The sequence below is a fragment of the Gopherus evgoodei genome, chromosome 5, assembly GCF_007399415.2.
Source record: "Gopherus evgoodei ecotype Sinaloan lineage chromosome 5, rGopEvg1_v1.p, whole genome shotgun sequence".
Classification (NCBI taxonomy): domain Eukaryota; kingdom Metazoa; phylum Chordata; order Testudines; family Testudinidae; genus Gopherus; species Gopherus evgoodei.
The window spans coordinates 137,890,198-137,962,286 of record NC_044326.1 but is presented as its reverse complement, the minus strand read 5'-3'; positions in this window follow the sequence as shown (position 1 = coordinate 137,962,286).

Below are 72,089 nucleotides of genomic sequence, written 5' to 3'. Positions count from 1 at the left end.
TAAAGGAATTTTGTCGAGATGCAGTACAGTCTGATTTAGTTTGAGGGATGGATAGGAACAATAGAATTTAATGTTATAATAGGCTGGTGAAGACTTTACATCCATACCTAGGCAGGAGACAATTTCTGTGGTTCTGGTAATGATACATAGTGTCAATCAGTTATTACACAAGTTCATGCACTTTGACTGGATGAGAATTTTAATACCCATGTCAAATTACCTGCAGAGTCCTATGCTTTTCAGAGTACAGAGCAAGACAGCTCGGGGGAGAGAGGGGCAGGAGGGGTGGACAGTGGAGATTTCAGAATCTGTAGCACATGCAAATGAAGAATGCTGTCCAGTATCAATCATCTTTATATTTAATGAACCGCTCCCTATTTGCAGCTCAAATGCTCAGTGAAACAAAGTAAAACTCAATTAAACTCAGGTGGTTTATTTCTAGACTTTTTATTGTATTTTATTTTATCTTGATCCTGACACTTTTGTTACCAGCCTCTAGTGCTTGGAAAATGAATCAAAGGCAGAACCAAGCCACCCCAAAGACCGAGACATTTCTCAATAGCTTCCTAATTTGTGCTTTTCAGTTTCTCAGGCAGTTGTTGTTGTTTCTGTTTTTCCTTCAACATAAGGCTGACTGCCTGGAGGTTGAGTGGAATGTGGAGTCCAATAAAATGACTTTTGAAAAATTAAAATCCATTGTACCTTTTCAGCTCCAGATAAACTTTTTCTATCCACATTCCGACTACATATACTGTATGTGACTGTTGGTCATAAAACAAAAGTGGATTGTTGCTGTGCAGAAGGTTTCCCATCAGCCTCTGAATGCTACCGAAAATGTGAACAGGGAACATGAGAGCTTGCTCAGGCTACATGGCAAACAGCAGTTACTGGGACTCTGCAGGATAGCAGCAAAAGTTACTGACACTCTGCAGGATAGCAGTGTCTGGAACCTGGAACAACAAAGCAACAAATAGGAGCAGAAACGAACAAAGATGCTACATGCAGAGTTAGTAGGCAGTTCTAAGGGGATCACCTAGAGCTGAACTGGGGTCTGCTTAAGCTGCAGGCAAATGCTCTAACACTGAGCTATGCCCTCAGCAAGGGCTCTTTGCCTTTTCACACATCACAGTTCAACCCAGGAAAAAACCTAGACATTTCTAGTCTCCTTTCCGGATCATATCGGGTCACATCTTCTGTTGTATTGACACGTGTACTGCATAAAGCACTACAGGTCCTAAATGATATTGGATTGGTAGGAAAAAATCTCTTCTTTCATATAGACAATAGGAAGGCATAAGACCACCAGTCAGTGAAGTATATTGAGAACAATTTCACAGGCATAAAGGACTGCAACCCTAGTGTGTGTGCAACATAGCCAGGGTAAGGGGTGGGCAAACATTACATAAAGACAAGGGATTTGCTACATGGCACTGGCATGGAGAAAACAGAAATGGAGCACTGACTTCTTTCCTTAAGAAGCAGCTGTCGCTTGCAGGTGAAGGGAAGCGTTCAGGAGGGCACCTAGAATGAACAGTCAGATGTGCCACCACTGAGCTATGCCTCCCCCCTACCCTCTTCCTCAAGCCTCTGATTGGCTGATTCTTGCTTAGTCGTCCAGTGCTAACACACACATTGGACTGAGACCTCAAACTCAAGGGAAATTGATGTCAGCTTTCTGTCCTCTTGAGGTGCATTAGCATCCTTCAGGCTACGCTCTCGTGCCTGGCAGATAATGTCTTTCACGCTGGTTAGATTCCCAACATTTGCAATGTCCCATCTTTGAAATACTAAAGGGAACAGTAAAAAAAATTTAATTAATAGTGAGAGCTGCACTAGAGGCAGGGTGTTAAATGGAACTCAGCCAAGGCGGTGACTTTGGCGGTGACTTCTCAGTTTCCACCTGATGGCGCAAGAAATCCAAGTTTCAGCCCCAGTCCTGCAATTCACTCCATGTGGCGTCAGGAACGGGCTCACCTAGCCTCAGTTGCAGACTCAAGGTCATAGGAGCTAAGCATCGTCTCATCGGCACTATGTGGAATATGTTCTCAAGTCTGGAGTTCAGCTAACTGTGTAGGAATCTCTCTTTTTGTCTGATTAGCCAAGAATAGAAATGGACAGGGCTAAAAGACCAGCTGGATCTGATTTCCCTAAGGTAATATGTTAACCTGAATTGAATGACACTCGTAAAAGTTGGATCCCGGTTTGATTCCCAAGCCTAAATACTGCAAATTATATGAAAAGTTAATTGATTTTACCATGCTTACAATGCAACTGGCATAAAAATAAATGAAGAAGGGGGAGGAAAAAAATTAGGCAATAAAAAGAGTAATTTTGGGCCTCATAAACTTGTGTTTAAAAAATCAATTGGTTGTGTGCTTTGCCTTGTAAATATTCCATCACTCTGCCCCTGAATGCCATCTTCCTTTTCATCTAGCTTGCTTTTTTCTTTTCTTTTCTTTTCTTTTTGTTGGGGGCAGGAGAGGAAATACTTAAAAGTACTTTGAGGAATTAATCATAGTGTAGCCTTTCTTCTGTGTTTCTCAGTTTCTTGTAAATTGGCCTTAGTAGGAAGAGATCATTTCAGAGTTTCAGCTCCTGCTCCATCTCACTCTTATCTGGAACAGGCAGAGATTGATTTTGTTCCAATTCAGAGGAGACAATTATCTTAATAATCATCTGATAATAATCTAGCACAGCCATCACTTCTCATTATGCCAGTCATAACTGTCAAGCTGGTAAGTTTGTGCTCCCCTTGTCTGTCTGTCTTTATCATCTGTTCTCTCACTCTGCTTGGATTTCTTGCTTTTTGCCTCTACCGCTCTCTCCCTCTGTTCTTGTCTGGTCTCCATTTCTGTGTGATCTCTCACACGCCCACACATAGACCTGGTCACAATACGCAGTAGACCCATCCCATACATCTGGTCCTAGTTTCTGGGCAGACACTATCTAGGCAAAGGATCTGATCCAAGAGGTGAATATAGCTGGGCTGCTTTGTAATAGTGACCATAATATAATTAAATTTAATAGCCCTGTGGCAAGGAAAATATGATAGCAGCCTAACACTGTAGCATTTAATTTCAGAAAAAAATAAGGAAGTTAGTTAAACAGAAATTAAAAGGTACAGTGCCAAAAGTGAAATCCCTATAAGCTGCATGGAAACTTTAAAGACACCATAATAGAGGCTCAACTTAAATCTAGACCCCGAATTAAAAAGCACAGTAAGAGAACCAAAAAAGTGCCACCATGGCTAAACAGCAAAGTAAGAGAAGTAGTGAGAGGCAAAAAGGCATCCTTTAAAAAGTGGAAGTTAAATCCTAGTGAGGAAAATAGAAAGTAGCATAAACTCTGGCAAGTGAAGTATAAAAGTATAATTAGGAAGGCCAAAAAAGAATTTGAAGAACAGGTAGCCAAAGACTGAGACTTAGAACATCAGAAGCAGGAAGCATGCTAAACAACCAGTGGGGCCACTGGATGAGCGAAATGCTAAAGGAGCACTCAAAGACGACAAGGCGATTTGAGGAGAAACAAAATTAATTCTTTGCATTGGTCTTCACGGCTGAGGATGTGACGGAGATTCTCAAACCTGAGCCATGCTTTTCAGGTGACAAATCTGAGGAACTGTCCCCAATTGAGGTGTCATTTGAGAGGTTTTTAAACAAATTGATAAACTAAGTTGTAATAAGTTACCAGGAGCAGATGGTATTCACCCAAGTGTTCTGAAGGAACTCAAATGTGAAATTGCAGAGCTGCTAACTGTAATCTGTAACCTATCATTTAAATCAGCTTCTGTACCAAATGACTGGAGGATAGCTAATGTGACATCAATTTTTAAAATGGGCTCCAGAAGTGATCCTGGCAATTACAGGCCTGTAAGCCTGACTTCAGTACTGGGCAAACTGGTTAAAACTATAGTAAAAAAACAAAATTACCAGACACATAAACAAACATAATTTGTTGGGAAAGAGTCAACGTGTTTTTTGTAACGGGAAATCATTCCTCACCAATCCATTAGAATTGTTTGAGGGGGTCAACAAGCATGTGGATAAGAGGGATCCAGTGGATATAATGTATTTAGATTTTCAGAAAGCCTTTGACAAGGTCTTTCACCAAAGACTCTTAAGCAAAGTAAGCTGTCATGGGATAGGAAGGAAAATCCTCTCATGAATTGATAACTGGTTAAAAGGTAGGCAACAAAGAGTAGGAGTAAATGTTCAGGTTTCAGAATGGAGAGAGGTAAATAGTGGTGTCCCTCAGAAGTCTGTACTGGGACCATTCCTATTCAACATATTCATAAATGATCTCGAAAAAAGGGTACACAGTGAGGTAACAAAATTTGCAGATGATACAAAATTACTCAAGATAGTTAAGTCCCTGGCAGACTGTCAAGAGTTATGAAGGGATCTCTCAAAACTGGGTGACTGGACAACAAAATAGCAGATGAAATTCAGTGTTAATAAATGCAAAGTAATGCACATTGGAAAAAACAATCCCAGCTATACATATAAAATGATGGAGTCTAAATTAGCTGTTACCACTCAAGAAAGAGATCTTGGAGTAATTGTGGATAGTTTTCTGAAAACATCCACTCTGTGCAGCGGCAGTCAAAAAAGTAAACAGAACATTGGGAATCATTAAGAAAGGGATAGCTAATAAGACAGAAAATATCAGATCACCTCTACATGAATCCATGGTATGCCCACACCTTGAATACTGCATCCAGATGTGGTCGCCCCATCTCAAAAAAGATACATTGCCATTGGAAAAAGTTCAGAAAAGGGCAATAAAAATGATTAGGGGTATGGAACTGCTTCTATATAAGGAGAGATTAATATGACTGGGATTTTTCAGCTTTGAAAAGAAATGGCTAAGGGGAGATATGATTGAGGTCTATAAAATCATGACTGGTGTAGAGAAAGTAAATAAGGAAGTGCTATTTACTCCTTCTCAGAACACAGGAACTAGAGGTCACCAAATGAAATTAATAGGCATCGGTTTAAAACAAACAAAATGAAGCATTTTTTTCACCCAATGCACAGTCAACCTGTGGAACTCCTTGCCAGAGGATGTTGTGAAGACCAAGACTATAAAAGGGTTATAAAAAGAAATAGATAAATGCATGGAGATTAGGTCTATCAATGGCTATTAGCCAGGATGAGCAGGGCTGGTGTCCCTAGCATCTGTTTGCCAGAAGCTCAGAATGAGTGACGGGATGGATCACTTGATGATTCCCAGTTCTGTTCATTCCCTCTGGGGTACCTGGCATTGGCCACTGGGTACTGGGCTAGATAGACCTTTGGTCTGACCCAGTATGACTGTTCTTATGTGGTTTGTTTTAGTTGTGGCCATTACAAGTTTCTTACAACTATCTTAAATGAAGGGTGCTTTCACACATCACTGTGAACAAGGTTTTATCACAACCCATAGCAAGGTTTCTCCTCTTTGTGCTAATATGTATATACAGTCTCAAACACCCAGGCTCTGAATCTGGGTGAGGGGGATCACGATCCACTGGGAGGTTGTAGTAAACAAGTTTCAGAAGCTTGCCAGCATTCTCCCCTTGCTTATAGCTTGATTGCAGGGGACTTTTGAAACTTGATTCTATTGTAACACTGGGTTACAGGATGGGAAAGGGTGGGAATCTCTGGCCTAGCACAACAGGGCCCTGATCTCGGATTGAAGTCTTCAGGTGTGAGTAGAAAGTTAGTAGTAATAGGAGACAGAAACCAACCCATCATTCTTCCTGTGCCTAAAGCTCCAGTCTCTCACTCAGAATCAGAGGTGACACATGGGTGGGATGCGGGGTCATATGCAACCCCCAGATTGCTCGGTCACATGATGCTGCCAGGCCCCCTCCCTGAAGAGCAGCTGAGCCAGCGAGCTGCACCAAGCAAGGACAGGCAAAGGTAGGAGGAGAGGAACCGCTGAGAGCTGCTTGGAGGTGATGCTGCTTTCCCAGAGTTGGGGGACTGCTTTCTGGAAGGGGGAAGGGCCTCACTCAAGCTGCTCTGGGGTTCTGCCCACCCACCAGCAGGCAGGTGTTGTCTTTGCTCAGAATTATATGTAGTTGTGGAAGGATTAAATTTTTATCAGTCAATGCTGATAAATATCGATTTCACCATATACACACAAACCGACAAAATAGTTTCATAGATCATCTAAAGTTACAGACGGTGTTTTTCTTACTTTGCCTGATTGAGAACTTACAAGAGGACATTTACTTTGTGTATGTTGACACATGATGTTGAGAATTTGTGCTTTAACATTTTGTATCTCAGCATTTATTGTCATTATCTGATCTCGCATTGTCTCTTATTCATAATTTCCCGCAACTCTGAACATTTAAATTGAAAAAATGCAAATGCTTAAACATCAATATTATCCATTGAAATTTATAATAAAATAAAATAAGAATTAAATTCTGTCAAGTCTAATTATGTGATGACATTCACATGAAAAAGCCTGGAATAGGAGGAAAATGGTTAACTCATCTTCTCAGAATACAGTATATGGACACTAAAATATCTAGGACACAACCAACTTTCTCTAGAAACTTTGCAACATTAAAAACCTCTTTGAGAGCAGCATCCTTGTCACCATGGATGTCACCTCCCTATACACCAACATCTCTCACAATGATGGCATCTCTGCCTGCCTCAAATATCTACGAGACAATGGGCAACCCTCAGATATCCACCCCAAACAAATCACCAGACTCTTCTATTTCATCCTCACCTCTGGCAATTTTACATTTAACAACAAAGCCTTTGCCAAACCATGGGAATAGCCATGGGTACTAGGATGGCTCTCTAATATGCCAACATCTCATTAGGAAAAACTTTTTCACTAAGAGGGTGGTGAAGCACTTTAATGGTTTCCTAGGGAGATGGTGGAATCTCCTTCCTTAGAGGTTTTTAAGGTCAGGCTTGACAAAGCCCTGGCTGGGATGATTTAGTTGGGGTTGGTCCTGCAGGGGATTGGACTAGATACCTCCTGAGGTGCCTTCCAAGCCTGATATTCTATGATATTCATGGGCCACCGTGAGGAAGAATTTCTGCACAAATGCACTACAAAACCAATGGTTTACCTCAGATAGATTGATATTTCATCCCCTGGACAGGCTACCTAAATCACCTCCCCCTCCACCACCCATCTATTAAACTCTCTCTAGAACACTCCTACACCAGCATCAACTTCACTGACATCACAATTAGCTTCGACAATGAAATCCTATGGAAAACTATGTACCGGAAACCCATGGACCACCACACCTCCCTTTATAGCTCCACTAACCACCCCCAAACACAGGAAGAAATATGTTATCTACAGCCAGGCACTCAGATACCATAGAATATGCTCCAAAGAGGAAGTCTAGGGTATGTAACTTAACACACTTAAAGCTACCTTCACCAAACAAGGACACTCCACCAGAGAAGTAGATTGCATTATGGAATGGGCCACCCAAATACCCAGGGAGAACCTGCTTCAATACAAAATAAAATTCCCTCCAACTGCACACCCCAATCTGGCACCTACCACCCACATTGAAGCCAATATAGAGTATTCTTAAACAAATACAACCCAGAGGTGTTGGGGACCACATCCAGAAATAAATCTTTCCTGAACCCCCCTCTTCTGGCCTGTAAAGGACCCCCCAACCTCTCCAAGCTCATCATCAGAAGAAAAATCCCCACAAACCAGGACACACCAACTCAAAGTGGCACCAGACACTGCCATAACAGATTCAAAATCTTTAGACGTTTCTCCACTGCTATGATGATCAATACCCCCAATGACACACTTTTCAAGATCCATAGGTCCTGCACATACCTATCACAACACGTGATATACATCATCCAGTGCACAAATGTCCCAATAACTTCTATTTGGGTGAAACCAGACAATCACTATGCTCTCAAATGAACTCACCCATAAAAACAAGACAAAAACACCCTATTAGCCATGGGTGAACACTTTTTACAAACCAATCACTATACATCTGACTTCTCAGTCCTTGTCCTCAAAGGAAACCTGCACAATACCTTCAAAAGACCAGCCTGGGAACTTAGATTCAAAACTTTGCTAGACACTAAAAATCATGGATTGAACAGAGACACTGGATCTATGGCTTATTACAACAATCTGGAACCCACTAACGTCCCCCTTCCATGACTGGAGAGACATTAATGAGTCACTTCACCTTGAATAGTCCCTTGAACTACGTGTTGACTATTCATCTGTTGCATCTTGTATTGATCTCTGACACTCAGAGTACATTTCCCAGACCCAAAAAGATCTCTGGGTAAACTGGAAAGCTTGTGTCTCTCACACTGACAGACGTTGGTCTAATAAAAGATATTGCCTCACCCACTTTGTCTTATTAATTAAAGTGAACACTTATACTACTGTGTCCTACAAAAGACTTCAAGAGATCTTGTAGGTGGGAACTGAAGCACAGCTAGCAAACAGGGGACCTCAAACAGGGGAATTTGAGAGAGGGCGAAGGAGATCTCACTGTTGAACGAGCAAAGTGTGAGTACAAACCTTGGGGTTAGTGAGTTTGGCTGTTTGTGTTTTTTCTTTCAGGTTATTTAAGTTACAGGGTCAGTTGGGTCAATTGGGATTGTGTATTTGGGGACTGTTTGAGCCTTTGTTCCTTTGGTCATCCTTGATCAGCCTCAATCAGCATTGTGATCACCCTCCCCCTGTGTGATTAACACCAGGGTAGGACTGACCTAGGAGGGAAGGCCTTAAAAGCTAGAGGCTAAGTGACCAAGGGGAGCTAGCAAACAGGGGACCACAAACAGGGGAGTTTGAGGGAGGGAGTTTGTGGGAGGGAGATGTAATATAATCGCTATGGTTAGGAAGGGCCACATCGCCAGTGCCAATGATGCTTCTGTCTCCTCCACCTGTGCCTGTATCCAAACAGAGAGCCTAACCATGGATGCCTCTACCCAGATCCTGGTGTGGATTTGCAGACTGTGGCCTGCATTTCCCATTCACAGGAAGCCAGGCTGGGGGGACTATCCAGTGTGAAAGGTACCTGCTGGTGGAATCTTCAGGAAGCAGGTGGGGGAGCTACAGGAGGAGGTGGCCAGGCTGAAGAGCATCTGTGCACACGAGAAATTCCTTGACGGTATTTGTATGAAGACTTCCAAGGCTGAAGACGCTATCCAGGTAGAACAGACTGCTGTCATTCCACTGGGGAGGAGGATGAGGGAGGATACTGGTTGCTGGTTACTTCTGGCATCAGGCAGTGCTCCACCCCTACTCCCAACCCACCCATCATGGTGATGGGGAACCGTTATGCTGCCTTGGCAATGAGCGATGAGGAATCACCCCCAAAGATGGTGGAGGAGAAGCCATGTACCCCCAAGTCTGGGAGGATCACAGCCATCACTCCCAGGAGGAAATGTAGGATACTCGTGGTTGGAGACTCTTTTCTGAGTGGGATGGAGGCACCCATCTGTCACTCTGACATGGCATCCCAGGAAGTATGCTGCCTGCCAGGGGCCCATATCTGAGACTTTACGGAGGAATTGTCAAGGACATCTGGCCCTCTGAATACTACCCCACGCTATTCATCCATGTAGGCATTAATGATACTGCAAGATCTGACCCTCAGCAGATCAGAGGTGACTACAGAGCTCTGGGAATAAGAATGAGGGAGTTGGGAGCATGTGTGGTGTTCTCTTCAGCCCTTCCAGTCAAGGGTAGGGGCCTCAGCAGAGACATATGTGTCCTGGAGCTGAATGCCTGGCTGAGAAGATGGTGTCACCAGGATGACTTTGGCTTCCTTGATCATGGGATGCTGTTCCAGGAAGAAGGACTGCCAAGCAGAGATGGAGTCCACCTATCGAGGAAGTGGAAGAGCATATCTGGCTATAGATTGGATAACCTAATGAAGAGGGTTTTAAACTAAGTTCGAAGGGGGCAGGTGACCAAAGGCCACAGGTAAGTCAAAAACCTGGAAACCTGGGAGAATGATTAGAATCTGGGGCGGGAGCATGAGCTGTTATAACAGAAATAAGGGAGAGACAAGACAGAACTGGGGGAATCAAATCAGGATCTTAGATGGCTGTACACTAATGCGAGAAGCATGGGGAATAAGCAAGAAGAACTGAAAATGCTAGTAAATAAACACAACTATTACATATCACTGAGACTTGGGATAATATGCATGATGGGAATATTGGTATAGAAGGGTACAGCTTGCTCAGGAAGGACAGGCAGGGAAAAAAGGGAGGAGGGGTTGCCTTATATATTAAAAATGTATACACTTGGACTGAGGTTGAGATAGAAATAAGAGACACACTTGTTGAAAGTCTCTGGGTAAGGATAAAAGGGGCAAAAAACAAGGGTGATGTCAGACCACCAAACCAGGAAGAAGAGGTGGATGAGGGTTTTTTTAAACAACTAACAAAATCATGTAAAGCCCAGGACCTGGTGGTGGGGGACTTCAAGTACCCAGACATCTGTTGGGAAAAGAACACAGCAGGGAACAGATTATCCAACACGTTCTTGGAATGTACTGGAGATAGTTTTTTTATTTCAGAAGGTGGAGAAAGCTAGTAGAGGGAGGCTGTTCTAGATTTGATTTTGACAAATAGGGAGGAACTAGTTGAGAATTTGAAGTGGAAGGCAGCTTGGGTGAAAGTGATCATGAAATGGTAGAGTTCATGATTCTAAAGAATGGTAGGAGTGAGAACAGCACAATAAAGACAACGGATTTCAGGAAGATAGACTTTAGCAAACTCAGGGACTTGGTAGGTAAGATCCCATGGGAAGCGAGTCTAAGGGGAAAAATAATTGAAGACCGTTGGCAGTTATTCAAAGAGACATTATTAAGGGCACAAGAACAAACTATCCCACTGCATAGGAAAGATAGGAAGTATGGCAAGAGACCACCCTGGCTTAACCAGGAGATCTTCAATGATCTAAAACTCAAAAAAGAGTCCTACAAAAAGTGAAAACTCAGTCAAATGACAAAGGATGAATATAAACAAATAACAGAAGTATGTAGGGACAAAGTTAGAAAGGCCAAGGCACAAAACTAGATCAAACTAGCTAGGGGCATAAAAGGAAACAAGAAAACATTCTACAAATACATTAGAAACAAGAGGAAGAACAAGGACAGAGTAGGCCTGTTGCTCAACGAGGGGGGAAAGACAATAACAGAAAATGTGGAAATGGCAGAGATGCTTAATGACTTCTTTGTTTCGTTTTTCACCAAGAATGTTTGTGGTGATTGGACATCTAACATAGTGAATGCCAGTGAAAATGAGATAGGATCAGAGTCTAAAATAGGGAATGAATGAGTTAAAAATTACTTAAACAAGTTAGGTGTCTTCAAACCACCGAGGCCTGATGAAATGCATCCTAGAATACTCAAGGAGCTGACTGAGGAGATATCTGAGCCATTAGATTATATTTGAAAAGTCATGGAAGATGGGAGACATTCCAGAAGTATCCACATATAAAAAGGGAAATAAGGACAGCCCAGGGAATTACAGACCAGTCAGCTTAACTTCTGTACCTGGAAAGATAATGGAGCAAATAATTAAGAAATCAGTTTGCAAACACCTAGAAGATAATGAAGTGATAAGTAACAGTCAGCATGGATTTGTCAAAAACAAATCCTGTCAAGCCAACCTGATAGCTTACTTTGACAGGGTAACAAGCCTTGTGGATGCGGGGAGGTGGCACATGTGGTATATCTTGACTTTAGTAAGGCTTTTGATACTGTCTCACATGACCTTCTCATAAACAAACTAGGGAAATACTACTTAGATGGAGCTGCTATAAGGTGGGTGCATAACTGGTTGGAAAATCATTCCCAGAGAGTAGTTATAAGTGGTTCACAGTCATGCTGGAAGGGCATAATGAGTGGAGTCCCTCAGGGATCGGTTCTGTGTCCCGTTCTGTTCAATATTTTCATCAATGATTTAAGACAGTTGCATAGAGAGTATATTTATAAAGTTTGTGGATGATCCCAAAGTGGGAGGGGTTGTAGGTGCTTTGGAGGATAGGATTAAAATTCAAAATGATCTGGACAAGCTGGAGAAATGGTCTGAAGTAAATAGAATGAAATTCAACAAGGAGAAATGCAAAGTCCTCCACTTAGGAAGGAACAATCAATGGCCCACATACAAAATGGGAAATGACTGCCTAGGAAGGAGTACTGCGGAAAGGGATCTGGGGGTCATAGTGGATCACAAGCTAAATATGAGTCAACAATGTAACACTGTTGCAAAAAAAAGCGAACATCATTCTGGGATGTTGTGGCAGGGCTGGGGTAACCCCCTGAATGCCCTGCTAAAATTCTGGTGAAGCCCTGCTTTCTGGTAGGGAGGCCAGGGGCGGGGGCCTAGCAGTCAGCGGAGAGCCCAGTGCCGTCCCTAACGAGGGCTGGCTCACTGCTATGAGTTGAGTTAAGTAGCGACAGCTGGGCTGAGGAGGAGGAGGGCTATAAAAACCCAGAGGAAAGTTCAGGGAGGGGGCTAGCTAGGGAGGGGGTAGGAGGGTTACATCTCTCTCCCCTCACCAGGGGAAAAGATCCTCACAGGCCAGGAGACCCTGGAAAGGGGCTGACTGGGGATGGCTGTTGGGGGCGGGGTCAAAGGTGGACAACGCGGTTGCACTGTAAATAAAGACACAAGGGTGAGGCACTGAAGGAGGCGTGGGGACTCTTTATTTTAACCAGCCAACACAGGACACAGGCACGAGAGAGGGGAAACCTGTGTGGACCCTGTGACAGATGTATTAGCAGGAGTATTGTAAGCAAGACACGAGAAGTCATTCTTCCGCTCTTCTCTGTGCTGATTAGGCCTCAACTGGAGTATTGTGTCCAGTTCTGGGTGCCACATTTCAGTGAAGATGTGGGTGAATTGGAGAAAGTCTAGAAAAGAGCAACAAAAATGATTAAAGGTCTAGAAAACATGACGTATGATGGAAGATTGAAAAAACTGGGTTTGTTTAGTCTGGAGAAGAGAAGACTGAGAGGGGACATGATAACAGTTTTCAAGTACATAAAAAGTTGTTTCAAGGAGGAGGGAGAGAAATTGTTCTTCTTTACCTCTGAGGAGAGGACTAAAAACAATGGGCTTAAATTGCAGCAAGGGCGGTTTAGGTTGGACATTAGAAAAAACTTCATAACTGTCAGGGTGGTTAAGCACTGGAATAAATTGCCTAGGGAGGTTGTGGAAGCTCCATCACTGAGGATTTTTAAGAGCAGGTTGAACAAACACCTGTCAGGGATGATCTAGATAATACTTAGTCCTGCTTTGAGTGCAGGGGACTGAGCTAGGTGACCTCTCAAGGTCCCTTCCAGTCCTACGATTCTATGTGACTTGCTCAGATTCATTTAGGATGTTTATGACAGAGCAAAGAATGGAACACGGCTCTCGTGAGTACAGTGTCTTAGCCACAAGACAGTCCTTCCTTTAAGAGTATAATTAAGAGATTAAATCAATATGAACTTCTAAACATTGAAGAAATCTATTCTTACAACCTGCAGGCAAAATGATTGCATCTGAGAATCCTCCAATATTGAATGGGAGCCATTTCAAGCTTCCTATTCTGATCCTTTCATTTTAGCTATGCTGAGCCTTAGAAGCTGCCAGATTAATCTTTGAAGGAATAAATATGCAGAGAGATACGGAATCTCAGAATCCATTTCCACTGTAATTGAAAAAATTCAGGTGTGATTTAAAGAGCTTGTATTGTTAGTGAACAGCTTAATACCTGTCTCCTGTTCCCCAAACTTCCAACCCTTCTTGCACTGGGGGAATACGATAAATTATTGCAAACCAAGGAACTACAGTCTTAAGGTACAATGCCTTTATAGGAAGAGATCTTTTGTTTGCTAATTGTTTCTTCTAGGAAGTCACATACCTGTAAATATCATACGAAATTTTATCATATATATAGAGCGAAAATATATAAATCAAAAGACAAGGTCGGGGTGGGGGGAGGGTGGCAAGGCATATTTAGGCCTGATATAAGCCTGCTGTGATTTTTCTTTTTTGAGTCTATTCTGATAAACTTTTAACAGTTTAAGCAGATGTAGAATTATTGATGTGTAAGTAAGTGCAGAGTAATCATTTCTGTGGGCAAAACAAAAGGTAGAGTAACCATAAAACTAGAAAAGACCAGTCTGAGTTAGCACAAAACTTGCACTGATGGAGTGGAGAATTCTCTGAGAAATAAGAAACTAACCCATATGCCTATGAAAAGATATATTACACATAGTCAGCCTGCGCAAAGGAAGTTGAAACTCTGTATTGTGCAGCAATGGATGCAACTGTGTGTGAGACTGTCCTGATGAGCCTCCGACTTGTGAGTAACTGGATCGTTACTTAATGCGTGTTTTTTGCCTTAAGAATAATTCATTAGACCCATTTGCAGAGTAGCAAATCTCAGTTCAATATTAAGATCTGCTGCTGTATGAGCCTCTGAACCATTATGCTCCCGTTATCAAATAACGGGGAGTAACTCCAACTACCCACTGCATTGTTAGGGCCAAATCCCAACTTGCACCTGGTTGAGGGGGAGGAAAATTCCCTCTGTTAGGGAACTTGCTGGCTGTTCTCTCTCAACCTGATATAAGATGGGGATCCAGATCCTGGGTTTTGCATAACTTCTGATTTCATGTGATGGGCTAGAAGGCAGAGCCTTCTGCATGGAGCCTCTGTATCTCTCCTGTAACTCTCTGTCACCATGCTATATCTGCAGACTTAAATATACACCCCAGGACCATGGGCTGGTGTGGTACAAGGGTTGTGGTGAGAGTTGTAAGACTCACAGGGGCTGTAATAAGGGTTTGTGTCTACTCTGGGCATAATCCAGAACCCATCTGAGTATTTCAGTTGACTTCAATAACCTTTGGATCAGACCCTTTGTGAAGTGTGCAGGGGAAGATGTTTCACCCCTGCGCCTTCAGCAGAACTACCATAATCCTACCCAGGAAGGCTGGGCTGTGGAACCATATGCAGATAGTTCTCATGTGCACTCAATTCCTTGTGTTGAACTAGAGGCAAAGCTGTAGTTTCTAAGAGGTGCACAGCTGAATAGAGAGATGCCATGGGCTCGATAAACTGCACGGAGGGTGGAGTCAGGATGGTGGACTACTGAACGTGCAGGCATGATTGCCTTTTCATGGAAGTGAGGAAAACTTTTATATCGTGCAGATTGAAGCTTCTTCCACTAACATTTCATTTCCCTTTTTTGTTTGAAAAACACCTAGGTAATTCCATACAAAAATGGCACAAGAAAATGGTAAAGTTGCATGGCTAAATGTGAGGAATAACAGAGTTTAAAGTGAAACATGTAACCGTGAAGCTGCCCTCTCCAGGGTGTGCACCATGAAACACATGGATTAAGGACATTTTGCGCTGCCGAAGTTCTTAACGGCCAGAAGGGAACTTCCCTGTTGGAGGGCAGCTCCCTGCTGGCAAAAGAGTACCATTTATGGGTCCTTCCCCATTGGCCTCACCCCTCAAGGTATAAGGGTAATGTTGGGGGGACAGAATGGGCATTTCTGGGGTGGGAAGAAAGTGCAGTGGAGTAGAGCTTTTATTACACTTGTTCACCACTGATGTAGTGTCCATTAAAGAATCCCTGTCAGTAGCATAGCGGTTACTCTAAGTATCATTGGGGTTGGGGCTAGCACATACCAACCCTAAGAATCAAGGAGCCTTTCTTCCTCGGCAGCAGAGAAAATCTGACCAAGAACCTTTATTGTATATTATTTTTTAAATAATATTTTGTTTCTGGACAACTTTTTGTCTCCAAGCTTAGATACCTCGATATACCCTCACAATGTGATTCCCTTCATTTAGCCATAAACTGCATGTCTTTGGGCATGTGGGAAATACATTGAGATTTTCTGTTTCATTGACATGATTCCTAGGGGAAATGTGTCAAATCTCTATAAAGACATCAAAATGTGTCACTTTCTTTTGCCATTAGTTTATTTTAAATGCATCCTTTCTAAACAGCAGCAGGCAATTGTTTGACAGTGCTCATTTCCATATCACAAACCTATTCGGTTTCCTCAGATCGCACTGAAGTCAGGGAGAGTCTTTCCATCAACTCATTAGTATTTGTATTAGACTAGACCCCAGATGAGCCTGGAGCCCCACTCTGCTAGGCACTAGTACGCGCATATATAGAGAGAGAATCACTGCCCTGAAGAACTGAGGATCAAACAGAGATAGACTATGGGTGGGAGAGGACCCAGACATGTCAAATGACTTGTTCAGGCTGTCATAAACACATGGTTAAGGGTTAATGTCTCTTTTACCTGTAAAGGATTAACTAGCTCAGTAAGCCTGGAACACCTGACCAGAGGACTAATCAGGAGACAAGATACTTTCAAATCTCCGTGGAGAGAAGCCTTTGCCTATGCTTTTTGGGTTTTTTCTTTGTTCTCACTGGGGTCTGGGAGGGACCAGACATGTATACAGACTCTCCAATCTTCTGAAAAAGTCTCTTCTATTGAAATAGTAAGTAATAGGTAGAAAGTGGATTAGATTTATGTTTGTTTTCTTTATTTGCAAATGTGTATTTTGCTGGAAGGATTGTATCTCTGTTTGCTGCAACTTGTATTTGTGCTGGGGGGGGGGGCTTCTCTCTAGTGTCTATAAGCTGAAAGACCCTGTAACATTTTCCATTGTGATTTTACAGAGATAATTTTTACCTTTTTTTCTTTCTTTCATTAAAAGCCTTTCCTTTTTATGAACCTGATTGTTTTTTTATTTTTGTGTGAGACCCCAGGGAGACGGGGTCTGGTCTCATCAGGGAATTGGTGGAAGAAAGGAGAGAAGAGGGGGACGAAAAGCCTGATTTCTCTCTGGGTTAGGATCACTGTCTCTCTCTCTCTCAGGGAGAGTCTGGGAGGGGGAGAGAAGGGGGGGAAGGTGAATATCCTCTCTGTTTTAAGATTCAAGGAGTTTGAATCATAGTGATCTCCCAGTGTAACCCAGGGAGGGGAGAATCTGGGAGGAAGAAAGGAGGGGAATGGTTTATTTCCCTTTGTTTTGAGATCCAAGAGGTTTGGGACTGGGGGTCCCCAGGGAAGGGTTTGGGGGCCAGAAAGTGTCCCCAAACACTATATTTTTGGGTGGTGGCAGCTCTATCATTTCTAAGCTAGTAATTAAGCTTAGAGGGGTTCATGCAAGTACACCATCTTTTGGACGCTAAGGGTCAGAGTGGGGAAATCATACCTTGACACAGGGTCATGCAGCAGGCCAGTAGCAAAGCCATGAATAGAAATGAAGTCTCTTGACTGCTAGATCTATCCACTAGGTCATAGTGATGGGATTTGGGCCAAGCCCTAGTACTAGAGATGGCAGAACCAGGTGTGCAAATTAGAGAAAGTGAGTCAACAGAATTGCAGTCTGGTCCAGGATAAAAATTAGTACCAGGAAAAAGGATGTGCAAGAAGTATTTATCTGTACATTTGGAAATGGATGTTGTTTTTCATTGTTGCTAATACAGAGAAGCATCATCATCCAAAGCTTTATAATTAGATGTTCGGTATTAATGCTATCTTACAAAATGACATTTTAAAATGTGGGATGTCCTAGTGTGATGTGGTAGGTGAAGAACTCCTAGCAGGTTTGTTCAGTGGGAGTTAATTGCAGGGGGTTAAACCTCTCTTCAGATGGCAACTTTCATCCATGTCATTCTCTAAGCATAATTTATACCTTACCACTGGGAAGAAACCCACCAATTATATTCTGTCTGCATGTATATTAATAACATGAAAAACTAGAGTCACCAAAATATTGGTATCATTAGCGTTGCTCTATAGATAAACCTAAAGATATAGTGTGATTTTTTAGCAGGCTCCATGATTTATTAGCTTAGCTATTCCCAAAATAAAATAAATAAGTGCGTTGTCCACTCTTACTCTTTTTTTCCTGTGTAGCATGGGTGGGGTTTTAACAGATCCCGAGGAAGTAGGCAGGCAAATCAATCCTATTGCATTTAAATTACAAACCTGTAATTTACAAGATTATGGCTGTGATCATACTCCCATCAAAGTCAATAGTGAAACTTAATTAACTTTAGTGTAAATTCAGTGTAAGCCTAGTTTGACATTGGTACCGTGCACAGAGCTGGTTAAATTTTTTCTGATGAAATGTTTTTTTCTGTCAGAAAATGCAGTTTTGTCACAATCAAAACATTTTGCAGGAGCGTGTCCATTTGTACAGAATTTAATTTAGAAAAAAGCATGAATTGACCATTCAGTTAAGGTTCAAACATGCCATTTTGACCCTCTTTTTTTTTTTGAACAAAATGTTCCAGCTCTCTGTTTTGAAGTGACTTTATTCCTTTTTAAAAATTAAATTATTCTAATAGCTGAAAGCTTATGTTGTCTCACAAGTAGAACGTATAAAGTCATGTTTGTAAATAACTAAATAAATGGCCAAAAATGAACATAGAAATTTGATGGAAACAGCACAAATTGCAGTGATTGAATCTAGAATCATAGAACCATAGGGTTAGAAGGAACCGCAAGGGTCATCTAATCTCACCCCATGCAAAGATACAGCACTTGTGTCTAAACCACCCAAGACAAATGGCTATCCCTCCTCTTCTTGAAAACCTCCAGTGAAGGAGCTTCTACAACTTCACTAGGGGCTTTTTCCATTGTCCTACTGTTCTTACATTTAGGAAGTTTCTTTTCCCCTGAGATTTAATCTAAATCTGCTATGCTGCTACATTGCTTCTTGTCCTGCCTTCTGCAGCAAGATGGAACAACTTTTCTCCATCTATTTTATTGCAGCCTTTCATTAAAGACCACTGTAATGTCCCCCCCCATCACCTCTTTTCCAAACTAAACATACCCAGTTCCTTCAGCCTTTGCTCATATGCTCATATTTTTGATCATCTTTGTTGCTTGCCTCTGGATCCTATCCAGTTTCGCTACATCCTTTCTATACATTGGTGACCAAAATTGGACACACAACTCCTACTGAGGCCTAACTAGCACTGAGCAGTACTATCACCTCCCGTGATTTGCATGCGCTGCCTCTGTTAATGCAACTTAAAATTGCATTTGCTTTTTTTTTTGCAATAGCATCACATCGTTGACTCGTATTGAGGCTGTGATCCACCACAACTCCTAGATCCTTCTCAGCAGAGCTGCTGCCAAGCCAGTTATCCCCCAATCTGTATTTGTGCATTTGGCTTTTCTTTCCTAAATACAGCACCTTACATTTGTTTTCTGTTAAATTTCATTTTGTTGTCTATAGTCCAGGTCTCCAATTTATCAAGATCCTTCTGAAGTTTAACTCAAGTGATATTCAAAAGAAAAAGAGCTCTTAGCCCTTCTTGTAGCTGTTTCCATTGCTTCACAATTACTCAGATGTTTTAGGCTTCAGTGATGTTTGGGATTATTGTGTGTGCTAGTTGTTGTGTTGTGTTGTGAGAGTTGTGTGGATTTGTGCAGGTGGCAAACAAGATGTGTACTGTTGTGAGGAGCTATCTGTGTTTGTGGTTATTGTGTGTTCTGGCTGTGTTCCTGTGGGTGCTTTTGAAGACCCCTAGTAGTTGGGCCAAGGAATCCACCATCTGTGCAGATTCTCTCAGATAACCAATGAAATTGTTGCATCAAAATTAGCTGTAACATAAGGGTGGTGATTGGTTGAGTTTCCTCTGCTATCATAATAGTTTAGAACTGTTGGAATGGCATAGATATACGTCTTGCTGTTGCACAAGTGTAATTTGTAAAGTCAAAATGGCTGAGACCTTAACAATTGGCTGGTAACACATCATGTATCCCAGTGTTGATTCAACCTGGAGATACCCTAAACAAAAAGATCTCTGAACCATACTTGTGTCTGTTTCCATCACTTCAGGCTGGCTGTACAGACAGTCTAGGCTTCGCAGCAACATACAGGATGACAGTTCAGGAATTTTATGCTGATAAAATACAAAAGTGAAAAACAGAACAAAACGTCTTGATTTTGTTGAAACAGAATGCTTTGATTGACCCCGAATGAATTTCATTTAGTGGGATATGTTGGCCTTTTTTGGTTGTGTTCTGATTCACACTGAAAATGGTTTTTGAAATGTTGGAATTTCCTGCAGAATGGAAATGTGAATTTCAACTAAGCTGTAACTGTGAGCTTCTCTACGCTACCCGCCAGATTGGTGGCAGCGATCAATCCAGCAGGGATTGATTTATCGCATCTAGTATAGATGCGATAAATCGACTGCTGAGTGCTCTCCCATTGACTCCAGAACGAGGAGCGCAAGTGGAATTGACAGGAGAGCATCAGCTGTTGATTTATGGCAGTGAAGACACCACGGTAAGTAGATTTAAGTACTCAAGATCTAATCACTTCAGCTACCCTTTTCCAATAGCTGAAGTTGTTTATCTTAGATCGACCCTGTGTGGTAGTGTAGACAAGCCCTGTGAGTCTACACTTTGGCTACAGCTGGGGTAATAATGGTTTAGTTTTGGTTCGTTGTCAATTTAAAAAAAAAATGAAAACATAATTTTGGTTTGGGTGGGACAGGCAATGAAAATTTTCAAAATTTTCACTGTGATCACATTAGCAAGTTGGAGTTTAGTTCAGCACTTTCTGTCCTGTTATCTCTTGAGGGTGATTATTGGGTTTACCAATGACCAGACAGCTTTCACAAAGCATAGTACATTTATAGGGCAAAACCATTATGGAAAAAACATAAAATAATAAACAGTTCACACACACTAAGCTTACTGGCTGTCACTCTTCACCCTCAGAGGATCCTTGGAAGTCCTTAGACATGGTACTGTGTGTGAGGGTAGACTGAGTTTACCTACTCTTTTTTGGGGAATATGGAGTTGTTTGTAAGTTACTCCTCTACTTCAGTCACCATGGCACCATTGTTTATATAAATTTGGTAGCTCTTTGTCTGTCTGCTATTGAGTCACGCTGACTCTTAATACAATTTTCGGACCTTTGTCTCCCAGGCCTCCTGAGCCAGGTAGAACTAGTCAATACTTCTTCCCACACATGGCAAAACCTCAAGGGACTGGAAATCTGCATAACCAGCATTAGGAATTTGAATTAATCATCCTCTAGTGATTCCACAGAGAACAAGCACGGTGAGCTAGGAACACAGGTACATATCAATTATGAATACAATAGTCTTTGAATGTCCCAGGTGCCCGTCATGCCTGGCACACCCAAATATCATATTTTTCAGTTTCCACACTTTCAAAGTCTCACATCTGTCAGTGTGAACTCTCAGCTTTGCCACTATAAATCCTTAATCCCAGGAGATTGTTATGCAGAGCTGGGGATAGTTCTTGTCCATTTATCTGGCATTATAGTCCCAGACTTCAAATACTTACAGTAAACCAATTGACAGGAAAAAATTTCCAGGCTCTCCTGCTTCCTGAGAAGTGTCATTGCTGGCTAGGGGACGTCATGATGTCTGGAGTGACTCACAGCTGTGAGTGCCTATCTCAGGGCAGTGCTATAGCCCAAGCTGATGGTTTGTGCTATAATTAGATTTCATCAAGCCAGGAACAAATATGAATTCTTGCATCACTGTAACAGTCTTACCACAGAGTCACAGACTCTCCAGCCTATCTTGCTACCCAGATAAACTGGACTTCGTGATAAATGGTCACATAAACCAAAAATCACACCACATCAGGTTGTTCCCAGTCTCAAGAGACCAATCATTTACCCCATATCAATCGGTTCTCCAGATCTTACACCAAAGACAGTGCTGGCAGTCAATTCTATAGTAAACTACCTAAAGGTTTATTAGCAAAGAAAAGGAAAGGGGAGATATTGAGAGTTTAAAGCAGGTAAAATATTTTAACAGACAAGTCACAGTTTGTAATTCTGCCTGGTGACAGTGATGAAACAAACTGCCACTTTCCCAAAAGTCTTTTCAGGGTACCCAGGTTGTCTCTGGGGATCTCTGCTTTGCATCTAGTCCAAACAGTCCAGAGATGAAGGATTTGCCTAAATAACTATTCACTCTAAAATAGCACAACTGGGACCTCAAAGAGTAGGAGATGATAATATTTCTCCAATCCCATGGAATCATAGGCTATGTCTTTCCTGGCAGTGTCATAAGAGTGCAGAGTCCATGCACTTCATGCCCTGCTAGCACTTGTATAAATAGTAATGTAGACAGTGAGCATCTGCTTAGGGAAGTAGATTATTCCCCTCTATCGAGGGAAGTGATTATTCCCCTTTATTTGGCACTGCTGAGGCCACATCTGGAGTATTGCATCCAGTTTTGGTTCCCCCACTACAGAAGGGATGTGGACAAATTGGAGAGAGTCCAGTAGAGGGCAACTAAAATTATTAGGGGGCTGGGGCATGTGACTTATGAGGAGAGACTGAGGGAACTGGGCTTGTTTAGTCTGCAGAAGAGAAGTATGAGGTGGGATTTGATAGCAGCCTTCAACTACCTGAAGCGGGTTCCAAAGAAGATGGAGCTTGGCTGTTCTCAGTTTTGGTAGATGACGGAACAGAGAGCAATGGTCTCAAGTTGCAGTGGGGAAGTTCTAGGTTGGATATTATGAAATACTATTTCATTAGGAAGGTGGTGAAGCACTGGAATGGGTTACCTAGGGAGGTGGTGGAATCTCCTTCCTTAGAGGTTTTTAAGGTCAGACTTGACAAAGCCCTGGCTGGGATGATCTAGTTGAGTTGGTCCTGCTTTTAGCAAGGGATTGGACTAAATGACCTCCTGAGGTCTCTTCCAACCTTAATAATCTATGATTCTAGTAAAGACATGCTAGAACTTTCTAGATGAGCAGCGGACACTACTGATTTAGTTGACTTAATATATCCTTTCTACACATCCTAACAAATCATACGTCATTGGAAAGCTTGTTATGTCTACTTTAAGATAAGGTATGATAAGAATCTGTCAAGTGGTGCCGTTATAACATATATGGAGGTAAACAGTTATATCATCAACACATTAAAATGGCCACTTTGAAGTATTTGCATTCATTTTGGTCAGTGTAATGACTCTATGTATTATTCTGAGACATAACATGGGATTTCTTTGTGATCACATTTGTACAGGTGTCATTAGGATTCTAGGTTTTTCAAATATTGCACACTTCTAAGATACTCTGCCCAGGCAGAGTAAGTGACTGACTCATCTTTTTCCCACTTCAGTGCTATTTCTTGTGATGCTGGACTATAGGCAGATTGTTCTTGAAATACCACTCTAGCCCCTGAATGGAAGGTATTCTTTCCATACGCAGACTCTACATTGATGTCTATATTATCATCCCCTTTATGGATGAGATTTCCACCAGCATGAAATGGTACAATTCCGTTTGGAATGAACACACTTCCCTGTAGCCTTTCTACTTCAGTTTTCGCAGCATTAGTGATGAACTGCCTCAGCTCAGTAGAACAGATGCTGAATCCAGGATGGTGCAGCATGCCAATTAAACTGCAAAACACAAATTCATGGCGTAGCTGTGCGGCAAGTCTTCTGTGCAGTGGGGTGCGAGTTTGGGTACTGTTAAATACTATGCACTCTGTAACTGAGAGACACCTTCTTTGAATGTCTGCTGGAGGATGATGCTTACTGCTTTCTGAATTATACAACTCTTTATCAACCAAAGGACAAACACCTGCCCCAGCTGGGGCAAGCACAAAAGTAGCTGAACTCTGTATACTACAATCCCCTGGCTTTGACTCATATTTTGAGGCTTTTATTTTGGCTATTTCAGACCAAACATTTGGAGCAGAATTATACAAAACTGCTTGTTAATTTGAAAACTGTTCGTCGGGGTCACACACCAAAAGAATGTCCACAAAATATATGGATGAGTTAAGTTCCTGCTTTAGATTACTTGCAACTTGAGCTAATGTTGCATGAGCTAATGTTGCACTACCAGAACAATGGCAGACTTGCTTTGTCCATGCTGGGCACGGAATGAAATATCAGAACCACAATGTCTTTCTAACCTTGCCTATAATGTGTTACTGAAATAGCTTGCAGTTACTTCATCTGAGGGGAAATGGGGCTTTATATCTTTGTAGCAGCTTGGACAGGAGAAAATCCTCCTTCTTGTACATAAGACTATTGTCTGTCTCTTCAATCAGCTGATAAAATACAATGTCCTACAGTGACTGGGTTGTTGCAGTGGAACTAGATGCTTTTGATTTAAGATTTGTTTTATTCAGGTTGTGGGGGAATGGCATGTTGAGTGATAAATGCCATCCTTAGCAACCAAGTCTTCCCCAGATAGTCTGTGCAGCATGTCACCTCCTCTCTGAAGTGCTGCCTCCCTTAAATTGGTTACTTTCTCAAACCTATTTTATGCAGTTTCTTGTCTTTCCAGTGTGTTTTTCTTAAGCAAACACTGCAACTGGACCAATCTCTGGAAGACGTGCTTACTCTGGTGGCTATAGAAGTAGGTGAGCATGATGCTCTCTGATCAGATTGTCTGTCTGTTTGCTTTTCTGGGTACAATATAACTCTGACATGTGCCAAATTCAACTTGCTTCTGTATTTCTGAAAGCAACCCCTGTGATAGAGTATTGGTGGCACATCATCAAAAGTAGAAAACTCATCCACTACCCGTCAATACAATTCATCCCTCCTGGCTTCTGCAGCTGGCATCACTTAATTCTGTCCAGCACGGATGGCTTTTGACAGTTTTTTGCAGTTGTTTGCTTTCCTGACAAAGAACACACATTTCAGAGTTTGTGAAGAGTTTTTTTCTCTTTGGTGTAAGCTTTAAGGGGCTTGTATCTTCCATGTCTTCATATATTGTAACTTCTGTAGAGGTAAGCTTCCCACAGAACATAGTTAGCATTACCACTACCATTTCCACTATTTTTTCATTTTGTACAAGTATACAGATTTGTGCTAAATTAGACAGAAATTAGATCTATGTTACTATCAGAATTGCCAGATTTGTTCAGTGAGCACTTTCACTGAAGCCCAGTATGAAGCTGCGTGTTATCATCTCTCAAACTAATACTGATCTGTGCATAAGTGTCATGACTTAAAAAGCTAGTTTCTAGAACATTTCAAAGGCTAGTACTGCATGCATAGGCAACTACAAATTAAAATCTTCTACCAGGCAGACTAGATGCTACATTGCATGTACAAAAGCTTATAAGTGGAGAAGCATTACATTAGGCATTCACATAGATTTATATCTACCCACTATGCAGTACCTTCAGTGTGAAACTGATCCGGTCAGCACATTTCAACTGAAAATTAGAGAAAGCTATTACCACTTGTGAGATACTTTGACCAGTGAAAATATGCAACATGAAAACATTTAATGTTAGTATACTGCAAAATGTTATTTGCCATTTTCCCCACATGCTAAACAGCTTCATCATTCCTAAATATATATACTTGCCCATGTAAAACCAATACAAATCTTAATACCCGGTTGTTTGGTAGCTTTGAGCAATAAACACCGTATTAAGTTGGTAAACTAGAGTCCTAGTCATGTTTCAGTGTTTCTGGAACTGTGCGAAATATGACAGTATCTCATTTGGGGTGCCATTGTTTAATCTCGTCTATAGGCTTATGACTCCACTTGACAGCTCCACATCAAATCTCATCTAAATATAAATAAATAAGCTTTCAAATGATATTTGATGTGTAGGTGGGTATGCTAAACTCCAGATATACAGCCCTTTTTGAGAACTGACACCTGCCTCTTAGGATATAAAATACCCTTCACAGCTTTCTACATGCCCAAGCAGTACCTGCCACAACTACACTGCTGGCTTTGGCAGCGTCGTGTCCCATCACTAGAGTTTTTTCCTGAGATGAGGAAAGGCTCCAGCAACAGGAAAAGACTGGCAAAGGAAAGGCAGTGGAGAAAGGCTCTGGCAGCTCCCTACTACCGGATACTTCCCCTTCATCTGAACCTTTCACTGCCACATGTAGCTATGTGCTCCAGTGTGGATGATGCCTGCTTTCCACTGCCTCATGTAGCTACACCTACCTTATATGTTACTGCCAGCATAGACAAGGTCATAGAAATGTAGGGCTGGAAGGGATCTCAAGAGGTCATCAAGTCTAGTCCCCTGAGCTGAGGCAGGATCAAGTAAACCTAGATCGCCCCTAGCATGTATTTTGTCCAACCTGATCTTAAAAACTTCCAGCAATGGGGATGGTACAACCTCCCTTGGAAGCCTGTTCCAGAACTTAACTACTCTGATAGTCAGAAAGTTTTTCCTAATACCTGTAACCTAAATCTCCTTAGCTGCAGATGGAACCATTACTGCTTGTCCTACCTTCAGTTGACATGGAGAATAACTGATCACTGTCTTCTTTATATCACCTCTTACCATACGTCTCCACTCAGTCTTCTTTCTCAGAACTGAACATACTCAGCTCTCTCAATCATTCTTCATAGGTCTGGTTTCCTAAACCACTTAGCATTTTAATTGATTTTTTTTCTGGACTCTTTCCAATTAATCCTTTCCTAAAATGCAGCTCCCAGAATTGGACACACCATTCCAGCTGAGGCCTTACCAGTGCCAAGTAGAGTATGACAATTATCTCCCATGTTTTACACATAATGTTCCTATTAATAAACCACAAAATATTAGCCTTATTTGCAACTGCATCATATTGTTGGCTCATATTCAGCTTGTGATACATGATAACCCCCAGGTCCTTTCCAGAAGTACAACCACCTAGCCAGTTATTTCCCATTTCATAGTTGTGCATTTGACTTTTCCTTTCTAAGTGTAGTACTTTGGACATGTCCTTACTGAATTTCAGCTCATTGATTTCAGACCAATCCTCCAATTTGTCAAAGTCATTTTGAATTCTAATCCTGTCCTCCAAAGTGCTTGTAACCCACCCACCCCCCACTTGGTGTCATCTGCAAAATCTGTAAGTATACTCTCCACTCCATTATCCAAGTCATTAATGAAAATGTTGAATAATACCAGACCCAGGGCTGACCCCACTAGATATGCCATCTCAATTTGACAATGAACCATTGATAACTACTCTTTGAGTACCGTCTTTCAACCAGTTGGTGACTCACTTTATAGTAATGTCCTCTAACCCATGTTTCTGACTAGCTTGTAATCCTTTTAATCATGCTGCATAGCACTTTGCTCCAGACCCACGGAGTCAACTAAATTATTGTGGAATAAAGAGTTACTCACTGTAAGGGAATTACAATCTAGCATTTAGAAAGCATGTCGCCTTCTTACATACATATACACTTGCACACGCACATGCCAAAATTAAGATTGCAAATCCCAGCACTCAAAAGATAGGAAGGCCAGTTTTTAAGTGCAACATTAACTGTATCATCTCATAACATACGCATTATGGTGCAGTCTTTAACCACATGATCATATGTTATTTCCCCCACTATTTTTTAGTGTTGCTGGCCTTGGTACTGTACCCTGGAAGGGAAAAACACTATCAGCAATAGGTGCCAGGGGCAACTGCACAGTTCAAAAAGCCAGAGGAATGCCTCTGACTATGAAGGTTAACTAAGACAGTGGCCCGGTCTACACTAGGTGGCGGGGGGGATTGATACAAGATACGCAACTTCAGCTTTGAGATTAGAGTAGCTGAAGTCGACGTATCTTAGATCGACTTAGATTGACTTACTTCACGTCCTAGCGGCATGGGATCAACAACTGTGGCTCCCCCATCGACTCCGCTTCCGCCTCTCGCCCTGGTGGAGTTCCAGAGTCGAAGGGGAGCACATTTGGGGATCAATTTATCACATCTAGACGAGACGTGATGCATCGATCCCCGGTAGATCGATTGCTTCCCGCCGGATAGTGTAAACATACCCAGTGAGACAAGAGAAAGGTGCTGCAGTTTCTGTAAAAGGATAAAAAGTCCCAGCTGGTCATATGGCTGCTCAAGGTGGAGTATAAAAGAAAGGGAAGCTGGGGAAAGAGGAAGCATGTGCCCTCTTCCTTCCTGGCTGGCTGAATTGGGTCAAGCCTCCTTGGAATTATTGCTCAGGGTTCTCAGTTGATTTGCTGTTTGTTTCTGTGATTGTTAGTGGATAATAAATGAGATCTGAGGAATGGACCTTAAAGGACTGAAGCTTGGAGTTTTATTTCCATGTTTTTGCTGGAAAGACCACCCACCTGCATACAGGCACTTTGGAGGGATACTGCTATCTCTCTGTGCAAAACACATTGCAGATAAATACTCTTTCAGCTCCGCTGTCATGAAACAGCAGTGCTAGCAAGCTGCTGGTTACACAGGGCCTTATATCCCCTGCAAGCTGATGTATTTAATGTTGGGATGAAGGTCCAGGCAGGATCAAGCTGTGAAAAGCTTGTGGATATTACCTATTAATGATGACCCAGCTTGCATAATCACTGAACAATTCAGTGCTTAGTGAATAAGCCTCAGAGGCTGTGGTCTTAAGGCTTCATGTTTGAATGGCATGATTTCTGAATTTCATAGACCTGCTGCTGGGATGAATAATTCCTTTGGGTTTTACATGTTTACTGAACACACATGCTCATGATTAGATTGTGGTCAGTGACTCAGCCTATTTCAGGATACCGTACATTCGCCCTGTACAGAGCAGACACAGTACAGTAACTCCTTACTTAAAGTCGTCCCGGTTCACGTTGTTTCGTTATTACGTTGCTGATCAATTAGGGAACGTGCTTGTTTAAAGTTGTGCAAAGCTCCCTTCCAGCGTCGTTTGGAAGTCACCTGCTTTGTCCACAGTTTGCAGGAAGAGCAGCCCGTTGTAGTGAACTTCTGTGGGCTTGTAACCAGGGTGGACCAGCAGCTCCCCATCAGCTCCCAGCTCCCCTTAGTTCCCTTAGCCCAGCAGGCTATCAATTGCAGCTATCCCTCCCCCCACTGCCATGTGCTGCTCCTGCTCTCTGCCTTGGAGTTGCTCCCAGAGACTCCTGGTCACTGTGCATGGGAAGAAGTGGGAGACTAACGTCAGGGTGTCCCCCTCCCCCCTGCTCCTGCACCCCGCTTACCCCTTCTTCTCCATATAGAGCAGGGAGGGGACATGGATGGAGAGAGACAGAGAGAGCTTGGGACATCAGCTGCTGTCTCAACTTCCTGATCCACTTTAAAAGACAACGCACTTAGGAGTGGGTCAGCTTCCTTAAGGGGGCAATGTGCATCTCTCTCTGTCTCTCTCTCCACACGCAAGGTGTGTGTCTGTCTCTGTCTGCTATGCTGTCTGCCCTCCCTCATATTCATGCTGCCTTGTGTGAGAGGCTACATTAACAACAACATGTTAACCCTTGAGGGCTCAGCCGAGTGCTAGTTCATCATTTAGCAGCAAGGCATTTTCAGGAACATAACTACAGCGTTAAGCGAGGAGTTACTGTAATTGAAGCTAGAGTCTCTCATTTGGCATAGATGGTTCCAGCACTCGGATCTTCAGAGCAAGATCTGCACTGGGCATGCAACTCCAGGTTCTAAATTAGGGACATTAATCTTAGGACAACCCATAATTCATAATGAAAGATTTCAAGATTCTAGCTGAATAGAAACAGAAAAATGTGCTCCACCAGTTGGTTACCCCATGACAGCTGTCAGTATTATATTAGACTGAATATTCATGAAGAGGAATGGGTCATTTCCAGTTATAATTGTTAGTGTTTACAAATTGATACTTTTTATTTTAATTGTCTGCATACACTAGGAGAAATATTTTTCAAAAGCAACTAAGTCCCATTTTCAAAAATGCCTGAGTCACTTTTGAAAATGGGACATAGGTTCTCAAGTCACTTAGGTATTTTTGGATCATATTACCTAAAGAGTCTGTTTAAAATGTGCCTGTGACAGATATAATTTAACAGTTGAACTTCAAATGTTAGATCTGTTTTGTTTGTGGTTAATTTTTTTTTCCATTGCATCCTTGAAATATGTCTGGTGCAATTTCACTTCCAGAACAGAGTATGTTTGTGTAGTTCAATACTCATGGATTTTTATGATCTTAACATCAAGCATCGTGAAATGTGAAAGAGTCTGTTGTTTTTCCTGGGGGCTCTCAGACTGTGATTGGCTCACTATTTGTATGTTTAATCTCCTTTCGATTTGGGCCAGGAATCCTTAAGGCTGCTGTGGTCGCTGAATTGTTTTGTGATACTGATCTCCCAAAGGGAAACGTGTAAAATGCAATCTCCCTCCCCTGGGGAAATTCCAATACATCAACATTTGTTTTGGTTCTGAATCAAGACAAAAAGTCAAAATATTGATTTTTTTTCTCAATCGAAAAGTTCAGAAAAATGTTGATCTAGAAATGTTGAAATGATGCATTATGGGACAGGTAGTCTAGCTGGGAAGGATAGCCCACAGGAGAAAATGAGAGTATGAGCAACCCAGAGCTACAGTCCCCAGGGGGCACTGTGGAAGCTCTGGACGCCAGGACTTGACCTAAAACAAAACATTTGTTTTGTTTCCTGACTGAAAATGCCATATGGGTAATGATTACAAAAATTCAGTGACAACCCCATTTTCTGACGATCAAATATCTTGCTTGGAATGTTTTGACCTGCCCCAGTGTGAATTTTGGAGTCGTTCTACAGCAAAGGTCAAGAGTGTTCCCAGGCACCAGAACCCTAAAGGACCACTGCACTAGGCAATAAGAAATACAGGCTAAGGGAAAGAGGGATAGAAACCCAGAGGGAGGGAGGCAATGAGAGCCCCGGAGAAGGCCAATGCTACTGAGGGCTGACCGGTAGGTAGTGCCCTCCCTCCCCCAGAAATGCACTACTTGCATTTCCAATCTGGTGTGAATGGTGGGCAGAGGAGCCATTGTCTCTCCCTGACGGGCTGAGTGAGCCAACGGTAACTTTTAGAGAGGCCCTAGGACTTTGGTTTGTGCGTGTTATACTCTGTGGTGGCCAGCACAATCAGCTAATTCTACTGCACAAGTCAGCTACCAGAGTTTTGTCAGCTCTGGCAATTTCATTGTGATTCTCATAATATTTGACAGGCCCCAGCTACTGGAGTCATGTGATTACATGAGAATCACAACTTCTGTTTTAAAAGAAAAGGTAGATGTGACCGAAAGCACCCTTGTTGTCACACCTTACACACCATTATAATAATCTTTGTACAAAATATGCATTGTGAGGTATCATTTAAAAACTAATCACTAGCCAGTCAATAATATCATGGTGAAATGTATATAACAACATTATATGTAAGGTTATGAATTCCCCCTGAATGAGGATGTTAATACACGTTCAAACCCACGCAGTCCTGACTACGCAAAAGTTGTTAAACAGGTCTGTCCTAAACAAAATGACATGTCTTTACCTCAATTTAAATGTAAGGTGTAAACAGGGTCCCTAAGACAGCAAGAGGGGGGAAAAGCCACTAGACAAAGCAAACCCGCATCTCAGCATAGACGGGGAGAAGAAAGAGCATGGAACCACCTTCCTCACCAGACTCCACATTGCCTTTTTAACTATTGAATAAACTTTTGCTTTGATGGGTCATCCTCAGAAGAATCCAAAGCATGACTGGACTATGAAATGAAAGGGAAAAAACACCCCAAGGCATCTCTCACACACACACACACACACACACACACACACACACACACACACACACACACACACACACACACACACACACACACAGACAGAGGAAGAACCAGCAGGCAAAGAAAAAGTACATGTTGTTGTTCCATTTTATAAAATCTCATTATTTTAGAGCCAGTTGCATGGTTTTTGCATCATGACTAATGGTTTTTGAACCTTTCGAGGTGGGCAGTCTGGTTACCATCATCTTATTTATTAGGGCTACTACCCTAGAACACTTTTTTCATTTTGTAGATTTTAAGGCCAGAAGGGACCGTTGTGATCACCTAGTCTGACCTCCACTGAACACAGATCTGAGAACTTCACCAAGTCATTCTTGCTTCAAGCCCAGTAACTTCTAAGTATATTTTCTTTAAAGTGCTTATTGCAAAGTCAATAAAAATATGCTACCAATACGGACTGCAAATTATGGGAATTAAAGGAAGAAAAGGAAAAAAAATCCTTAGGATATACATACTGAGAACCCTTGTATGTAGCCATGGTAGGCCATTATAAGCATTTAGAATTTGTTTTTATTGGAAAGTATTTCAGAGAGCTATAAAATGCCATATAAAATAGGATTGTATTGCATAAATACAAACATTTGAAGGCTTAGAAAGCCATTTGGAAAGCAGATGTGTGGAGTTCTATTTTACAGATCCCTCCAACGTTATTAGAAAACTGACATCTAATAAAACTTAATTCTACAACATTAAAATATTCTCTTATTTGCTGTGGGAAAAGCCTCAGTACCAGGGTAGAGGGTGTGGGGGAGGAAAAGGCCTTTGATTGCTTAGCAACTCATTCCCACATTTCTACTTTAGTGCAAATGAGACATTACAGGATGAGAGTGGATGAAATATTGTGATTACAGGAGTAGCTTGCAGCTTGAAGAAGTTATCATATGCAAATAAAATGGGGAAAGAAGAAACAACGAGTACATTATTAATGTGATGGGGAAAGGGAAGCCGTGGGTTGCATTCAAACTCTAAAGAGCTGCAAAGCTCCCATAAATGTCATAGCCAAACCAAAAGCTATTATCCGTATTCCAAGCAGCATTGCCTAGCGTTAAGTTTAAGGAGGGCAGGAATGCATGGCCAGTATTGCGCAATCAAGTACGGAGGCTCTTCCAGGTATGAAATAGGGAGCAGTGATTTATTTTAGCGACAGAGCGGTCCTTTACCTTCAGGGATCTAGCTGAAATTTTCAAACAAAGCACTTTCTTCTGAAAAGATAGAAAGCGTTATATGGACCCATTCCTGCTTCCTGAACCTCCATCAGGATTTCAAAAACGCTCAGCACCCACAATTGGTGTGACTAGATTTTTCCAAAGGGTGCAGCTGCAGCAGTTCCCATTGGAAACCCAATCCCTTGATGGCTCTTTGGTGTCTAGAAAGATACCTTTTGGTGGGTCAGCCCACTACCCAATGAAGGGGTCAGGCCTTTATAAATATAATTATGATGGGTCACACTGCATCACCCTCCCCTTCAGGAAAAAGAGGGTCATCTACTTCCACAGTAGTATACTTCCTTCTGCTGGGCACCAAATGACCCAGACTTGTCCACGTAGGGAGGAGAGGAAAGGAAAGCCTGAGGCTGCCTTGCCTTCCCAAGAAGCCACCTCCACAATGGTGAGCCCCCTTTAAAGGAGCAGGGGTGTGGCAGCAGTGTGGCTAGCAGTAGATTCTACTGGCTTAAGTCAACTGTAGTCACATTGTTAGATAGCATATGGGACCCACCAAAGATACACAGCCAGTGTGAAGAGACAGAGCCAAGATGGGGTTTGGAAGCAGGCCCCACTCTTCAGAATTCTATGGGGACCAGAGCCTACTGTCCCGACAGAATAGCTGTGTTGAAACTCTACAGAGGAGTTTTATGTCATCCTGAACTTCCTATTCTGTCACCCAGCTCTTGCTGCAAGCCATGGGAAGTTTCCAGGCATCAGCTCTTAAAATCATGACATTTTTCTACTTAGAAGTGCTATTTCGGAGAATGTTCAAAAGTTAGATGCAAATGTTCCTTGCCTTCTAAGCTGGTTTCATGGTGCTAAAACCAGACTGATTTAAAGGTGAAAGGATACAAAAAATAGTCCCAACTTAACAAAAAAAAATCTATAATATGTAATACATAATGATAGCAACAACATAAAGGCAAATCCCAGAGGGAGGCAGCCTTCTTGCAGATCAAGGACCACCTGCACTGACTTCTAGCTAGGTACTTAAGGTGGTTTGGCTGAATATTCAGTTCATGTCCATCACTGGTGATCTTACTGTGCCACTAAAAGTTTTCTGTGTTTATGTGATCATCAGCCATGTAGCAGTATTCCTTAGTAAACAAGCTTTGTAATTCACTGCTCTTCAATCCATACTGTGATGCAATGTGCTACAAAGGCATTATTAACACACCTGTGTGTTAACCTGCAAAACTCACTTATGGTTTTGTTGTTCACCCTCAATTCAACAAAGATAGCACACCACATATGTTCAATATATGCTGCTTTGACTCTGATGTGGCTGATTACTTGTTAACAGGTTCCATGTAACACCAGAATTTCAATTCTCCTGTAGGTATATTTGGAATTCTACTGTATCATGTGCAGAAAGCCTATGTGAATTATGGTGTTTGCCTGACTGCGAATGCAAAACAGTAGTTTATAATTTAAAATAGTATCTCTTAAATTAAACTCCTGTTGAGCAAAAACATTATTTACTGGAGTTTAAATTTCATCATGCTGTTTTCATATACTTTTTACTCAGCTAAAACACACACGCACACACACAACAAAAACACTGGTACCAAAATGTGCTGGTTTGGAGAGCTGCTGCATCTAGCAGCTTAGTATGGCTGGCATGGCTCTAGCTTATAAAATTATTATTTTTTATACTTGTATCCTCAAATCACGAGACCCCCCTTTTAACTTATGTGCTGCAAATCCAGCTATAACCAAAAAGGTCATATATTCAGTGATGCATTTTATTTAGTCATGTGGGTATGTCAGTTTTGAACTGATGAGCTAGAGTCTTAAAACACTCACACCTGAGAGAATCATTAGTTGATATCTGTGGACTTGTCCACATGCTGGGGTAATACATTCTATGGGGCTATGATTTCAAAAGTGCGCTCATATGTTGCCATTAATTGGTCTGTATAGATCCTGCTGATGTACACTACAGGTATCCCTACTGTCCTTTAACAGAGTGCTGTCTACAGAAGACTCAGTATGGACCAGTTAATGAACAATACATTACTGTACTTTAGAAATCACATCTCCTAAAGCGCATTACCCCAACATGTAGACAAGCCAGGACTGTGGCTTCTGCTTTTTCAAGGTATGTGTCCCCATCCTTCTGGATCCTTCCTGGGTGAAACTTGCACAGACATGCTCCCTTGTAGGACCACATAAGGCCTGACAAGCATAGACCATGAATCAGCTGTGCAAAGATTTCAAACTCTGTCAACCATTCCTTGTTGGCAGTGCAGATGGACAGAAAATTGGGTTAGGAATGGGGGTTGGCTAGTGGGTCAGCAAAGCCAAGTCTAGAATACCACAACCATTGGCTTTCTTTTTCAATTGTGATGCTTCCTGGTTTTACAGATTCATAGATTTGGAGGCCAGAAGGAACCATTATTTTCATCTAGTCTGATCTCCTGTATAACACAGTCCAGAAAACCTTATTTAGTGTTCCCACTTCAAGCCCATAACTTCTGACTTTAGAGTATATCTGATGTGAAAACATCCTGTCTTGATTTAAAGATTTCAAGTGATGGAGAATTCACCACATCCTTAAGTTGTTCCAATAGTTAATTCCCCACACTGTTAAAAAATATGCCTTATTTCCAGTCTAATTTAGTCTAGTTTCAGCTTCTAGATGTTGGATTTTGTTATGCCTTCATCTAGATCTGAGATCTCTCTTCTATCAGACATCTTCAGCAGATGAAGAGACTTCATGGGCTGGTCTACACTAGGGGGAGGTGTCGATCTAAGATACGTAACTTCAGTTACATGAATAGTATAGCTGAAGTCAAAGTATCTTAGAACAATTTACCTCGGGTCCTCTTGGCACAGGATCAATGTCTGCTGCTCCCCCGTCGACTCCACTACCGTTGCTCGCTCCGGTGGAGTTCTGGAGTCGATGGGGAGCGCGTTCAGGGATTGATATATCTTGTCTAGATGAGACGCGATATATCGATTCCTGATAAATCGATCGCTACCCGCTGACAGGGCGGGTAGTCTGGATGTACCTTAGACTTAAATCTGAAGTGCAGCCACATGTAAACGTGTGTGTTGGAGGGGAGGAGTCAAGCAGACAAAAAAAAATATCCCATTTGGATTAGGTTCCTTTAACTAAAACTGATTGCCCATCTCCGATTTGGTTGTCAGTATAGAAATCCTTTACTGAAACAGAAAGTATGAAATCATTGTGAAGTATGAATAGATCATATGATATTTGAAGAAGACTACAATGCCACTGCGGCCATTTGAACAATTTCAAAATAGCAAATAAGTTTCTTCATTGAAGGTGGTTTATTCTTCCAAACATTCACTGGGTTGGCTTGTCTCAGTAGAAAAATGACTATGGAGCTAAAATAAGTTTCTGTAAACTTTAATGGAGAATGGATGAGCAACTGAAAGAGGAGCTGAGATAAAATAATGATCATTACTATCACTTGGATGATACATTTTACAGTGTTTCCCCCTTAATTTAATTGTACAAAACATTGTGCAAGGGCTTCAGGGAAATAGAAATATCAAGGCCAGAGAGATGTTGTGGGAATTAGACAAACCTTGGGAACAAAATGGACCATGTAGCCAGCAAGTCTTTTTTCAAATAGTTCTTAAATTCAGATACTTGGGCTTTGTATTCACGAAAAAGTTTTGCTGGCATGGGGATGTTGATTAGGCTTGTGAAAAAATCACATCCCCTAGGTGACATAGCTATGCCACCAACATCTCTTCCCCTCTACTCTGCTTATGTCATCTGTGCCAACAAGAGCTATATTGACATTGCTAATGTTGTTCACAGTATAGCTATGATGGCAGAAAAGCTCCTTCTGTTGTCTTGCGCTGTACTTCCACTGGAGGTTTGCCAGCAGAGCTATATACGCAAAGCATTGGTAGAATAGAGAAGCCCTTAAAGGAGGACATACAAGGCATGCATTTTGGACTGCCCCAGCATAACCTTCTTTACAATGAATGTGGAACATAAAAACAAAATGTTAGACTACAGGAGGAATTTTTGTTTATGTGAGGGCAGAAGATTCGCAAATCACAGGCCCTAATTTAGGAAAGTATTTATCCACGTATCCAAGTTGTAGCCAGGGGACTATGTGTTTGTTTAAAATGAGGCACCTTGTTAAGTTCTTTGCTGAGTCAGGGCCCATCTGAACTGCCATGAGTTGTACAGTTTCTCCAATGAAAAGGACATTATGTAGAAAGGTATCTTCCATTGCTTATCGCAAACCCGCTCACCTCTCTGCAGCAGGGCTGCCCATAGGATTCAGGGGGCTTGGAGCAAAACTGGGGAGCTGCGGCGCTTGTACTCACCTGGCGGTGGTCCAGGTCTTCAGCAGCATTTCAGCGGCAGGGGGCCCCTCAGTCGCTCCACATCTTCAGCAGCACCGAAGGGCCCCCCGTCGCTGAAATGCCGCCGAAGACCCGGACCGCAGCTGGGCCAGGGCTTGCGAGGCCCCTGCGGGGCCTAGGGCAAATTGCCCCACTTCCCCACTCCTCTGGGCAGCCCTGCTCTGCAGCCAGTTGTTAGAAGAGGTGAGGGACTGTATAGGAGGTGGGAAGACAATGCAATACCACCTAGTTGAGTCAGTAGATGCTGATTCCTGCCATGTCAAAAGGGTATTAATGTTTTGTAACCTGGCCCAGACCATGTGACAGGAGCCAAGAGATAAGGCCCTGTTTTTTACAAGCCCTCCTGGGTCTCAAACCCATATCACTTGATGTTGGATGGAAATTTAATCCCTCATTCTGGCAGAAGAACTGTGGGAGGAGGCTGTGACCCTTTGTTAAGGACACTCATTTCTAGGGCAATTTAAAAGTCATCCTAGTAAATGCAGCTACTTATGGGAGCAAACGTATTTGACCTGCATACATGGGTGCAGGGTCCTTCCCAATATCAGGTTGTCCAGTGTGCTGGCTGGATTTTTATGGCTAATTCTGTTTAATCTACTGTATAAAATGATTCCTTGATTTTCATACGACAGCCACACAAGTCCTCCATTTCTCTAAATCCTGGGTGAAATGGACTCTTTACTATTTAAGCCTATAGCAAAGCAGCGCTAGGCAGAGAGGTTGTGAAAGGGTTATCTGTCCCCTGAGCATGCAGCAAAGGGAGTTTCCATGCTATTCTCACAAACAATAAACCCCACAGCATTTAAGGAAGAGCTGTGGGGGGAGGTAACTTACGGGTTGCACCATAGTGGGGTGTGATCATGCAGTTTCCATCAGCCAGATACTCTGCATAGGGGATGCAATGGGCTGGAATCAGGGACTTTTCACTTCACATTCAGCTGGGGTAGAGAAATTAATTGCAGTCAAACAGCTCCCGACAGAGGGGGCAAAAGTTTCTGCAACAATGTGCAGTTTGGCAGTTGTCACAAAATGAGGCTTGCTTGCTGGTTGGTAATAGCTGGTGCTGACTCTTCTTTGTATAATCAAATTGCCCTTTTGCTTTGCAGTCTAAGCATATGTTATTTGCTGCTGATTTCATCTGGTAGTTAGTATAAAAATCAGAACATTGTCTAATTAGAACCATTAGATGTAACAAAGTTTTTGATACCCACCAAAAAAAAATCATATTTGGTACCATCCAGGCTAATTATGACTTATTTTGAAATATTTCACATCAGCATCCCACTTACAGCAGTACTTTGTGTGGAGTACTGTGCTTGTTAATCTAACGGGGCCAGATCCTGTTTCACTTACATTTAACAGTACCTTACTCTGTAAGTAGAGATCAGACTTTATATTAAGGTTTCATTTATAAAGGGTTAATAAATAGCATTTTAGTTGATGGTTAATAGTTTGTTCTAGAGGTCCACCAACTGAATAGGTTACTTATAGCCATGGCTAACAGGGATCTGTAAAACTTTCTGTAGATGTGAGTCTAACCATCTGTAGCACAAGCTATTCATGTCTATAACATGCTTACAACAGCTATCAGTCATTTATTAATTCTTCATAAAGTCTTTTAAACAGAACTGTAATATAATATTTGACCCCCACATGGGTCAAGTTCAAATTTGAGTGTGTTGGCCGTGTGACAAACACTATTTTACAAGATAGAGGGATTTTAAGGGCAGAAGGAACTTCTATAATCATCTAGTCTCATCTCCGAATAATATAGAACTAGAGATGGTTGGGACTGGTCAGAAAATCATTCTGATCATCACTTGCTTTCTAAACAACCAAACTTTCCTGCTGGAAAATTTCATTTTTTTCCATAAGAAAATCATTCCCAAATTCATAGTTCTCCTGCTTTTTGACCAACTGACTGGTGGGGAGCAACATGGGCTTCCAGGCTTCCTGGTTCCAGGGCAGCCCGCTAGGAGGAGAACTGCTCCAGAGCCAGGGATTCCAGACTTCCAGCTCTCAGACAACCTTGGGAGCCCTGGGAACCCCAACTCATAAGCTCTCTGTTCCCCTAGCTGTCCAGTCCTAGCCTGGCCAGCTGCCATGGTTTCAGGTAGGTTGGGTAGCCTTAGAAATGTTTCAAAAAAGTTAAAACAAAACATTTTATCTTTTTCTAAATGAATGTTTGAACTTTGCATTTCATGTAGAAATTCAACATGTCAATTTTTTGTTGCATTTTGGAACTTTTTTAAAAAAATTTTTTTGGAATTTTCCGCAGAACAGGAATTCCAGTTTCCAGCCAACTCTACATAGAACCTCACCCAACAATTCCTGCATCTGGCCCCAAACTTCTCTTTCTTCTATAGCGTACATCTTAGAAACGCATCAAATGATGAAGAATCCACCATGTATGACTTAGAATGTATGATAGGGATGGTGGACAGGCTTTGGGGGAATGCTTAGAAAAGTTTAGGAACAATAGTCAAGATTTTACAAAGATTATATGGATAATGAGAATAACCCCATTTACATTAGATAGTATATAAAATTAGACAGGAACGCTTTAGGGCATAAGCCAACCACTAACTGATAGGGTTATGAAGACACTTCCCACTTTGGGCAGGTTATTCTATAGTTGTCCACGATTGGGTGTTTTGTACCTACCTATGATGCATCTGTTCGAGGTCATGGTTAAAGACAGGATAGTGGCTGAAATGCATAACTGGTTTGATTCAGTATGGCAGTTCCTATGTTGCTAGAAGGTATAAGCCTTATAGAAAATTAATAAAACTAATTCAGTTTAATGAAATAATTAAAATTGATTGTAGCTATTGTTACTATGATTTAAACAAAGAGCTGATGGAAGGCACATTTCAAACCCAAGGTAAAACATTATATTTGAAAAATTAATTCCAAGTGCTCAATAATTAACCTGATACCCAGACAAATCGCTTGTGAATTAAAGATTATTTTTAGCCATGTGCACTCAAGAAATGGATGAAAATTTCATCTTTGTGCAGAGATTATGGGTGAAAGGCTGGCTCCAGTGAAGAGGATGGCACTGAAGCTAGGATTCCACCCCATATAGTCACTAGCCTTCATTCCTGCAATGACCTCCTCACAGGTAGAGGGCTTGTCCTCACACCGCTCATTGTAGGATCAGGGCTTAATTTCTGGAAGTCGGAGTCTTGCCTTTTTTTTTAGATACGTTCAGGAGCAGGCCTTTTTTGAGCATTACCAAAAATGCCACCCAAATTGTTTCCATCTCGTACTGTCCTAGGAACACAGCAGCTTCAAACACAAATTCAGGGAGCTCTGGGGTCTGCCACCATGCTGAACTGAACCATTAACCCTTGAGCAAAAGAAACCAGAGCACTGGTTCACAGCCACTGAATAGAACTTTTGAAATAAAATTTAAAATTCTCTCAGAGACTTGCTCTCTGAGCTTCATCAATGGATTTGAAGCCATCATCAATATAGAGGCAAAAAGATTATGAACCGTTACATTCCTCTCCCTCGGATGAGAGCTGACAAATGATTCTGTTCAACAACTCTTTGGGTATTATTTTCAAGCCCTTCTTAGTTACTCTGCACCACACTTGCTGATTGTTAATAAACACTTTTGAGCAGTGTTATCACTGCTGTGTCCTAATATAGCTGTTGTAGGAGCACTTCCTTCACAAATTTCATTAACGTGTCACGCCTGTTCCAGTTCATCTAGACTAGATGCTGTCTCATAGTTAATACGCTGCATTGTCTCTAGGCAATGGTGTCAGAAGAACGTGCTTTCTTGTTGCTGTTTGCATCACTCTGAGTATAAAAAAAACTTGATCTAGCTTAAATAGTTTTTTCATATCTGTTTCTTGTCATGGAATGCAGCAACCTCAGGGTATAGCTAGAGGTGTTGTCCATCCTCCAAATGCTATGGTTTAGCTAATAACAAATGTTTTCAAATCTACTTCTGAATCTGTGTTGCATCTCCCTTGCTGCAAGGAATGATATTACTGGAAGATATACTGCTATTGCCAATGTCCAATTTCCTTTATTTCCCTACAGGAAGAACTCTCCTTCATCTTTTGTATTTAGGGATGGTCTCTAGGAGTAAAATCCAGATGTTCCAATGTTAATGTAGTATTCCCACTTTGGTTCTCTGTTTGACCAACATGCTTCGGATTGTTCTTGTTTGTTGTAAATGTAAACACCTCTCCAGCAAATGGCATGTATATTCTTAAGCACAGGAGGACAGAAGGAAGAGCTGCTCTCAAATTCCAAAGTGGTCATTTTCCTAGAGTACTATCTGTCATTCCAGTAACTTCTCTGGTTGTGTAGGTCACCAGGTCTGCAAGATCAATCCATTCCTTTCACCCTCCTTATTCGTATGCTCCTAACTCACAAACATTTGCATTGTGTAACACACTGGCAAGTGTGGTGCAACACACTAGCTGGTCAATCAGGTCAATTAGTGGACAACTGCATACTACTGGTGCAAGAGCAATGGTGTTGCTCTTCTAGCTCAAGTTGCAGAGATCTATACTTTGGTACTTTGAATTTATTTCAGTGGGATGCTCTTGGGTGGTTGTCATGCTTGAAAATTGGTTTTCTCATATAGGTGCCCAAATATGGCTCTGGTTTCCGAAATTCTTGGCCAAGACTATTGTTCTGTCCACAAGCCTTAACACTGCTGTGACATCCATGGATTCTGTACCTGCTTTGTGTCCTAGCACAAATCCCAATTGAAAATCCCCTTCAAGGCAACAGGAAAACCTCCCCCTTGCTATAGGGGAGATGGATTGTCCCTTACTGATTTCAGTGCTAGTCACAGGTAGACTGACTCTAACAGTAGGTCTATACTCGCAGCATATGGAGAACAGTCAGTGCACACCCTGCTAGCATGGGTGTACATAGCAATGTTGATGATGAGGCCTGAACCACCAGGGTACTTACTCTACATGGGCTCTGTACATGCCCAAATCTACATTGGTATTTTTTGCAGCATAGTATCCCCCTGCTAGATCCTTGTCCTGCTGTGTCCCTGCAGCCAGAGACTTTCATTGTTGTGTGCAACCCCATACCTCAGTGACAAGTGTGGCTGTATCCTGCCTTTCACTGTGGCATGTAGCCATGTGCAGTGCCTGAACCCTACACATCACCGTAAGTGTAGACATAGCCGTGTTCAATTGCTGCTTTTGGAAAAGATTTCTGCAAGTACAAATTTGAAGAGACCTCTGATTTCTCCTAGGTTGAATTTGAAAAGATATCTCTCCCATGAAGTGTAAGACTTGGGCACATGTTTTAGAGGGACCCGCAAGAGTAAAGAAAAAATACTAAATACAGGGGAAAATAAATAATTTTTAGCTATGGCACTCTTGTCAGAGTATTTTTTTTAATGTGAAGCCAGTATTTTTATTTCAAGACTGACGAAAGTTTTATTTGTTCAACTCATTTGTTGCATCTCCACTTCTACTTTTGCTTCTGATGAAACTGATGACAAATGACTCCAATGGGATGGTGATTAGATTCTCTCTTTCTTACACATGCCATGCTTCAGCGCATGTTCTTATTTCTTACAGCTGTGGGGCTATCTGCACTTCTGTCTCCCTTCTGCTCTCTGTGAGTGCATCCATCCAAGTGATGTGCCTCTTTTCCTGATCAGTCTCAGGTTGGAGTCTTTTGTGATTCCTGAGAATGAGATCAAGGGAAAATACATTCTTCTGCTCATGTTCAAAACTTCTTACAACAGTTTATTTAGATGTTCTAGCACCTTCATGCTTTGGAGCAGGGACTTGAAATTTGGCAAGCAGGTTGTCCTTGAGACAAGAATGTGCCTTTTGCCATCACCATGAGAATCTGCACAAATATGACTAAGTTATAAACTTCTGACAAATCTCAATTTGAATATACTCAAAGTTTTTTTTTAGAGTTTGTCAACTAAATTCTCAGAAGATAATCTGTACTGAGTAAGCTCCATCTTCTCACTTCTCCTAACCCTAACCCTAACCCTATTAACACCCAGTATAAATTTTTGTGGATGACTGATATGCACCAGGCTTGACATTTCAAATCATATCTTCATTTCTTCGTGCACAGTAGAATGATTTGTTATATCCTGACATATTTGTCTTGTTTACCATTGTATTCTGCTATGGCAGTCGCAAAGAGGGGAAACATGGTCCTTTATTTTGTTTTTTCAGCACAGACGCCTTAAGATAGACTGAGCACTGCAAAGAAGCTCAAACCAAACAGTGTTATTCCAAGGAGTGGTATCTGAGATTCTCTTTCCCTCTCTGACTAGGGAGTGAGAGAGATAAATACATTGCTACAGGTGCCATTCTTTCCAACACACAATGTACAATGGAAATAGCTTCCCTCTGTGTGTTCCATAGACTATACACTTCCATCAAACTTTTGTTGCCAGTTTGGAAGCTGACAAGCATTCTGTCAGAATGGGCACTGCTGAAGATATCTGCAACAGTCAGTCATTTCCCTTTGCAAGTTTTGCTCACACTCATTTTTGCAATATAATTATTGCTCTCTACAAGCCAATGACTGGTTTTAGGGATAGGTGCACTCTAGCGTGGTAAGGAATGCATGCTTGTCTATGTGAGGCCTTGCAAAGAAAGCCCAAGATGCTGATACAAAATTTGTTCATATCTGATGCAACAGACAATTATCAGTGGCTGGGCAGGAAAGACAGGGAATAGCGCAGAATCTTCTCATCTGAACAAGGACTTACTTGTGTGGCAAATGCAGGCTACAGGCAGCCTATTTAAGGGCTTGATCCAAAGTTCATTTCAGGCTAATGGCTTCCATGGGCTTTATGACCAAGCCCTACATTTCTACATTTAAAAAGTAGAACCATAGTTTCACATTCTTGTTGCTCTTTATTGGTATTACCCTAGTGCCCAAACATGGACCAGGACCTCATTGTTCTAGGAGCTGTACAAATGCAGAACCAAAAGATTGTTTTTTCCCCCAGAGGACTTACAATCCAGAGCCCCCACACCCCAATTCTTCATCAAAGGATGGTGCTGCCCTCAGATCCCTGATCAGCAGGGGAGTGAGCAGAGGAGAGAACCTGGTCTCTCCACCCCCTAAGACTCCTGGCTGGCTAGACAGTGGGTAGGAGTTCCTGAACCTACCCTCTGCTTACAGCTCTCCTCTGGCTGGAGGATGGGATTGCCATTGGAGGATTGCTGGTATGGGCTGCTGGAGAGGGCACATGCTGCGGCTGGAACACAGCAGATTGTGAGCCCAAGCTCTCGAATGGGGGACAAGCTCATGGAAGAGCCTGCCTGTGGCCACTGTGAGCTTGCACTGCAGGTAAGAAACATCCAGAGCCCAAAGAGGGAAGAAAGCCTCTGGCTGGTGACTCAGGGGCTGATTCTGAGTGGGGCTAATGTTGGCTGCTTACTGATTGTTACTGATTGTAGCACTGGAGTGATTTCTGGGTGAAGTCCTGCCTCCTCAACAGCAGTAGTTCAGGTCTCCATCCAAAGGCAAGGGGTGGGAGTTTGGAAATAACTAGCCGAAAGAGGCACACAGTTTCTCAGTGCTAGGTCTGGGCGAGATAACAAGCCGTTCAGAGTAACGGGCAACTACAGGAATCAGATAGGGACGAAATAATGATTCCGAGATGCACTATTTTCCACATTGCTCCATGGGAAAATAAGCTGCACCAGCCCTATACCAGATGTGGAGTAGTTTTCCCCTCTGCTGTACTGACCAGTGCCTTGCAGAGATGGAGCCAGGGTTCCACATTCTCCATCTATGGCTGTCCACTCTCCATACACCTTCATGGGAAGGGGAATAGCTGAATGGCATCAGCTTCTCTTCCCCTGCATAGGATCTGATGATATAAGTAGCCCATATAGAAGACTTCTTAACACATGTCTACACTGTATGGTAAACTAGGATTTGTGGGATGCCGGCTTGTGGAATTGGTGTTTCCGAGTCCACACTTAAGCATCCACACTGCACTGTAAAGGTGGGTTTACAGCCGCTGGACCCAGGTCTCACAGCTGTGCTAACACATCCATACTGCAGTACGCAGAGACCTTCCAGCTTGTGTCCGCAGCTTGAGCTGTGTCCATACTGCAACAGGACAGGGCTTGGGTCTGAGTCCCAGCAGAACTTGAGCTCTGACCCACTCCCTACCGAGATTCTAGCACCTGGACCCTGAGCGTTCCCTGACCCAAGTCAGACTGATTTGTGTGTGGCTCAAACCTGAGTCAGAGCCCGGGCTGAGTGACGGTATTGACATACCTTTAGTCTCTTTGCATAGTAGCACCGCTGGGCTCATCACTGAGCTCTATAGTTTTAGAAAAATCTACACAGTATACACAGGAAACAATAAGAGCTGGAACTGAGCAGACTCCTTAAACTGGGGCTTAGGTGTACCATTCGCGCAGGTGTACCTGTCCAGAGGAGTATTGCAAAAATCATCTGATGTATGGATCCTAAATGAAGCCTAGCAAAATACACAACTGTTGCTCAAGTGGATACACAGACCACTCCAATGTTATGTATCACTGAGGTAGCGTTTACTGACCTCCATAACACACAAATTGCCCCAGTGCCATTCAGACATTGAGTAAAAATGAGGAGAGATCAGAAACTTGCACGAGCTTTGATCTCTGCATGGAATATTTGATTAAAAAAAACCAACTTCAATTAAGATAAGAATGTTCCTTTATCTTTCTCCTTCTGTGAATATCTTATTTTAAAAACTAATTGTAATATTTTTGATAGAAGAAAACTGAGGAGAGATTCTAAGCACACCCCTGCTGAAATTTTCAAGGACGCATAAGAGTTTAGTGTCCTGATTCTATCCAATTTCAGTGGGATTTTAGCACCCAGTTCCTTAGACTCCTTTTGAAAATCCCAACCATGCTGTAGTAAACCCTGAGGTTTCTTTCAGAATCCCATCAGGTGCCTAATGGCCCTTAGCATATATTGCCTACAGGCGAGACTGACATTAGGCTCAGTCCTGAGCTTCTGCACCATCCTATGAGTAGCTCTAGAAAGTTCAATGCCTGGGAAAGACCCTTATGGGGCATAATTCCTTCCCTGCTTCCACCTTGCTCCAGTGGGAGAGTAACTTGCTACTGGCCTGTAACATAGCAAATTATGCCCTCTCCATGGCATCTCAGCTATGCAACTCAGTTGAGGAGAGGTGGGGCAATAAAAGGGGTCTGCCCTCGTCCCCATCTGCCTGCTCCAGGTGTTTCATTCACGAAGAGTGACGGGGCCGCCCGGGGGGGGGGCAAGTGGGGCAATTTGCCCAAGGCCCCACTCCACGAGAATATAGTATTCTATAATATTGCAACTTTTTTTTTATGGAAGGGCCCTCAAAATTGCTTTGCGCCAGGCCCCCTGAATCCTCTGGGCAGCCCTGAAGAGTGAAGCTGAATGCAGGTGAAGTTGAACAAGTGGGACTTTATTAACTCCTTTGTGCTGCTCTGTCAATGTGGCTGAGTTTCTTCCTGCCTAACTCCCCACATTCCCTGTTTTCCTGGTGTCCTATCAAAGACAGTCCCTCCAGGAGACATAGGTTTCTGACTTCAGTTCAATGGCTCATGATACATCTGTATTTTACAAACATTATAATATTAAAAGTAAAAACAAATTGATACTCAGATCCCCACTCCATGTCCTTTTAGCCAGTGATTGCTAGCTGGAGTCTGGTCTTTACCACAGACTTAGCTATATAATCTTAGAGATAGTCAGGGTGTTAGACTTGGAGATGGATATTAGGGAGACTGAGATAGGTCACTCCCAATGTGTTCACCTGTTAAGGAGTACAAACTCTCTTTCTCTCTCTGGAATTTCCTTCCCTCCTTACCTGTGGAGTCAGTCTCCACACTGCTCTTGGTCTCTGTTCTGTGAGGATCTCTGTAGGCTATCTCTGGATGTTGTGTTTGCTGGCTCATATGTGCTTGCTATTCCTTTGGATTGCTTGGTCTTCTTGTGTAGTCACCTCATAGGACCTGGGTGCCACTATGCCGCTTGGGATTCCATCAGTCCACTCCTTTTGGTGTCTCTCCAATGGCTGGATCCTCAGAGAAACGTCGGTCTCCAGTGCTGGTAGATCCTTTGTTTACCCATTGTACTCTAGTGCCCTGAATGTTGGTAAGTTACATCTCCTCTTGGTGGCGTCTTCGCCCTTCTGGCTGCAACAGATCTTGCTTCAATGGCACTAGGGTTTTGGTCCTTTGCCCCATCAGTGCCTGTGCTGGACTGTTTTGGTGTCCCTGGGATGGGATATTCCTCTTGGCCAAAAATGCTAACAAGGCATCTGAACCAGAAGAAACAGCCTAATGTAACAGTCACTTAGCTGTCTTCACAGCTGATTCCATCTTACCATTACTCTGTGGGTATCCTGGGGAGGAGGAGGAGTGATCAAAGTTCCAGTAGCATGCAAATTCCTTGAATTCTTCTGAGGCAAATTGGGATCTGTTGTCAGGGAATAGTGTCCAGAATGCCACACATCACAAGGTCGGCCTTCTGTTTGCCAAACACTGACTTGCTTCTTGTATTAGGCAGGAAATCACCCACACAACATTTTGAATAGGAATCCACTGGAATCAAATACATCCAACGTTTCCCATGGTCAATTGTGCAAACCATGTGGTAAGGCTCTTTCTCTTGGTCGTTATCACATGAAAGGCAGGTGTCAAACCCTTCTATCAAGGAGCAGAATTGTGTATTCATTCTCAGCAGGGAAACGTGCTCTCAGGTTTGTCAAAGTGGAATGCCAGTGCCCACATGTGAGACCTGGGGTATGTCTACACTACGGGATTATTCCAATTTTACATAAACCGGTTTTGTAAAACAGATTGTATAAAGTCAAGTGCACGCAGCCACACTAAGCACATTAATTCGGCGGTGTGCGTCCATGTACCGAGGCTAGTGTCGATTTCTGGAGCGTTGCACTGTGGGTAGCTATCCCGTAGCTATCCCATAGTTCCCACAGTCTCTCCCGCTCCTTGGAATTCTGGGTTGAGATCCCAATGCGAAAACAGTGTCGCTGGTGATTCTGGGTAAATGTCGTCACTCAATCCTTCCTCTGTGAAAGCAAAGGCAGACAATCATTTTGCGCCCTTTTTCCCTGGATTGCCCTGGCAGACGCCATAGCATGGCAACCATGGAGCCCATTTTGCTTTTTGTCACTGTCACCGTATGTGTACTGGATGCTGCTGACAGAGGCAGTACTGCAGTGCGACACAGCAGCATTCATTTGCCTTTGCAAGGTAGCAGAGATGGTTACCATCCCTATTGCACCGTTTGCCATGCCATTGTATATTGGTGATGAGATGATGGTTATCAGTCATTCTGTACTGTCTGCTGCTGTCATGAGTGCTGCTGGCTGGCCTTGCTGAGGTCGGCTGGGGGTGCATGGACAAAAATGGAAGTGACTCCTTGGGTCATTCCCTTCCTTACGTTTTGTCTAAAAATAGTCAATCCTGCCTAGAATATAGGGCAAGTGTACTAGAGAACCAGAGAGCACAGCTGCTCCGTGTCAGAGCCCCAGAGATCCTGAAGAAATAATGGGCTGCATGCCATTCTAGGGAGTGCCCCTGCAACAACCCCACCCGTTGCTTCCCTCCTCTCCCAACCCTCCTGGGCTACCATGGCAGTGTCCTCCCATTTGTGTGATGAAGTAATAAAGAATGCAGGAATAAGAAACACTTACTTTTTAGTGAGATAAAATGAGGAGGAGGAAGCCTCCAGCTGCTATGATAGGCCAGGCAGGACATTACAGGGTTGGGGGGTGGGAAAGAGGATCCCAGCCTCCCGCTGCTATGATAGTCCAGAGAGTACAGAATCTTTTCTTTAGACATGAAAGGGGAGGGGCTGATAGAGCTCAGCCTCCAGTTGCTATGGTGAAGACGGTTACCAGCCATTCTGTACCATCTGCCGGGAATGACTGGGTGTCATTCCCATTTTTACCCAGGCTCCCCCGGCCAACCTCACCGAGGCCAGCCAGGAGCACTCACGGGCTGATGATGACAATGGATAGCAGTCATATTATACCATCTGCCACTGGGAAGGGGATGCTGGTGTTCAGCGCTGCAGCACCCGTCTACCAGCAGCATGAAGTAGACATAGGGTGACTTTTTTTTCTCTTTTCTTTCGGAGGTGGGGGGGAAGGGTGTAAATTGATGACATATTCCCTGAAACAGCTGGGAAAATGTTTTTGACCCTTCAGGCATTGGGAGCTAACCAAGAATGCAAATGCTTTTTGGAGACTGCGAGGACTGTGGGATAGCTGGAGTCCTCAGTACCCCCTCCCTCCCTCCATGAGCGTCCATTTGATTCTTTGGCTTTCCGTTACGCTTGTCTCGCAGCACTGTGCTGTGGCCTCTATCTATCATAGCCTGGAGATTTTTTCAAATGCTTTGTCATTTCATCTTCTGTAATGGAGCTCTGATAGAACAGATTTGTCTCCCCATACAGCGATCAGATACAGTATCTCCCGTATGATCCATGCTGGAGCTCTTTTTGGATTTGGAACTACATAGCCACCCGTGCTGATCAGAGCTCCACGCTGGGCAAACAGGAAATGCAATTCAAAAGTTTGCAGGGCTTTTCCTGTCTACCTGGCCAGCGCATCTGAGTTCAGATTGCTTTCCAGAGCGGTCACAATGGTGCACTGTGGGATACCGCCCGGAGGCCAATACCATCGATTTACGGCCACACTGACCCTAATCCGACATGGCAATACCAATTTCAGCGCTACTTCTCTCGTCAGGGAGGAGTACAGAAACCGGTTTAAAGAGCCCTTTATATCGATATAAAGGGCCTCGTTGTGTGGACGGATGCAGAGTTAAATCGATTTAACGCTGCTAAATTCAGTTTAAACGCGTAGTGTAGACCAGGCCCTGGATTGCTAGCATGACATCTTTATAAAATGAGGCAGGGGTAACCGCTCGGTTCCTGAAATATGATTGCATCCTGCACACTCAGCTCATCTTTAATTTGAAAACATAGTGGTTCTGCTACTGGTACGTACGTGGCTTTTGTCTTCTGGCAACCCTGTTATATTGCTCTATGGACTGATTGTAGTTGGATGATCTTTTCTGTAGCCTCTTTGATTTCCTTCAGTGTCACTGTTGAAACGGGGTGATAACCTGCTGCATTCAGTGTCCTGATCCCCTTCGCCCAGCTTGCTGATCCGGGGTATATATGCTGTGTTCAGGGTGTCAGCTAACACCAGGAATCATCCCGGACAAGATCTAATCTAATCTAAGTGCTGCAATCTCTTTGGACCACTAAGAAGGGGCTGTGGTCTGATCATGCTGTCACTGCGTGACCTTAGGTGCACTTGTGGAATCGCTCCACTCCAAATACCATAGCCAGAAGCTCTGTCTATTTGGGCATACCCCTGTCAGATCTCTGACAGGGCTTTGCTGGCAGAAATGACCAGCTGCTCCTGCCAAAGAGTGACAGCCAATCCTTTCTCTGATGCATCACACTGGAGTGTCTGTGGCTACCTTGACTTGCAGTACTTCAAGACAGGAGCATCTGTTATCACTTGTTTCAGAATGTCAAATGCTTAGTTTTGGGAACGTCCTCAGTCCCCCTCAACATCCTGCGTTGTGAGCTGACATATAGGTTCTGCTATTGCAGTCAGGTGTGGAGAGAACTTTAACAGAAAATGTATCCATTCCCATGAAGCTCTGTACTCCTTTCACACCCATTGCAGCTGGCATGTATCTAACTGCCCTGATCTTGTTGGGATCTGCTTTCAGTCCCTCTGCTGTGAACAGAAGTCCGATGTATGTCACCTCATGCTGTTTGAGCTGCGTTTTTTCTGGGTTAAGTTTGGTGTTCTTGCACCTGCATTGCTGTAGAAAAACTTGAAATTCTCTGTCATGGTCTCATTCCATGTCTATGTCATTTTCCCCTTGGCTTACAATGAGGATATCATCTGCATTTTTTTAATCTCCAAGCAGTCCTTCCAGTGCTTGGGTGAGTTTTCTCTGGAACACCTCCAGTGCTGGGCTTGTGCCCATTGGCACGCACAGCCATCTGGTGTTTCAGAGGTTGTCAACATGCTGAACTCTTTATCCAGCTTTATCTCCTCAAACCTGTTTCTTTCATCAAACCATAGAGATTCTGGTTTGGGAAAATTTTGGCAAGATGTCATCAGTTGTGGGCAGCAAATAGTGGCATCTTTTAAATGCCTGCCTCAGTGGCTTTAGGTCTGTGTCTATGCACAATTTCCCTGATGATATCGTTGCCACCACCATGCTCCCTACACAGGCTATACCTGCCTCTGTAGGTGCATAATATCCTGGCTCTGCAGACTTTTGAGCTCCTTGCATACAAGGTCATGTTGTGCCACTGAAGTTTTCCTTTGTGGTAAGTACACAAGTTTTACTATGATGTCTACTTCCAGCTGCAGCTTTCTCCTTCAAGGTCCCTGTCCCTTTGAAAACATCCCAATGTGCTTGTAGAATTGTCTACACTGTCCTCTGGAGTCCCCCCTTTGGTTGCTTGCATTGCAGTCATAAAATTCTGCCACTCTGCCCTGATCAGTACCATGGCTTGTGTAGCTGCATTCCCCATGGTTGTAGTCCCCTTGCACGGTTGTAGTCCTTCGCATCCACCACCACGGTTGGTGCCATCTATTGTTTTCAAGGTTAATTGCTATGAAGTCACATTTTCCTATAGGCTGCACTGTGCTTTCATTGTACATTATTTGATTGCACCTGCTCGTTGACATGGGTCTGTTCGCAGGGCTGGCCTTGCCATGAGGCGAAATGAGGCGGCCATCTCAGGTGCCGGACTGTGGGGGGGGTGGCGGGGCGCCACTAGGACCCAGAGTGTAGAAAAGTATGTCTGCTGCTGGTGCATATGTATTCTCTCTGCTCTAGATGCACAGAGATGGTGGGGTGCTGTGCTGGAGAAAGGAGGGCACAAGAGACATAACAGGGAGGCAGGAGAAAAGATGAGAGGGAATAACAGAAAGCAGCAGGAGCGGCAGGGAGGGGGAGGAGGAGGAGCCTCTTATGTTCCTCTCCAGCACCCCTAGGAGCCTGGACTGATTCACACCAGCTTCTCAGGGAGCTTCCTGTTTCCTGCTGCTTCCCTGAACCCACTTGAGGAGAACAGGCAATCAACTGAAGTAGTGGGAACCAGTTAGGCCCTTAAGATGCTGATATCTTCCCTCAGTCAGGTCCTGCTACCAGCCTGCTTATTTGTCCCCTTCGATTGCGTGTTGAGAGCCACTATAGCTGGCACAGAACAGCTCTCATGAGTGAAAGAAGAAAACTCCCCTCTGGGGCAGCATTCAGAAAAAGCAAGCAAGCAAAGGAAGCTTTTCTATTTAAGCAGGAAGGAGCTCTCCTGAGATACATAAACACAAATGTTCACGCTGAGCCTTCTGGCTCCAGTGAGGATGTGAGTGGTGAGGAGATGCCTGATCTTCCAGTTAGTTAGAGTGCCGGTGACCTGGCAGCTACTGCAGCATCTATATTGCCATCTCAAATGGATGTAACCATGCACATTCCTGAGGAAGAGTGTAGATCAAAGAAAAGTGTGGTGGAGGCACAAGAAACAGCTGCTGCTGAGTTTAGTTCTTTAAGTCTATATGATCCAGGACTGTGGATCCAGTTGAACAATAGCCTGAGATACTTCCTTGTACTGCACGGGCCACAGCAAGTGAAACACTTCATGTTTTCCAAAGACAATGAAAATGGAAGTTTCCATCCAACACATTATGGGCGTGAAATCTCTAATGGTGACAAAGTGGAGAGGCCATGGCTTATATACTCAAAAACCCAGAATGCTGCATACTGTTTTTGTTGCAAACTCTTCCAGTCTAAAGTTCCAGCCACATTGGGTTCTCTAGGAACAAAGGACTGGAAAAATCTGGCTAGAAATCTGGCATGCCATGAGAAGGCAGCGAATCACCAGAGAGCATTTCATAGGTGGAAAGAGCTTGAGATGAGACTAAGGTTAAAGGCCACCATAGATGGTCAGCATCAAGAGAAGATTGCATCAGTCTCTTTACTGGCAAAATGTCCTGAAAAGGCTCGTTGTCATTGTAAGAATGCTTGCTACCCAAAACCTAGCACTGCGTGGCACTTCAGATCAGCTGTATGAGCCAAACCATGGAAACTTCCTTAGAATTGTGGAGTTTGATACTGTACTCCAAGAGCATCTAAGAAGAGTCACCACCCAAGAAATGTACACACATCACTACCTTGAAAAAACAATTCAAAATTAGATCATATAGTTACTGACAGCAAAAGTCAAACAGAAGATTGTGGCAGATCTGAAGTCAGCAAGATATTACTCTGTTATTCTGGACTGCAGTGTTGTGGCATGACACACTGTTTGAAATAAATATTGTAAGCAAGAGACTCTAAGGTGGTGACCTTGACAACTGGACAAAGCAAAGTCATACCTACAGTCTTACCGGTCTGATGAGGGATTTCAAAACATTCTGAAGAGTGCACAGAAGTTGGCAGAGGAACTTCACACTGAAGCTATTTTCCCACCCATTCAAGAATACAAGAGTCATCGAAGAAGAAGACATTTTGATTATGAGACAAAGAATAATCCCATAAGAGACCCCAAACAACAATTCAAAGTTGAATTATTTAACCAGGTGCTAGATCGTACAATGCAGTCAGTTAAAGAACGTTTCATTCAGCTTGAGGAACACAGCAGTATATTTGGGAGGTTGTATGTGTAAGCAGAGTCAGGATGAGCTCTACCCTGACATTTGGTGGTGAATTATGGGGAGTGTGGAAAGGAATTTCAGGTATTTGCATTGACACACCCACCCCACCTAGCATAGCCCACGGCAGCCTGGGATGGTTATTTTGACAGCTCCGGGATCCCCAATTTCTTTGTTATTGGGGCAGGAGGAATAAAGTGTTGTCACCATGATTATGTGAATGAGGAACTATGAGACTGATTTATGACAGAGATGTCTCATCATCAGTTAAGTAGCACTTGCTAGACAAGGGACATGGGTGCCAAAACCCAGTGAATGGAGAGAGGTTGGGGATTGGTATGTGTACCTGATGGTATGGGCCCCTTTTGAGAGCCTGGGACACCAATTGCTCATCCTTCTCTCTCCACTGCTGAAGAGCAGAGCTAATTTTTAATCCATTAGGAGTCCATCTAGAGGCTGCTGAGCTGAATTCACGGTGGGCCAATGGTGCACCAGCACAGGGGCTCTCCTACTACAAGCTGAAATCTCTAAAAGAGCTAAGCTTACTGAGCTGAGATCACTAAGTCCTGCGTTAACTCGTGGGGGAGCCTGAAGATCTATCACTAAGTGGCTGGCAGAGCGGAGCAGTTTGCAGCATGTTGGAGCAGCCCATGGAACAGTGAGTGGAGCAGAGTGGAATGGTTTGTGGGGACGGCTGGAGCGGCTCACAGGTCGGCTGGAGAAGCAGCATAGCTGATGGAGTGGAGCCGGTCGTGGTGAAGGCTGCAGCAGAACTCCACGGAGAGGCGTAGCAGTTGGCCTTGGCCCATGTAAGGTGCCCCTAAACACCTTGTGTATGCCCCCCACCATTCCCACCCAGGCTGTGGGGCAAGAAACTCTGCAGATAAACTTTTGAACTCTGGGGTGGCACTGACCAGAGACAGAGACTTTTGGGTTATTGGACTTTGGGGTGACTGGACTTAAGACCATAAGAGGGAAAGGACATTGCCAAACATACTTGGAGGTGGGTTTTTTGCTTATGGTTTGTGTTATAATCCTGTTTGTGGTGTTTCTCCAATGTGATGCCGCATTGTTTCCCTCCTTTATTAAAAGGATTTTGCTACACTCGGACTCCGTGCTTGCAAGTGGGGAAGTATTGCCTTCGAGAGGTGCCCAGAGGGGTGGTATGTGATTGTCCCAGGTCACTGGGTGGGGGCTCGAGACGGTTTTGCATTGTGTTATTAAAATGGAACCCCTGGATACTGAACCCGGCCCTTGTTGCCGCCAACTCAGAGGGGCAGAAGGGTTACACATGATATTCCAAAACTCCTCACTATACTGAAGAAGACCTGCACCAGCAGTGCAGGGCACTAGAGATAGTGTTGACACATGATGACATGTGTGATATTGATGCGAGTGATTTAGGTGATGAACTGAAAGCCCTTTCAAGATACATTTCAGCAGGATCAACTCCAAAGGCTGTTCTGGAATATATGTGCACAAATAAGATGACGCTCTCTTTCCAAACGCTTTTGTTGCTCTGCACATACTTCTAACACTTCCTGTAACAGTTGCAGAGGAGAATGCAGCTTCTCCAAGCTGAAGTTAATGTAAACACATCTATACTCCACAATGACACAGGAGAGGCTGGTCAGCCTTGCAACCATCTCAGTAAAGCATGAGCTAGCCCAGACTGTGGACCTTCAGGAAGCAATTCAAATCTTTGCAACCAAGGAGGCACGGAAAGCACCACTTTGAATATTCAAACTGATAAAAATGCCAGTGTTTACTATGCAGACAAGAAAAGTTACATTTGCTGTTCAGGCTTTTGAAAGTTAAGTGTGACTTAAAAATTTTGAATAAGGCATTTTAAGTTGTTAGCTCTCCTGTATTGGGTAGGTAGCAGAGCAGCACCATGAGAGGAGTAGAATAGGAAGAGGGCAGAATTGAGATCTTTCAAAATTTTGGCCCAAGTGAGGGGGATTGGGGGCATCATTTGAGCTCCCACCTCAAGTGCTAAAATGTTGTGGCCCGGTCCTGCCTGTTCAAGTCCAATTCACCCTGAGGAATTGCATTGCAAGAGGCCCTGCTATCTAGCTGAAATCACACAGGGTGTTTCCCCATTATCAATGTTGCATACCCAGAGGCTGGTATTGTCCCTTGTTGCATTCCTGTGCTGATGGCTCGAAACTGATATGCTCTTGGAGTCAAGATGGCATCATCACTATCTGATTTGCCCTCCCCCTCTTGTACAGATCTGACTCTCTTTGGGACGTTTCTCTCTTCTTGCACACACTGCTGAAATGTTTCACCTGGCCACATTTCTTGCAATGCTGTCCTAGTGTAAAGCAGTTCTCCTTTACCCACTCAGCCTGTATCCCACAGTCAATGCGTGTGGAACCCGGCCACCTGCTCTTCTTTGTGTTGTCCCACTTCACATACTTCTGGGTGTGTGGTGCCTCCTAGGAGTCTCATCCTTTCTCTTGAGGCTTCTACTGCACACCCAGTGTCTAAGCATCAGTCTGATGTGAGATCAACTTCCCAGAGCAGCTGCTCCTGTGGGGAGTGATCCTAAGTGACACAGAAATCCTGACCTATATTAGGGAATCTGTGAAGTCCTAAAAAATGCATGTAGCAGCCACTATGCGTAAGGCAATGATTCAGGGATCAATTCCCTTCCCCTTCATATTGATCTATACTGAAAAACTTGTGTCACGCCACAATTTTGTTTTGCCTGGAGGAGCACTAGATCCCCCTTGCTCCTAGGCCTGTTGTCAGGGTTGGGGTAGGCATGAGCTTCAGTGTGCTGCAGGCCTCTCTGGCTTGTTTCCCAATCAGTTTTACTTTCCTCCTGTGGTTGTCCTCTGGTGTGGGAAGATCTGTGTGTAGCTTGAGCACCTTCTTCCACCAGGTTCATCACTGGACTAGATTTATGTCTGCAAGTGCATGGCTCCAGAGGACTTCAGACAGAGTTCCATGCCTCATGCTGCCAGCTGCTGCACTTCGGAGAACTCCCCGCTCAGATGCTGCCACCAGGTTAGATTTGTAAAATGTGAGGCTGAGTGCAGGTTAAGCTGAACAAGTGAAACTTTCTTAAACCCTCTAGGGTAATGTTTTCTGTTGGATGGAAATAAGGGAAAACACATGAAAGAGAAGGGGAAATCCTTTATTTTAAAGGATATTTTTGAGAAACACCAAAGTTTAAAATGGTACTTATCAGTTTAGGAGTAGCTGTTGCAAGCAGCCGGAGAGTTTGCTTTTTGCCTGAAGGTCTCTAACTTGACTCAATTCTTGGGGCACAGTTGGCAGACATCTGTGTTGGGCTGAGAATACCATAAAAGGGGATTACCTGCATGCCATTTGACCATCTCTGTTCTAGGACTGATATATGTATAGTATAAATAAAACTAATTACATGAAGCAAATCCCCAGACTCCACAATATCATTTTCTCCTCTAAAGTGAAACTGATCTGTAAGGTCCCAAAATGTGCTACTTGTTAACAGATGGATTACAAGACTATATGTATTCCATATAGAAGGGGAGTAATGTGGTTTAATCAACAGAGAGAAAAATATTAACATTTTCAATCCCCAAGTGGTTGATATTTTATTTTGCAGCATCATTGTTGCATTAGCACTTAGATCTTGTATTTAATACATTATAAGTAACATCACATAAGGAGAAACAGGAATTAAATGATTGGTTTGCATTTTCCAGGTGGTATGCAAAGTAAGAGAAATCTATTAAAAATATCACAGGACACCACCTCTCTCCTGAACAACAGTCAGAAGGAACAGCTGTGTGTTTTTTTCTGCTTTAGTTTGGAAATTATTTCAACAAACTCAGATTGGCTGCATTTTCCAAGACTCTTCTAGTTGGCTCGTTTGTAAAAGCCATTCTTTTGGTGTTCATACATCTGTCAAAGCTCAGATAAATCCCTCCCTAGAGGAAGCAGATGTTTTGAAGTTATAATTTAGATGTTTGTTTTCCCTTTTAGAAGGATTCTGGACCGCAATCATTGTGTCTGTTAAGCATCATTAACTAATGCAAATTGTTGATGAATCTGTGGATTAGTTTGAAACTGGTTTTAATAATAACCCTTTACCTCAAGAATTAAATCTAGAAACACGATAATGTACTGTACACATGCATATATAGATCACATAAATATCAGAACACACACAGGACAAGAATGCCGAATGAATTATAATGTTATAAATATACATAGGGTGTCAGTAACAGTACAAACTGCACAGGATTTAGGGATTCTGTCAGCTGAATTAGATCTGTAAGAGATTTACAAATAAAAGGGACATTTTCTGTTGTTGCAATCTGGTATTACATTTAGTGGTTACAATCTCTTATGGGATTTTGAGTATGGGTAAAGCTATACTGGCTGAGGCCCCTAGTGTAGACACAACATATGCAGAGAGAGAGAGAGAGTTATTTTGCCAGCATTGTATCACCACCCCCACAAACAGTATTAGCTATGCTGACGGAAGAATGTTGTCAGCATAGGGGTTTTGCTAGCACAGCTATGTTGGCTGGGGGTAGGGTTTTTTTGTTTGTTTGTTTTCACATGCCTGACTGACATAGCTATGCTGGCAAAACATTTCAGTGTAGACCTGGCCCTACCTGGCTGTCCAGGGGCTTGATCGTACACTCACTGTAGTCAATGGCAAAACTCCCATTGATTTCCATGTTGCAGCTTAGGACCTAATGAGCTTAGTGTCATTGTGTTTACAGTGTGAATGGTCTTACTGCGGTTTTCTCATGCTTTCCTGTCTGGCGGAGCATCAGGGGCCAGACCAGCTAGGACCAGCTGCTGGCCTGTTCCCTGACTAACTGCACTGTTAGGCAACCATGAGCGCAGCTGTGCTGCCTTGGAACTGATGGAGTGGCCACCAATCTTATGTTGCTGGTTTAGCAGCTCTGTTTATAAACCTGGCCCACACAGCAGATCAGCAACTGCTGAATGCTGACCCCACCTACAGCTGTCCTTGCTCTTGTTCCAGTCCTGGCTCCTGCTTGTTCCAGCCCCTGTTCTCCTCTGGCTTCGATCCCCATCTCTGCCCTCAGCTTAAGACCTGGCTTAATCTGGCTCTAGTATTTGGCTTCTGTCCCTCCAGTACCGACCCTCAGCTCATTTCCTGGACTTTGCTCACCCTGGACCAAGTTGTAACCAGCAGGCTGAACTCTTTCCTTCACCACTAGGCTTGAGCACATCTGGCCCCATCATCAACAGTTTGAGCAGCCCGAATACAAAGGCTGGTGGCCTACGTCACTAGCATGAACCCCATTCAGGCTAAGGCTTCCCTGGCAGAGCTGGTAAGGACAGTACAAAGCCTGCAGGTGCAGAATGTGCACCTGTGAATCCAGGCGGCTTTGTTGGCCCGTGCACTTATCCCCCGGGAGCTGAAGGAGAGCACTTCAACCTCCCTGGCCACACTATAGCAGACCTTAAGGTGGCCATCCTGCAGCAAAAAAACTTCAGGACCAGACTTCAAAGAAAACTGCTGAGCTTCAGTTCATCTGCAAATTTGACATCATCGGCTCAGGATTGAACAAAGACTGTGAATGGCTTGCCAATTACAGAACCAGTTTCTCCTCTCTTGGTTTTCACACCTCAACTGCTAGAACAGGGCCTCATCCTCCCTGATTGAACTGACCTCATTATCTCTAGCTTGCTTGCTAGCATATATATACCTGCCCCTGGAAATTTCCACTATGTGCATCTGAGGAAGTGGGTATTCACCCACGAAAGCTCATGCTCCAAAACGTCTATTAGTCTATAAGGTGCCACAGGATTCTTTGCTGCTTTTACAGATCCAGACTAACATGGCTACCCCTCTGATACTTTGATCAGTAAGACTTTCTCACCATGTGCTGTCAACAACTTTGCTTTGAATCTAATATAGTTTAGGTCAGGCACCATTAAGTGTTTTATCTTTATTTTTCTTGCAAACATTTCTGACTTTTATGCCTTATTACTTGTACTCACTTTAAATCTCTCTCCTTGTAGCTAATAAACTTGTTTTATTCATTTATCTAATCCCATGCATTCAAGTTGAAGTGTCTGGGTAACTCCAGTTGGGGTAACAAGTTATGTGCATATTATTCTCTTAAAGGACTGACAGACTTTTTTATAGTCATACTGTCCAGGGTGATAGAGGGCATGTCTTTCTAGGGGAAATCTGAGACTGGGAGTGTGGTGGGGTCACCCAGTGGCAATCTTTAAGGCTGCTAAGATCCAGGGTGTGGCTGGCTGCCTGAAAACACAGAGTCATGTATAGTGGGAGTGATTTACATGCTGGAGGTTGTTTGTGAATGACAAGACATTTTAAAGGAGAGTCCAATTTACAGGGCAGGGGTGACAATGGCTACTCATTAGTCTGGATTGTGGTAACCCTGACATGTTACAGCTGCAGATTGTGCACTTTCTGAACTAGAGCTCCAGGCCCTTTGCACCTGTCTGCAGGAGAATCTGCAGAAAGGGTTTATCTGGTCATCCACCTTTCCAGCAGAGGCCCAGATCATTTTGTTAATAAGAAGCCATGCATTGACTACCAGGCCCTTAATATGGTGACTGTTCAGATTTGTTACTTTCTTCCCCTCATTCAGGAACTCCTAGACTAACTATGCTCTGTCTGAATTTTTGCGAAGTTTGACTTCATATGGCCTATAAGCTGATGTAGGTGCAAGAAGTTGATGAATGGAAAACTGCCTTATGTACCCGATATGAATACTTCATATACCTAGGCAGCGACATTTTCCAGGACATGGTGAGTCAGTTTGTCGTTATTTATATTGATGACATCCTTATATTTTCCCTCACAAACAAGCACACCATGACCAGCATGTATAAAGGCTTTGCCAATGCTGCATGTATGCCAAAACAGAGAAAAGACAGTTTGATCAGGATATGGTAGAGTTTCTTGGCTACATCATCTCCCCTGAGCGGCTGGCCCTAGACCCACACATGGAGATAGCCATCATCAACAGGGCAGCGCTCAGGGACACCTAGGGTGAGAGGGGTCCAATATTTGTTAGGCTTTGCCAATTTCTATAGATGTTTCATCAAGGCTTTCTCAGAAATGGCTGCCCCAATCACAGCCCTCCTATCCTCTTCTTTCACTCCATAGGTGCAAGTGGCTTTTGAGCTCCAACCGCAGAAATTCATCACAGCGTCAATTTTGGTTCACCCTTACCAGGTTGACCATTTGGGGTAGAAGCAGATGCCTCAAACTTCATGCTGAGAGAAGTCCTCTACCCAATGACAGCTTCCAATGGTCACCTTCATCCTAGCACTTTTTACCTGTGCAAGCTAACTCCAATGGAGCAAAACTATGACATTCTCAGTAAAGATCTACCGGCCATCTACTGGCACCTAAATCATTGACTCAATGGTCCCTCTTCACGATTCAGCTTTGTGGTGCCGTACAATCCCAGGAACAGGAATGGGAAGGTAGATGCATTATCCTGAAAGGGGAAATATTGTGAACCTTGCCAAGAGACACCATCCACAATCCTCCAACCATCAAATTTAATCTCTGGTACCGCTGTCTGCAACCTGCTACCCTTTATTGGTGCTCCACTGCCTATGATCTTCAGTTCAGATCTTCCAAGCTCTAGACAATGCCAATGCTCAGCTTTCTTTTATCTTCACCCTCTGAGAAGCAGTTCTGTACTAGAAGAGTCACATCTATGTACCTAGTGGCCAACCCAGGCTGCAGTTCTACGAATCTGTCATAATGCTCTTCTAGTTGGTCACTTCAGTCTGTTCAAGACCAAGCCCTGGCATTGAGGAGCTGCTGGTGGCCAGCCCGCCACACTTCAGTAGCAACTATGTTCAGTCCCATGATCTGTGCCTGGACCAAAACACTCCAACCAAGATCACTGTCTCCTTCAGCCATTGACCATTCCACCCCATCCATGGGCCCCCATGTTGAAGGACTTTGTGATGGAACTCCCAAAGTTAGACCACAATTCTAGTAATAATTGATCATCTCTCAAATACAGTGTGTTTCAGACAGTGGCTCCCCACCACCCAGGAAGCAGTCTGTGTGTTTGAACGTAATGTCTTTCAATTTCATGGATTCGACACATACATAGTATCTGACCAAAGTCCCAGTTCATTTATTTACTGTACGTCCTAGGAGTTGACCTTACAGCTTAACCACTTACCACCCTCATACCAGCAATCTAACCGGTAGGCTGAACTCTTGCTTCCAACACTAGGCCTGACTGTCCATGGCCAAGTCGGCAACACTGGGAGGAGGATACTCAGATAAGAATTTCAATTAATTTTCTTTTGAATGAAAATAAATTGCACTTAGACTAGAGCTAGTTGAAAGAAAGAGAAACTACCCCCACAACCAAAAAGCCCCACAATCATTTTCATTCTGTAAAGAAATTAGAATTTTTTCACTTTTTTTTTCATAAAAATTGAAATTCTGAAATTTCAAAATGTTGGTGGTCCCCCTCTTTTTGGTCTCCCATCCCTTTATTTCATTGAATATAACAAAATGTATAATGTCCACATTTTTCTCCCTTTCAATTTTTCATCATAGCATAGTGGGAGTGCTGTTATAGTTAAGGTTAAGTTCTTTTTTAATTCCTTTAGCCATTCTGTAATTTTTCAAAACTTTTTCAAGTAATTCTGATGGTCTTTGATCACAACAGTCCCTTTGACCTCGGAATCTGTGAATCCATGAGTCATACCCTTAGACAATGCAAGATATACAATATACACTAATGAATCAATAGGTGCATCTCTGAAATGTTTTTTTTCTTCTTAGTATTTTCTAAACCCTGTTATACACTACATCTCCTGGCAATGAGTTCCACAAGTTGACTGCACTGTGTGAAGAAATACTTCCTTATATTTGTTTTAAACCTACTGCCTATTGATTTCATCAGGTGACCCTTGGTTCTTGTGCTACGTGAAGAGGTAAATAACACTTCCTCATTCACTTTCTACACTCCTTTCATGATTTTATACATATCTATCATATCCCCAGTTAGTCATCTCTTCTAACATGAATAGTACCAGTCTTTTTAATCTCTCTACATAGGAAAACTGTTCCTTACCCTTAATCATTTTTGTTGCCCTTCTCTGTACCTTTTTCAATTTGAATATATCATTTTTGAGATAAGGCAACCAGAACTGTAAGCAGTATTCAAGGTATGGGATCCCCATGGATTTATATAGTGGCATTATGATATTTTCTGTCTTATCTGTCACTTTTCTAGTGGTTCTTAACATCCTGTTAGCTTTTTTGACTGCTGCTGCACATGGAAAAGATGTTTTCAGAGAACTATCTATAATGACTCTGATATCTTTCTTGAATGGTAATAGGTAATTTAGAACCCATCCTTATCTATACCTAGAGAGAGAGAGAAGGGATTATTTTTCCAATGCACATTACCTTGCATTTATCAACTTTGAATTGCATCTGCCATTTTGTTTTCCAGTCACCCAGTTTTGTGAGAATGGCCGGTAATTCTTCCCAGTCATCTTTGGACTAAACTATCTTAAGTAATATTTTATTGTTTGCAGACTTTTCCACCTCACTCTTTTCCCTTTTTCCAGATCATTTATGAATATGTTGGACAGCACTGGTCCCCACATCGATCCTTGGGAAATCCCATTATTTGCCTCTCTCCATTCTGAAAACTGACCATTGTTTCCTACCATTTGTTTCCTGTCTTTTAACTAGTTACTGATTCATGAAAGGAGCTTCCCTCTTATCCGATAACTGCTTACTTTGCTTAAGAATCTTTGGTGTGGGACTTTGCCAAAGGCATTCTGAAAGTCCAAGTACACTATAGACACTGGAAAAAGAACAGGAGTACTTGTGGCACCTTAGAGACTAACAAATTTATCTGAGCATAAATTTTCATGGGCTACAGCCCACTTCATCGGATGCATGCAGTGAAAAATACAGTAGGATCCACTGGATCACCCTTAGCCATATGTTTGTTGATACCCTTGAAGAATTCTAATAGATTGGCGAGGCATGATTTCCTTTTACAAAAGACATCTTGACTCTTCCACAACAAATCATGTTCATCTATATGTCTGATGTCTGTTCTTTACTATAGGTTCAACCAGTTTGCCTGATTCTGGAGTTATGCTTACTTGCCAGGATTGCCTCTGTAGCCTTTTTTCTTATGTTTTTTTTAAAATCAGTGTTACATTAGCTACACTCCAGTTATCTGGTGCAGAGGCTGATAAATGATAGGATACATACTACAGATAGTAGTTCTGCAATTTCATATCTGAGTTCCTACAGTGACAAACCCCTGCATGTAGGTAGAGCCCCACGCTGAGCTGTTTGCATGATCAGAGACTAAGGTCCTAATGCAATAAAACATCACGTTTTACTTTAAGTAGTATATTAGTTCCTATTAACTTCAATGGGACTTGAATGAATGGTTAAGTACTTTGCTGAATCAGGGACTGTAATAGGTCTCCGCCTTTTCCAAAGACTTGACATAATTAATAGACACAAGAATAAAGTAAATTTTCATTTCATATACCTGTGATTAGAGGAAGGCTGTTAAAGTCTTTCTTAGAGGGATGACACAATTTCCATGCATTTGTCAGGTCTCAGAAAGGATTGAGTCCTTTGCAGAAATATGAAATGCAAAACACTTTTATTTTCACTTGTGGGTCTAACATTTTTGTTAAAGTCCTTTGCAACTGTCTAAAGAAGTAGTGAAAAATTGACAAAATAAGGACTAATCAAAATACTCTGACTTTGGTTGCATTAAAGTGTGTGCAGTGTAGCTTCATTAAAAAGCATATGCTGCCCACACAAAATCCAATTACAGCATTACCTCTGCCCTCTGGATCTTGGTGGACCAAGATGGGGGCAAAGAGTAGATTTTTAATGAATTCATATGAAAACTCATTTACTTGTTCTTCCTAAAGCACCATAAAGTGCCTAACCCAATCTTTTATTTCTTTGCTTCCAAAATCCTGGAGGATCAAGTGAATTTTGTGCAAAAATATTGCCTGTATTTTATTTCCTGGAAGGCTTGTAAAACTTTCCATTTTTTATGTGCTGATTAGACTGCATATTTTCTAGAAGAAATGTTTATTGGTAGTACATCTAATACCTACTTAACAGCAAAATGAGAGTTGTAGTTATTAAGTGCCAACACATTTCAACTTTACTGAAAATTCCTTACCCATGTCACAGTCGATACATAGATCAGATTCTCAGCTGGTGTGAATTGGCCTAGCTCCATTGACGTCAATGGAGCTGCCTGCAACAGTCTCCACTAGCTGAGAATCTCACCTCCAGTGTCTCCTTATGAACAACTGTTGGATACAACAATTACCAACATAATTTAATAAGGGCCCATTGTGAAGAAAACATGAAATGGAAAATAAACACCTGCTTTAGAATGAGGCCTCTTTACTAGATTCTGTAGACATTAGGGAGCAGGTTCTATTTTCACTCTTTCACTCTTGAGCAAATGTCTTTTCCTCCCCCGTCCTCTGTCTTGCCTCTTGCCTAATTAAACTATACGTTCATTGGGGCAAAGATTTTTCTCTTGTTGGTACAGCTCCTAGCACAATATCTCAGCTGGGGCCCCTAGATGACACTCTAATACTAATAGTTAATAACTTAGTCATTGGATAAGGTCAACTTTTCAGTGATCGCAATTCTGGAAAAAATAGGGAAAGGAAAAGAAAGTACAATGGTAAACAATTTATTCTCCCTACAATGATGCTGTAAAAAGTAATCACATCTTAATAAAAAAACTCCCTCAGCACTTAGGTCTTTGGTATCCAACTTAATGAAAATTTTAATGAATTAAACAACCACAATTTAATGGGCTATTTCAAAACTGAAATCTTTGCCCAGATATTAAGGCTAGAAAGGTTATCTAATTGGACTTTCTGTATAATACAGGTCATGAAATCTCACCTAATGATTTCTGCATTTAATCCGTTGACTGGTAGTTGAGCTACAGTGTACCATTTAAAAAAATACCCATTCTTGATCTAAGCATTTCAAGTAATGGAGAATCCACCACACACCTGGAATAATTGTTCCAGCGGTTTATTACCTCACTCAAAAATTTGCACCTAAAAAAAGTGCCATCTTTCTATATGTTTTTTTTTCACTTCATCTTCCCGCCATTGGATCTTGTTATGCCATTAACTACTAGACTGAAGAGCCCTCTACTTTTAGATCATCTTTTCCCTGTGTAGGTACTTGGAGTCCATGATCAAGTAACCCTTTATATTATGGTATACACCTGATATTTTAATGGTTTATTAGTCATGAAATGTGCTGGACAAAAAGCACTGTCAATCAAAAGTTGTTACGGAAAAAGTAGGTTTGGAAGAAACATTTAATGGTTCTTACAGTCTGCTCCTGTTGCATAATGGCAGAATGTATTTTGTTCTCTCCAAAATATCCCTCATGTGTGCATCAGATTGCAGTGTCACAGAGTGTTAGTTTCATGTGGGAGTGCTGAAAGGTCTCACATTAAACAACAACAAAAAGTATAGTAAAGGGAATTAACCAAATAGCATTTTCAATAGTTGATCTTAAAGCATTTTACAGAGGGAGGTAAATATAATTATACCTTTTTGCAGAGGGAGGTGAAGTGACTTACCTTGATCACCCAGCAAGGATGGGATAGAATTAGAGTCTCCTGATCCCCAGGCCAATGCTCAGAGAGTCTGTTAATGCTAGCAGGAAAAAGATAAAGCATCAATAAAAGAAGACTGAATCTGTGTTTGCCAGTGGGGTTAAGTGTGAAGGAAGGTTAGGGTTAGAAGAGATGAATGGAAATAGGTTTGGTAAATCAAGCCCTGGACTGAGATTCAGAAGTAGGTTCAATTTCTTACTCTACCACAGACTTCTTGTGTGACCTTGGGTACCTCGCAACGGGCTAGACCGACTGCCATGTTCAGTCCTAGATACAATATTTGGTGCCACTGAGTTCATCTAAATCCACATCCATCTTCCACCTAGCCCAGGAGACATTTGAATTCCCGATAAGCCTACATTTCTGCCAGTGGGCATGCCCCAGACTATTGAAGTTCTAATGCTGCTGAGCTGCTCGGTCCCCTCGTTCAGGCCGAGGCCTCGGCAAAGTTCACAAACTAGGCCATCCCTGCTTATCTAGCTTGTGGGGCCCAAGCCAGTAGGTGTGCTCAGATCATGTCTACAAGCCAAAGACAGGTGACGGTGAGCAGATCAGGTGTTTGATGTGTGTGTTTCATGTGAGCTATCCACTCACTCAGTGGTTAGGACACTCTCTTGGGAGATGGGAGACAAACATTCAAGTCCATGCTCTGAATTAGGGAGAGAGGGGATTTGAAAACCCATTTCCTACCTCCAGGTGAAGACCCCAATCACTGGGCTACTGGCTACCATTGTGTGCGTGTGTGTGTGTGTATCTCTGTATCTGTTGTTTTTCACCAAAAAAGGTTGGCCTGGTTTAGGCACCCAACTCCAGCAAGGATTCACAGCTGAGAATTCCACGTAGGGGGAGGTGCCTCCCTCTGCCCCAGAATTAGGTGCTGACCTAACCTTGAGAGGTAGGTTTAGGCCGCACCTTGTCATTTCCTATTGGCTAGCTAAAGTGGCTCCCTGCTCAGCTTGCTGGTTTCCGAGAATCCCATACTTAGGTGCCTAGCTCTCCCCATGCTTTCATGGTAAGCCTAGGTGCCTAACTGAGGGCTAAGGATCCCCCTTGGAAACAGTGGACCTTGCAGTTAGGGATTGCATTGTTCAGCATGGCAATGTCTAAGGCTCCTCTGTGGCTCTGGCTCTAAAACTATGCAGTCTCTTAGTCCCTAGTCTGCAAAATGTATTTCCCCTTCTCAAGGGTGTTGTGAGGGCAAATCCACGAATGCTCTGCTACTATGGTGATGGCGGTCAGATAAATATCAGTGTGTGAATCTGAAGGAAAGAAACACAGAGCTAGTGAGGCTGTTAGTAAATGAGGAGAGGCTATGACATGAACGTCACTGAGACCAGGAGAAGTTTGAGAATTAGGAAGTGAGGAGGACCCTGAATAACTATTGATAAAGGGTAGGTAGAGGGTTACTTGAGGACAAAAAATACATACATTCATCCAATCAAGACTACATGCAATCTAGAGGTGGGAGGGATAGCTCAGTGGTTTGTGCATTGGTCCCTTAAATGCAGGGTTGTGAGCTCAATCCTTGAGGCGGGCCATTTAGCAATATGGGGCACAAGTTTGTCCAGGGATTGGTCCTGCTTTGAGCCATGTATTGGACTAGATGATCTTCTGTGGTCCCTTTTCACCCTGATATTCTAAAGTGATTAGGACTCTATGGGCCAGGCCACCCAAAGGTTGTGCTTCCATTCAGGAACCTAAATAAAGTGAACAGACTTTTTAAAAGTACTGAGCAGGGTCTCCTTGATGGGAGCTTTTTGGTGTGAGCTGTTTTCAAAGTTTCATAGTATGGTTGTATGTTCCTCAGGACAGAGTTATTATCTGTTACAAATATATACAGCACCATGTACACTTACAGGGTTAAGCATGCTAATGGGATATCAATAAAAATGTAATATCAAGAAGTGTAATTACCTGGTTTCACTGGAGAATATACTGCACTGAAGCATTTCATTACTTTCTTAGCCCCACTATTAGTTTCTCTGTCATCTAAGAGTGAGACAACAGAGTGAAGGATGCTGTGGCAAGGCCCTGTAGCAACTTCCTTGCTTTTACTGCTCTGTAACTCCCCTTATTTGAACATAGTGTTATTGGGTTTAGATGTTAGTTCTGGTTTCTTTAACATATTGGCAAAGAGATTGATTGTGGTGCCTGGCAAATCGAACTCTACAAGACGAGGCTAATCAGCTGGACCCAGAAAGAAATGGCCTGTCCCGAACACGAGGAGGTGCTAGTTTATGGAACAGAGTTAAGATTAGGAAGCAATTTTCAGCCAGTCAAAGAGGAAATTGTGGTTGATGAGAGTAGATGCTGTTAGGTTAAAAGAGTCTGACTAAATCAGGATGGAGGCATTAACTTTTTCTCTGTTGTTTGCCTGAATACAGCTCGGTGTAGTTGACTGGTTTATTGCCTGTAATAATTAAACAATAGGCAGATAGGTTTGGAATAATCTTCTTATATCTTCCTGGGAAGCAATCTGCAGCATGATGCAAAAACTCCAGAAGAAGCTGCAGTGCCACCTGTAAGCAAACAAGGATGTAGTCCTGAGTGCATAACTTCTTTGATTTGAGTGGGCATTGTGAATGCACAACACATCACAGGATCAAGTGCCTAATATAGAACCAATGAGCTAGATATCACGTAGTTTAGGATCAAACAAAGGAATTCTTGATACTCCAAGTTGTAGAATTCTATGTGATAAAGAAAATAAACCCCAGGCCCTGGAGCCAGGCCTTGATTAAGCTAATAATTACATCAAGGTCATAGGCCTCAATCATACTAACATATAGTATACTAACATATAGAAAATAAAAAAATAATCATTACTAACACGCCTGATTTTATTATACACAAACTATGAATAATGCTGCTAAAAAGAGGAAGTAACCAGTCCATCACTGCCAGAATGTACTAACGGCTTTTAGTTCATTATAGTTCATTAAGTTGCTCGTGCAAGCATAAATATAACTCATGATAACTTGACCAAAGGTACAAACAACATGTATTTTTGGACACAAGTTCCTCAGAAAGCTTAAGCAACGTGCAACAGCTTAACCGCAAGTAGGGGAAAAACCAGGTGTGAAGGTCCTGACAATTACGAAACCTCTGTATGGGAAAGTAGGAAAGAACAGGCTTATAATTTTAGCTCATTAGCTCACAAATGATATATTAATAGCAATTGTTTTTAGCAGATGTTTAGAAGATGTCATGTATTAGCCAAATAAGGTAATATCGGATGTATAAGCTCATATGATAATTTGTGGTTTTAAGCTTTATAAGCACAGGTATCACTGCTGTAAGGCAGAGCGACTTACTCCTTGCTAGGGGACTTGTTGTCTGTCCGTGTGTACGCATGTATTCTCTGATTAATCAATAAAGGAGCCTCAGGCTGTCTGATCAACTCAACATGGTGGTGGTCATTTTCCACGACAATTTGGTGCATTGGCCGGGAACCCGCGAGAGGGCTTCTCCTGGATCGGAGGACTGCAGGCAGTTTCCTTCCAACCCCAGGGCCCAATTAAAAGGTAAGAGACCTTTTGAAATCTCTGACAGGGCTTGGCAGGGTACTGGTCTGTAGGCTCCGGTTTGGGGTAAGTCACAAGCTGGGTTCGAACTTTTAGCCATCAGACAGACCTGACGCCCTTTCTCTGGGGTTTCTAGGTCATATAAGTCTCAAAGGTATGAAGTCTTTCTAAGGTTCCTAAGGTTTTAAAGGTACCGCCGGCAACCCACGGACCACGCTCCTTTCGGTCCGGAGAGTCCTGATCCACTCCTGGGCTAGTACGCCCTGGGAGTTGATATGGGATCCCCTTCCTACTAGGTTTGGTGGGGATCCGGGTTCTGAGATTTCTCGCCTTGACAGCTGTGTCAAGAAAGTGCCTGTGTGTGTGTGTGAGGGCCAAGTGGCCAGCGTGAATGCAACTATGGGAAGACGCCCGGGGCCTCCTGCGAAGCAAAAGCTCGTGACCGGGCGTGTCTCGAAAGTAAGCCCCACAGCTGAGCTTGGAGAGATTGTGAAGCTTCCCAGCTGGCAGGCCTTGGTAAGTGGCTAGCCTGTTGGGTGTTTGTGTGTTTCCCTGTCCTTTTTCCCTTCCCTTCCATGACCTATGATCCTGTGACCGCTCCTCGAGCACTGTCCTCCCAGGACCACAGGGTCCCTTTCTTTGCCCACTGGAGCCATAAGCTCCCTTCCCTTCTCGGAGAGGAGGGAAGCCCCCAGGAAACCCGTCCCATCCTTTACCACCTTCCTTGTAGGTACCTGCTGTATTGCGGGTCAGCGAAAGCCTACTCCTATTTCCCCTGCCCAGGGCAGGTAGAGAGGCCATTGGTGTTAGAACCGTGGCAATCCTGATCAGCGTTCCCTTGTGTTAGTGGCTTGAGTGAAAGAGGGCTGAAGTGAGAATGGGGTCTGGTCAATCTAAAGGGATTCCTATCCCACCAAAAGGCACTCCTGCTGCTTATATGTATGTGCACCGTGGCCCGTCGACATGTAAATATTTGCAAAAATGGAATTGGTATACCAGAGATGACCCAAAACTGCAATTTCCTGTAGAGGGCAGTTTTGATCTTGACAGGATCGTGCACCTCCGGGGTGCCCTTCTTGCCAATTCTGTAGGACAGGGACAGTTCGATGCTTATTTTGAATGGCATGATGAAATGGGTAAAAGACGTCAGGAATCCCAAGTTAGGGGTCTAAAAGATACCCAAGAGAAGTTAATAACTCAACTTAAAGAAGCACGAGAAAAATTAAATAGTGCTCAAAATATGCCCAACCCCTCTTTAATAGGCGTGGTTCCCCTCTGCCCATCCAAAACGTGCCCAAAACCAACTGCCCCAGAAAAGATCTACCCTTCACCATCTTCTGATGAACTAATTGAATTGTTCTCAAAATGTCAGCAGTGGCCAGATAATCTTGCGCCTAATCCTCCTCCATATAATCCGATGATCAAGATGGGGATGGGTTCCCCTGGGAGCAGGGGAAGTCCCCAACCACGAATTCCAAAACAGGCTCTGGAAATGGAGGCAGCCTTCAGGGCTCCGCCTCCTCATCTCCCCCGGGTTCTAGCAGACCCACACCTTCTACGACCCCTCCAAGTAAATCCTCATCTCAGTCGACTCTGTCACCAGAGTTGAGAGACGCCCTTGATGTGATAACAACAACTGGAGAGCTGTTGATGACCGAGTGGCAACTTGAGGTGAGCAGAGAAAACGTAAACTGGGAGGAGGGGGATATTAATTGGGACAAGGTGTCTCCAAACTCCCCGCTACGGAGGTTGTCAGGTACTATAGCTGAAATGAAACAGCTCATGACATCACCAAAATATAAACCCATTCTAGAAAATCCCTCTCCCGACCGTGATTTTGTAGCCCTTCACACTCGCGGTGGGACTTTACTACGTAAGGCTGCACACATAAAACCCCCACTCGAGACCATTACCAATTTTCCCCTTCGTTAATTGCCAGGCCCAACAGGGTTAGTGACTGTGCATGCCCCCGGTCACCTGGCAATCTTTACAACCTTATTAAAAAGTTTCCAAAAATCAGAGAAGATCCCGTTAAATTCCAAGAACAATTGGGTATGATAGTCCGGTGCTATAACCCCTCACATGCTGATATGCACCGTTATCAGCTATTGT